This window comes from Elaeis guineensis, chromosome 9 (genome assembly GCF_000442705.2).
Source record: "Elaeis guineensis isolate ETL-2024a chromosome 9, EG11, whole genome shotgun sequence".
Lineage (NCBI taxonomy): Eukaryota > Viridiplantae > Streptophyta > Magnoliopsida > Arecales > Arecaceae > Elaeis > Elaeis guineensis.
The window spans coordinates 3880812-3933955 of record NC_026001.2 but is presented as its reverse complement, the minus strand read 5'-3'; the positions used below and the strand labels follow the sequence as shown (position 1 = coordinate 3933955).

The following is a 53144-nucleotide window of genomic DNA, read 5'->3' as shown; positions in this document are numbered from 1 at the left end:
TAGGATTGACCTGAGTATGAGAAGTGTTGACCCTGGAAGGAAGTGGGAGATATTGATATATTATGTTAGATATGCTCGATGATTATAAATGTTAAACTTATATGGGTGAAGATCATGATAACTTTCTTGATTTCGATATTAATTATCTGAGCATTATAAATTTTAGACTTATCAAAAAGAAGTTAATTAAGATATGGTCTAAGAAGAAATTGTATTATATGAAAGAAAAATATTTTTTAGTATTGAACCTATAAGAGATCATATATGAAACTCAATTTTAGATAAGAAATATACTTAGATTTTATTATGAGAATATGAGATACATATTTTGATAAAATCTTTGGTTATTCAAAATATCATATTTAGATCTGATTTTTTGATCTTTCAAATTGCATTGAATTTCGAATCAAAAATTTACTTTTCTAAGTGGATCTAAGGTATTTTGATATTGTTATTAAATTGAATAAGAAAATTGATTTTGTTAGAGTATGATATACATATTATGATGAAATCTTTAATAATTTGTATTTCCATCTTTAGATTAGATTCTTTATTTTTTTATGTGATTGTTGAAGATAGTGGACTGTAATTCAAATCAAAGTTCAGATTTTTGAGCTGATTTAAGGTATCTTGTTATTGTAAAATTTTGAATGACTTATATAAGGAAAAAAATTTTATATGGATTTATCTATTGATGCTAAGGGTTGTGATGAAGGAAGCTTTACAAGAAATAACCAAGTTGATTCTACTTATAAAAATATTGACTTGAGTTTTTCTAGTGTGTTTAAGTTGGAGTTAATCCTTTTGCAAAGAAAGATTGATTTGGAAGTTGTCTAAATGATTGTAAGGTAAATCAAAGGTTAACTCCAATTAATTCTAGATATGTTGGATTCTTGAGGAGTGATGAAGCTTATGCAATGATTTCAAAAATAAGAAGTGGATGAAGACTTAATTTTGATGTGCTATACCTAAGGGATAGTAAAGATAAAGAAACTTAAAGTTTTGCTCTAAGTTTTATATGAAATTTGAAGGTTGGATCTATCTTTGATTGATCTAACATACAAGGATATTCTTATCTTTTGATAAACCTATATAATTTGATAAATTAAGATCAGAGTGCGTAGTAAAAGCGTGGTGGTTTAAATTGATTAGAAATATTAATCTTTTGAATTAAAAGATATTATGAGGGAATACATTAGTTGCAAATAAAGAAAAATTTTATTGATAATGAAAGGATGCTACAGATTTTTGATCTAATCTGATCGTAGCCTTATAATTTTTGCTAGTAGGTTATTTCATTGCAGATAATATCAAGAAATCTTAGATATCTCAAGTTTATTGTTAATAGCTTGTGTCACACCCCGAACACAACATCCGGATCGGATACGTGATGGCCGCACACTCCTTAGAGCAAGTCCTAAAGAATATGCAAGGCCAAATTAAATCATTACAACCTTATCAACCATAATATTTAATTTTAATAATAATTCATAAAATTTGCATAATTATAATTAACATTCCTTCAATCTTCTGATCAGGTATCAATGGTACTCTATCTATGCATCTGCTCACTCACAAATCCATACCATAGCCAACTATGGACATCTTATAACTCTGAGAAGAAAAGAAAGATGAAGGGGTGTGAGCTTTACAGCCTAGTAAGAATTCTCATATCACACCAATATAATAATATAATCTAAAAATAAAGATAAGCAATAACATATAAAAGTCGATGTTCACTGTCCAGAATACTGCAAATATTTATAGATTATCTATTTTATCAAAAGAGATGCATTATCATATGTTAATAAGTAAAATAATTTTATTCAACGATTGTTTCATGCCTTATCTTTCTATTTTCTTCTATTATCACATCATCTTTAATCTTTTTCTTTTTGGCTTTGGCTTTGGACTACCAGGATCATACGACGATCTTTTATTCAGATCGATTTCTGTGATCTTTCTCGGATCGAAATATTCATGATCTTTCTCGGATCAAAGTGGCCATGATCTTTCTCGGATCAAATCATTCATGATCTTTCTCAGATCAGATTTTTCCACACAAAAGCCTGTGGGGGCTGTCCCAGGCATAAGCTCCTGGCAGGCTATTCCACATTACAAGGCCAGTCCAAACCATATTTCTCTTTCTTTTCATTTTCATGAAATTATAATATTTGACTTCATTAATCAATTCAAATTTTATAGTGTAACAAATATGTCATACCCATATAATCATGCAATCAATCACTGATACATATGTATTGATATAACATACTCATGCTCAAATCACATAAATAAATAACAGTGTCTCAGATATAATAAATTCATCGATCTCAAATCCAACGATGCAAAATCAATGAGATAAAACCAACGGTAAAATAACATATATAATGGTGATCATGTATAGAGATTCTTACCTTTATCGGAGACTGATCCAAGCATAAAAATCAATACTCTTCTTTGATTTATGAATTTCTCTAACAAGATATTCCACTCGATATCTTATGCAGGCAATCGTATCTCTTCATAACCCTGATCAAATATAAAAATCATATATGGAGAAAATTATTAATAATCGATCCTAATAACACAAATCGAGGACCTCTCTTAGGATTAATCAAAATTAGGATTTATCTAAGTATCTGGATCTTTCACTGATCCATAAGACTTCTAGAGAGAGAAAATCCATGAAGAAAGAGAAAATTCTAGAGAGAAAGTGAAGAGAGAAAATAGAGAGAGAAAATTTTTGTATCCTTCAGACAAGGCAATCATGATCGAGATCATCAAATATCGTATCAGGATGACTCAATATGGATTAACCATGATTGATGTTATCAATTTCGAATAAAGATCGGATTGGATCTAATCTACTGCACGAATTTCGAAGCAATCTTAGGTCATCATATTTTCATATCAATTTTATTCTAGGATCTGTGATGAAATCAGAGAGAGAAAGATACTAGAGAGATAAAATTCATAAAGAGAGAAAAAGATCTAGAGAGAGAAAATAGGGAGAGAATCTAGAGAGAGAAAATGAGGGAGAAGGTAGAGAGAGGAGAGAGGAAAGAGAGAGAAAGGAGAGAGAAAATCTTTTCTCTCATTTTTTTTCTTTTGTTTTTTTCTTTTCTTTTTCTTTTCTTTTTTTTTCTTTTTCATTTTCTTTTTTCTTTTTTTTTTTTTCTTTTCTTTTCCTTCTTCTTCTTTTCTTTTCTCTTTTTCTTTTCTTCTTCGGGCTCTTTCCTGGCCGAAATAGGGGACCGGCATGTCCCCTCCTTTTGACCGACCGTTCGGGCCACGGCCGACACGGTGAAGGCCGACGACAAAGGGGGTAACCCTCATGGGTTTAGAGAGGCCAAACCGATGGTCGGCGGTGACCACCGACATCGAAAAATCAAAGAAAAACATGCAAAAAATAGAGGTTCTTTTGCAACAAAATCTGACGACTCCGATCACCGACGAGCGTGCGCACCGGCACGGGAAGGAAAGGAGAGAAGAGAGGAAGGAGGAGGAGGCTCACCTTCGACGCCAGCGAGACTTTCCGACGAAAAATTGGGACGGGCACAATAAGGGTATCCGCAGCACTTTTTCCGACGATCACCGCTGATTGACCCGAGATTCTCCAATGAGAGGGAGAGAGGAGGGTTCTCCTCCTTAAATAGAGCCGGAGGGGGCACTTTCCGACTCCGATTGGGAGCCAGTGAATGGAGGAAGAAGACTCCCAAAGGGAGTCTTCTCCCCTATTTTTTTTTATATGGGCTTTGGGCTTTTGTGCTTGGTCCAGGGCCCAAATGGGTCGGGTGTTACATTCTCCCCCCTTCAAATAATTTCATCCTCGAAATTAAGTTATGTCCTTCGAGATACATATTTCAAAGTATACATTCTTTATGTCATTCTCAAGCTTACGATAATATCTTATATATTATTTATTTCTCATGATCTTGTTATAACAAAAATTATTTAAAATTTTAAATTTATCTCCTCTTATTGATTTCTCAACTTTTTGAAGAACTGTAACATTTTGGACTTGTATTAATATACCACCGTTATTTGTCTAATACATTCCACTCGAAATTCATAATTATCTCAGACTACCCTTGATAGAAAAATAAATAAATGTCAAACATCAGACACTCTTCACAATCATCGATTTCTTTCTTCTCTTGACCTTCCAACAAATTTTATATGTAGACTCTCATCTTAAGAAAACCTCAATCTTCTATATCAGTTCAAGCAACAATATTAAATTTTTAAAAAAATATGAGATCTAGGTCAGGATATTTTAAGTTTGAACTAATATCAGAACTATCAAGCTGTTAATAAACTTGAGATATTTAGAATTTCTTGGTATTATCTATAATGAAGCAACCACTGACAAAAATTATCCGGCTATGATCAGATTAGATCAAAATTTATAGCATCCTTTCATTATCAATAAAATCCTTCCTTATTTGTAACTAATGTATTCCATCATAATATCTTTTGATTTAAAAGATTAATATTTTTAATCAATTTAAACTACCATACTTTTGCTACACACTCTGATCTTAATTTATCAAATTATATAAGTCTATCAAAGATAAAAATATCCTTATATGTTAGATCAATCCAGGATAGATCCAACCTTCAAATTTCATATAAGACTTAGGGCAAAATTTTAAGTTTCTTTATCTTTACTACCTTTGGGTATAGCATATAAAAATTAAATTTTGATCAACTTTCTATGTTTGAAATCATTGTATAAGTTTCATCACACTTCAAGAATCCAACATGTCTAGGATCAATTGGAGTTAACCTTAGATTTATCTTATAATCATTTAGATAATTTCTAAATCAATCTTTCTTTTTAAAAGAATTAATTCTAACTTGACAAACTAGAAGAACTCAAGCCAACATCCTTATAAGTAGAATCAACTTGATTATTTCTTATAGAGCTCCCTTCATCACAACCCTTAATATTAATCAATAAATCCATACAAAATCTTGTCCCTTGTATAAGTCATTCAAAATTTAACACTAGCAAGATGTCTTAGTTCAATTTTAAAAAAATCTAAACTTTAACTTGAATAATTAATACACTTCACCATCTTCAACAATCACAAGAAAATTAAAAAAAAAAATCTAATCCAAAGATAGTAATATGAATTATTAAAGATTTCATCATAACCTGTATATCATACTCTGACAAAATAAACTTTCTTCTTTAATTTAACAACAATATCAAAATACTTTTGATCCACTTAGAAAAGTAAGCTTTTGACTTGAAATTCAATGCAACTTGAAAGATCAAGGAATCATATTCAAAATATGATATTTTGAGTAATCAAAAATTTTACCAAGATGTGTATCTCATATTCTCATAATAAAATTCAAGTATATTTTTCATTTAAGATTGAGTTTCATATATGATCCTCTTATAGGTTCAATGCTCAAAAATATTTCTCTCTCATATGATGAAATTTCTTCTTAGACCATATCCTAACTTCATTCTAATAAATTTAAAATTTATAATACTCAGATAATTAACATCAAAATCAAAAAAGTTATTATGATTTCCTTCCATATAAGTTTAGCATTCCAAAATTATCGAGTATACTCAATATAACATATCAATACCTCTCACTTCCTTCCAGAGTCAACTCTTCTTATATTCAGGCCATCCTACTAATTGAAATTCAAGATATAACTCGTCAATTCTATTATAGATATCATATGCCACTTATACATAAATTTTATCTTAATATCTATTGATTCAAAATCTAAATATTGAATCTTCTCTTTTATATCTATCATGTTCCTCATGATCATAACCTAAGTTCAGATATCACTAAAATTATAATTCTAAATAATTATAACCTTAAACTCAAATACCACTTAAATCATATTTTCTAGTGATCATAACCTAAAATCTAATATCATTCTATCATACATTTAATGATCATAATCTTAAACTCTGATATTATCAATCATACTCTATTGATTATAATCTCAGAGTTTTGATATCACTTATATGACAATCCCTAGTGATCTTAAACCTGAGCTCTAGTACTGTTCTATTATATTCTCTGATATCACTCTGTCACATCCTATTGATCATGCATAAAGTTTTGATATCACTTTATAATCCCTAGTGACTTAAACTTAAGCTCTAATATCATTTTATCAAATCCTAATCACTTATATCATAATCTCCAATGATCATAACCTAAACTCTGTTATTACTCTGTAATATTTAAATCACTTATATTATAATTCTTAATGATCATAATCTGAGCTCTGATACCACTTTGTCATGCTCCGAACCCAACGTCCGGATCAGATACGTGAGGGCCGCACACTCCTTAGAGTAAGTCCTAAAGAATATGCAAGACCAAATTAAATCATTACAACCTTATCAACCATAATATTTAATTTTAATAATAATTCATAAAACTTGCATAATTACAATTAACATTCTTTCAATCCTCTGATCAGGTATCAATGGTACTCTATTTATACATCTACTCACTCACAAATTTATACCATAGCCAACTATGGACATCTTGTAACTCTGAGAAGAAAAGAAAGATGAAGGGGTGTGAGCTTTACAGTCAAGTAAGAATTTCCATATCACACTAATATAATAATATAATCTAAAAATAAAGATAAGTAATAACACATAAAAGTCGATGTTCACTGTCCAAAATACTGCAAATATTTATAGATTATCTATTTTATTAAAAAAGATGCATTATCATATGTTAATAAGTGAAATAATTTTATTCGATGATTGTTTCATGTCTTATCTTTCTATTTTCTTCTATTATCACATCATCTTTAATCCTTTTCTTTTTGACTTTGGCTTTGGACTACCAGGATCATGCGATGATCTTTTATTCGGATCGATTTCTGTGATCTTTCTTAGATCGAAATATTCATGATCTTTTTCGAATCAAAGTGGCCATGATCTTTCTCAGATCAAATCATTCATGATCTTTCTCGGATCAGATTTTTTTACACACAAGTCTGTGGGGGCTGTCCCAGGCATAAGCTCCTGGCAGGCTATTCCATATGACAAAGTCAGTCCAAACCATATTTCTCTTTCTTTTTATTTTCATGAAATTATAATATTTGATTTCATTAATCAATTCAAATTTTATAGTATAACAAATATGTCATACCCATATAATCATGCCATCAATCACTGATACATATGTATTGATATAACATAATCATGCTCAAAATCACATAAATAAATAACAATGTCTCAGATATAACAAATTCATCGATCTCAAATCCAACGATGCAAAATCAATGAGATAAAACCAACGGTAAAATAACATATATAATGGTGATCATGTACAGGGATTCTTACCTTTACCGGTGACTGATCCAAGCATAAAAATCAATACTCTTCTTTGATTTATGAATTTCTCTAACAAGATATTTTACTCAATATCTTATGCAGGCAATCGTATCTCTTCATAACCCTGATCAAATATAAAAATTATATATGGAAAAAATTACCAATAATCGATCCTAATAACACAAATCGAGGACCTCTCTTAGGATTAATCAAAATTAGGATTTATCTAAGTATCTGGATCCTCCATTGATCCATAAGACTTTTAGAGAGAAAAAAATCTATGAAGAGAGAGAAAATTCTAGAGAGAGAAAGTAGAGAGAAAAAATAGAGAGAAAAAATTTTTATATCCTTCAAATGAGGCAATCATGATCGAGATCATCAAAGATCATATCAGGGTGACTCAATATGGATTAACCATGATTGATGTTATCAATTTCGAATAAAGATCAGATCAAGATCTAATCTACTGCATAAATTTTGGAGCAATCTCAGGTCATCATATTTTCATATCAATTTTATCCTAGGATCCGTGATGAAATCAGAAAGAGAAAGATACTAGAGAGATAAAATCCATAAAGAGAGAAAAAGATCTAGAGAGAGAAAATAGGGAGAGAATCTAGAGAGAAGGTAGAGAGAGGAGAGAGGAAAGAGAGAGAAAAGAAAGAGAGGAGAGAGAAAATCTTCTCTCTCATTTTTTTTCTTTTTTTCCTTTTGTTTTTTTTTCTTTTTTATCTTTTCTTTTTTTTTCTTTTTTTTTCTTTTTCTTTTTTTTTCTTTTCTCTTTTTCTTTTCTTCTTCAGGCTCTTTCCTGGCCGAAATAGGGGACTAGCAAGTCTCTTCCTTTTGACAGACCGTTCGGGCCATGGCCGACACGGCGAAGGCCGACGGCAAAGGGGGTAACCCTCATGGGTTTAGAGAGGTCAAACTGGTGGTCGATGGTGACCATCAACGTCGAAAAATCGAAGAAAAATGGACAAAAAATAGAGGTTCTTCCGCAACAAAATTTGACGACTCCGATCGCCGACGAGCGTGCGCACCAGCATGGGAAGGAAAGGAGAGAAGAGAGGATGGAGGCTCACCTTCGACGCCGGCGAGGCTTTCCAATGAGAAACTAGGACGGGCATAGTAAGGGTATCCGCAGCACTTTTTTCGACGATCGCCATCGATTGACCCGAGATTCTCTAGTGATAGGGAGAGAGGAAGGTTCTCCTCCTTAAATAGAGCCAGAGGGGGCTCTTTCCGACTCCGATTAGGAGCCGGTGAATGGAGGAAGAAGACTCCCTTTGGGAGTCTTCTCTCCTGTTTTTTTTTTTTTTATATATATGGGCTTTGGGCTTTTGTGCTTGGTCCAGGGCTCAAATGGGTCGGGTGTTACAGCTTGATAGTTCTTTTGTTAGTTCAAACCTGAAATATCTTGACATAGATCTCATTTTTTGAGATTTAATATTATTATTTGAACTGACGTAGAAGGTTGAGATTTTCTTGAGATGAAAATCTACATATAAAATTTGTTGGAAAGTTAAAAGAAGAAAAAAAATCGATGATTGTGAAGAGTACATGATGTTTGGCCTTTCTTAATTTCCTATCATAGGTAGTTTGAGACAATTATGAATTCTGAGTGAAATGTATTAGACAAATAACTGTGATATTTTAATACAAGATCAAAATATTACTATTCTTTGAAAAAATTAAGAAATCAATAAAAAAAGATGAATTTGAGATTTCAAATAATTTTATTATAATAAGAGAAATAAATAATATATAAGATATTATCTGAAGCGTAAGAATGACATGATGCACATATATTTTTAAGAATATATCTCAAACAATACAACTTAATTTCGAGGATAAAATCATTTTAAGGGAGGGAGAATGTAATAACTCAGCCCATTGGACTCTTAGACCCGGCCCAATTTTAAAATAGCCCAAAAACCCCATAAATCATGTGCATCGCATAGGGAAGAAGAGGAGGAAGAAGACTCCAATTAGGAGTCTCTTCTCTCTCGATTTCCACCCAAATCGGGGCTTCAAGTGTTCAGATTAACCTAGAAAAACTTATCTACAAAAACCCCTCTTTCCTCCTCCATGGTCGGCCATGACAAGCACCGATTTTTCCTTCTCCTTCTCCTCGAATTCTTTCATTGAAGCTGTGGACATCCTCACCATATCTTCCTAAATTTCTCATCTGAGAAGTTGTCGGAGTCTGAGGTAAGCCCCGCCTCTCCTTTCTCTCTTCCTTCCTCTCATTCTCATACCATTGCACAAGGTCGTCGGCCATCGGACTCATCAAAAATGCCACCAAAAAGCAAAGCTTTGTTTTTCTCTATTTAAACTGAGTCTTTTTCTCATCTTTTCGATCACTGGCGCCACCATCCACGGTGCCGCACCCCTGAACCATAACCCTTAGCCTCCTTATGATCCTCCATAGTGAGATCATGACCATTGGCGAACGGTCAACGATCAAAAATGAAGAAAAACCCCAGATGCCCTATTTTTCCATGCCCTTTCTTGATTTTTCGTCGGCTGAACCTCGCTGCCGGCCATCTCTAGCTCCACCATCATCGATCGCCGCTGTCGGACCTCCGACCGTGCCGTTGCACCTCGTCGGAGCACAAGCCACCAAGCCCTTCCCCCCTCGTGTCCCTCCTCTGTTCGGCCAGGAAAAGAGAGAAAGAAGAGAAAAGAAAGAAGAAAAGAAGAAGAGAAGAAAAAGAAGAAAAAGAAAAAGAAAAAAAAGAAAAAAAAAAAAGAAAAAGAAGGAGAGAGAAAAAAGATTTTTTCTCTCTCCTCTCTCTCCTTCTCTCTCTAGGGTCTTTCTACTCTCTCTCCTTCTCTCTCTAATTGCATCATGGACCTATGACAAATTTGAGATGAAAATAAGATGATCTGAAATTACTTCAAAATTCATGCAGTAGGTTGGATTCCAGTTTGATCCTTATTCAAAATTTATAGCATCTGATCATAATTAATCCATATTCAGTCACCTTGATATGATCTCTGATGATCTCGATCATGATTGCCTCATCTGAAGGATACGGAGATTCTCTCTCTATTTTTTTTCTCTAAAATTTTCTCTCTCTTAATGAATTTTCTCTCGATAAAAGTCTTATGGACCAATAGAGGATCCAGATACTTAGACAAATTCCAATCTTAGTTGATCCTAGAAGGGATACTGGATTTATGATATTAAGATCATTCACCATAATTTTATTTTTTTTACTGTCCTTACTTCTCTATGATTTTTATGTTTAATCCTGATCATGTAGAGATGTGACTATTTGTATAAGATGTTGAGTAGAATATTTTATTTTCAAAATTTATAAATCAAAGAGTTCGTTGATTGCTGTGCTTGGATCAATCACCAGTGGAGATAAGAATTTCTATACATGATCATCATTATATATACTATTTTTATTATTGGATTTGTATCTTTAGTTTTATATTGTTGGATTCGTGTTGATGGATTATCATGTTGAGATACTATAGTTTCTCGTATGATTTTTCAATGTACATATATTATGTGTTAATATGTATATATGCCAGTGATTGATGATATGATTATATGGATATGTCATAGCTAATTTGATCATACTGTAAATCAAAACAAATTTGATAAAATCAACTATAATAATTAAATGAAAAAGATATAGTTTGGACTAGCCTCGTCATGTGGAACAGCCCGTCAAGAGCTTATGCCTGGGACAGCCTACCAGGAACTTATGCCTGGGATAGTCCCCACGAGCTTATACGTGGATCAACCGGCCAGGAGCACATGTTTGGGACAGTCCGTCAGGAGCTTATGTCTGGGATAGCCCCTATACGGGCTTTCATGCGTGGGACGGCCGACCAGCAGCTCATGTTTGGGACAGTCTTGAAAGGCTTATGAGTAGAAATTTGATCGGATAGAGGCTGAGATATAGACTTGGTTAGTCCAAAGTCAGAAAAAAAAAGGTTAAAGATCATATGATTATGAAAGAGAAATAGAAGACAAAACATGAAACTAATGCTGAGTAAAAGCGTTTCACCCGTTAACATATGATGATGTATCTCTTTTGACAAGACAGATAATTTGTAAATATTTGCAGTATTCTGGATATTGAATATGAGATTTTATATTTTATTGCTTATCCTCATTTTTAGATTATATTATTATACTGGTGTGATATGTAGGATTCTTACTGGGTTGTAAAGCTCACACCCCTCCATTTCTCTTTTTCTTCTCAGAGTTACAGGATGCTCATGATTGGCTATGGTATGAATTTGCGAGTGAACAGATGCATAGATAGAGTGTCATTGATACCTGATCAGAGGATTGAAGGCATTTAATTTGTAATTATATAAGTTTTACTAATTATTATTAAAACATTATGGATGTTGAGGTTGTAATAAATTATTTTTGGCCTTCCATATTCTTTAGGGCTTGTCCTAAGGAGTGTGCAGCCATCACATGTCCGATTCGGATGTTGAATTTAGAGTGTGACAAAAACATATAAAATCAGAAATACACTTGCCTAAAAATGAAAAGAGTGCATCTTGTTTTATTCGAAATGGAAATCACCATATATACCTATCTTTTTTGAATGGAGAAAGCACCATAGCTATAAAATGGGACTTTAGAACGGCTTGAGGACAATTGCAGATCAAGAACTAAATCCAGGTGGAGGGGGAAGGGATATGTCCACGTTCGCTTCCAGCATCACCACCACATTCTTCATGGTAGGCCGAAAAACTGGTTCTGACTGAGTACACCAGAGCCCCACTTTCACAAGCCTAACCAACTCTGTTATATCTAATATAATGCCAAAGCTGTAGACATCTGCCTTCACCATTATCGGCGCATTCTTGTGCCATTCTGGTACAAGGTAACCCCTTGTCCCCCTAATGCCCGTAAACGTTCTCGTCTGACTTGGCATCAACAAGTTTGCTAACCCAAAATCTGATATCTTTGCCGTCCAATTATCATCCATCAGTATGTTTTGAGGTTTTATGTCACAATGTATGATACGAGTTTCGCACTCCTCATGCAGGCAATGGATCCCTCTAGCTATATCTAATGCAATCCTTACCCGCTCATCCCAACCTGGGTGTCCATCAGCCTTAACGATGAGTTCTGCAAGCGATCCATTGCTCATGTATTCATATACTAAGAGCCTGTTAGTACCTTCATCACAGAAGCCAAGCAGTCTTACCAAGTTCTTGTGGTGAGTTCTTCCAATTGTCCTCATCTCTGTTCGGAACTCTCTTTCTCCCTCGTCCACCACCTTCTCAAGTCTTTTTACAGCTATTACTCTTTGTCCACGAGGCAAGGTGTCATGTCTCGAACTCAACATCCAGATCGGATACGTGATAGCCGCACACTCCTTAGAGCAAGCCCTAAAGAATATGCAAGGTGAAATTAAATCATTACAACCTTATCAACTATAATATTTAATTTCAACAATAATTCATAAAATCTTGCATAATTACAAATTAAATTTCTTCAATTCTCTGATCAGATACTATGACACTCTATTTATCCTTCTGCTCACCCGTAAATCCAAGTCATAGCCAATAATAAGCATCCTGTAACTCTGAGAAGAAAAGAAAGATAAAGGGGTGTGAGCTTTACAGCCCAGTAAGAATTTTCATATCACACCAATATAATAATATAATCTGAAAATAAAGATAAGTAATAAGACATAAAAGTCGTTGTTCACTGTCCAGAATACTGCAAATATTTATACATTATCTGTTTTATCAAAAGAGATGCATCATCATATGTTAATAAGTGAAACAATTTTATTCAACGATTGTTTCATATCTTATCTTTTCATTTTCTTCTATTATCACATCATCTTTAATCCTTTTCTTTTTGGCTTTGGCTTTGGACTACCAGGATCATGCGACGATCTTTTATTTGGATCGATTTCTGTGATCTTTCTCAGATCGAAATATTCATGATCTTTCTCGGATCAAAGTGGCCATGATCTTTCTCGGATCAAATCATTCATGATCTTTCTCGGATCAGATTCTTCCACACATAAGCCTGTGGGGGCTGTCCCAGATATAAGCTCCTGGCAAGCTATTCCACATGACAAGGCCAGTCCAAACCATATTTTTCTTTCTTTTCATTTTCATGAAATTATAATATTTGACTTCATTAATCAATTCAAATTTTACAGTGTAATAAATATGTCATACCCATATAATCATGCCATCAATCGCTGATACATATGTATTGATATAGCATACTCATGCTCAAAAAAAAATACATAAATAAATAACAGTATCTCATATATAACAAATTCATCGATCCCAAATCCAACGATGCAAAGTCAATTAAATAAAACCAACGATAAAATAACATATATAATGATGATCATGTATAGGGATTCTTACCTTTACCGGTGACTGATCCAAGCACAGAAATCAATATTTTTCTTTGATTCATGAGTTTCTTTAACAAAATATTCCACTCGATATCATATACAGACAATCATCTCTTCATAACCCTAATCAAATATAAAAATCATATATGGAGAAAATTATCCGATAATCAATCCTAATAACACAAATCTAGGACCTCTCTCAGGATTAATCAAAATTAAGATTTGTCTAAGTATCTGGATCCTTCACTGATCCATAAGACTTCTAGAGAGATAAAATCCATGAAGAGAGAAAAAATTCTAGAGAGAGAAAATAGAGAGAGAAAGTGGAGAGAAAATCTTCGTATCCTTCAGATAAGGCAATCATGGTTGAGATCATCAGAGGTCCTATCAGAGTGACTCAATATAAATCAAATGTTATAAATTTTGAATAAGATCAGACTGGAATCAGATCTACTGTATGAATTTCAGAGCAATCTCAAATTATTTTATTTTAATCTCAAGTTTATCCTAGGGTCTGTGATGAAATCAAAGAGAGAGAAAGACTGTAGAGAGACAAAATCCATAAAAAGAGAAAAAAAAGTCTAGAAAGAGAATCTAGAGAGAGAATCTACAGAGAAAAAATGGAGAGAGAATGTAGAGAGAGGAAGTTCAATTCTAGAGAGAGAAAGATTTAAGAGAGAGATGAGAGAAACTTTCTCTCACATGTATTTTATTATTATTATTATTTCCTTTTTCTTTTCTTTTTCTTTTTCTTTTCTTTTTTTTTTCCTTTTTCTTTTCTTTTTCTTTTTCTTTTTTCTTTTCTTTTCACAGGAGCAGAGGACCTGTGTGGTTCTCTTCTTCACAGAACAGGGGAGGTCCTTCCTCCCCCTTATTCCCGAACTAAGGGCCTCCCCCCCAACTGACCACCACTCCGACCGGTGGAGCAGTCCTCGACGATGTCAAGAGATCGGGTCTGGTGACTGACAACGGCAAACAGTGATGGAAAGAAAAAAAAACAAGGTAACATGGAGAAAACAGGGGATCTTCTTTGGAATTTATTTCTAGCAAAATCAATGGCCAGCGGTGAGGTCTGGGGTTGTGAGAAGATGAGCAAGAGAGAGAAAAGGAAGGATTGGGACCTTACCTTGGTTTCAGTGGCATCTCCGGTCTTGATTTTCGATGGGCACGGTGAAGGCAATCAACGATTCCATCGAAAGAAAAGAGGGAGAAAGAAGAGAGAGGAAGCCTGAAGTTTTCATGGCTTGCTTAAGATAAAGAAGAGGGAATTTATAGATGGGATCTAGGGCTCCTAGAGTCCTAATCCCATTCTGAATCAAAGAGGGAAGACGGACTCTATCAGGAGTCCTCTTCCATTCTCTTCTTTCTTATTGTTTTTTTTTTAAATCTGGGTTATTACACAAGGTCCCTTTAAAGACAGTTCCAAAGGCTCCCTTACCAAGCTTTTCCTTGAAACCATCGATCGCTTCCCTCAACTCATGGTAGGAAAAAGGTGTTGGAGCTCGATCCCGACTCCTCCCACGGACCTTGGGTGCAGCGGAACCAGCAACGAATAAATCTAGAGACTTCTGGACTCGATCAAAGTCCCTTGACGAAATCAGCCTGGTTGCTGTCTTCTTCGTCAGCCTTTCGTTCCAGATGAAGAATATCTCTGAAATCACCTCTAAAAAATCCAAGATCTGGTATCCAACCAGATCAGGCCTGGATCAAGGTCTTTCAATTTGTAGATCTCAAATCAGAGCATTCTAGATAGGAAAGAAGGTAGATAGAGACAAACCTTGCAGATCTGTCCTGCTGCAGCCTTTCCTGTAGATCTGTTGATGGAGATCTCACCCGTGCCTCAAACGACCTCAGATCAACTCCAGATCTGAAAGAAACTTGTACCAACCTCTTCGTAAGAGATTTTAGATCCTGGACTTGATGTTTGGACAGCTGCAAGAGAGGGAGAGACAGATCTGGTTGGCGGCACAAAGGGGGAGGAGCTAGCGCCTCCCTTGCTTTCCTGCCTTTTTGGGACCTGGCGGCAAGAAACCCTAGGGTTTCTTGCTCCTGGGGTGTGAAGAGTAGCTGGAGAGAGGGGGAGAAGAGAGAGAAAGACTTGGGAGAAAGAGTTTTGTATTCCTTGACTTAATCAAACCTATACAGTGCATGTATATATAAACACAGGGTCAAGTGATCCAAACCCAAAACTCCCTTGACCAACTCTATGGGAGATTAGGTTAACCCAAGCCCATGTACACCCATGACTCGACCTAATCTCACCTATCCTGAGCTCAGACCTGGTCCATAAAGAGTTGGTCTCTTGAGACCCACATAACCTAGACCTCAAGAACCCGAAAGGCCCACAGCCTTTCAACCTAGGGCCCAACTAGCCCTAGAGCCTCCATGAAGCCCTCATGAATGATGGACCTTGGCCTTAGCCTTGGTCCCCTGGGCCTTGGGCACACCACCTGGATCACAACAATCTCCACCTTGGTGTCCCAAGGCCTGAACCAGCTCCACTCTGTCCATCAACCGAATCAGCTCAACACATCTCTGAAAGCTGTCCCGTGGAAGTACCTTCGTAAGTGCATCAACTGGGTTCTTCTTGGTGTGTACCTTTACCAGCTCCATCTCGCCATCCTCCACAAGCTCCCTGATCCGATGATATCGAATGTCGATGTGCTTTATCCTTACATGATAGACTGAGTTCTGTGCTAATAGAAGTGCACTCTGGCTGTCACAGTGCACTCTAATGGCCTCCTGAGTAAGGCCCATCTCCGTCAACAAACCCTTTAGCCAAATTGCCTCCTTAGCTACTTCTGTCAGCCCGATGTACTCCGTCTCTGTAGTGGATAGGGCCGTGATAGGCTGCAGACTCGATCTCCAAGAAATAGGACCTCCATACAGGCTAAAGATGAAGCCTGTCGTAGATCTCTGGGTATCCACATCTCCATCGAAGTTTGCATCTACATAACCGCCAATCAGCCCCTGAGCCTTCATAGACATCTCAGAGTGTCCCACTGCACCTCCTCGCTGTCCGTAGCAGATGCCAACTCCAACTGAACCCGTCAGGTATCTGAATATCCACTTCAGAGCTCTCCAGTGCTCCCTGTCAGGCTGCGCCATGAACCTGCTAACCCGACTTACTGCATGAGCGATGTCTGGCCTACAACAGACCATCGCATATATCAAGCTTCCAACTCCTGAAGCATAAGGAACCGTCTCCATCTCCTGAGCCTCCACCTCAATCTGTGGCGCCATGGTCTTCGAGAGTCTGAAGCAAGTGGCAGCTCCATCGACTTTGCTCCCTTCATCCCGAACCTCTCAAAGACCTTCTATATGTAGACCCCTGAGATAGATGCAGTACCCTCCGGGCTCGGTTTCTAAAAATCTCCATGCCTAGGATCTTCCTTGCAGGGTCCAAATCCTTCATCTCAAACTCCCGAGATAAGGATGCCTTCAGATCTTGCACAACCTTCCTACTCTTGCATGCTATAAGCATATCATCCACATACAAGAGCCGGAATACCCTAGAACCATCCTCAAGAGACTGAACATGAACACAGGGATCAAACTCGCACCTGAAAAGTCCAATGCTGTGCACATAGGAGTCGAACCGCTTGTACCATTGCCTCGACGACTGCTTCAGCCCGTACAGTGACTTCTGCAACAAACAAACCTTTCCCTCTGATCCTGGATCCTTGAAATCGGGTGGCTGCTCCATGTAAATCCTCTCCTCCAAATGCCCATGGAGGAACGTCGTCTTGACATCCATCTGCTCCAGCTCTAAATCTTGAGCTGCTACAATGCTCAGCAACACTCTGATGGAAGTATGTCTGACGATGGGAGAGAAGACCTCGCTGAAGTCGATGCCTTCCTTCTGGGAGTATCTCTTGGCCACTAACCTCGCCTTGAATCTGATACCTCCCTGCTCTGAAGGCCCTTCCTTGCGACTGTAGATCCATTTGCAGCCAATGGGCCTCTTCCTTTGTGGCAACTGCACCAATCGTCACGTCTGGTTCTGATGGAGAGACTGCATCTCCTCGAACATCGTCTGGACCCATCGCTCTCTATCATGGCTCTCAATATCCTCCTGATACGTGTATGGGTCTCCATTCGCTATCACCAGGGCATATGACAGCGACTCTTTGAAGTCATATCAGTCCGGTTGTCTGATGGTCCTCTTGGGCTTGTGTAGGGCAACACCGATATCAGTCCTCGATCCAGCTCGCTCCTGCTGGACCTCTTCACCTCGATCATCTATCCGAGTCCTCTCCACCTATGGAGACACCTTAGGTAGGTGCTCCACCTGAATGTCATGTCCTCCAGTAGTACCTGCAAGAGGCAAAATCAAAGAGGTAAGCTATCCAACAGCGCCCTGCTGGACCTCCTCCTGCTACTCCTCCATGCCTGCTCGCCTCCGTAGGACTGACTCCTCGTCAAAAGTCACATCCCGACTAATGACAACCTTCTTTTTCAAGGGATCCCACAGCCTGTATCCCTTAACTCCTCGCGGATAGCCTAGAAACACCATCTTGGGTGATCTGGCGTCTAGCTTGCTCCGCTCACCAGCTCCAATGTGCACATAGGCCGTGCACCCAAATACCCGTAGATGGCCCAGCCCAACTGTCCTCCCAGACCACACCTCCTCTGGAAGCCTGCCATCCAACCTGGTGTGAGGTGATCGATTGACCAAGTAACCCACTGCGTCAACTGTGTCAACCCAGAATACCTTTGGAAGCCCTGCCTGCAGCCTCATGCATCGTGCCTTTTCTAGAAGTGTTCTATTCATCCTCTCAGCCACCCCATTCTGCCGTGGAGTCTCCTTAACTGAGAAGTATCTCCTGATCCCACACTCGTCACAGTAATCCTGGAACTCTCTACTGGTGTACTCCCCGCCATTATCTGACCTCAGACACTTCACGCTCCTCCCCTGCTCCTTCTCTACCTCAGCTCTCCAGATCTTGAACTTGGTGAAGACCTCTGACTTCTCTCTCATGAAGTAAATCCAGAGTTTTCTTGAGAAATCATCAATCAGGGTCATGAAGTATCTGGCCCCATTCCTAGCTGAAACTGGGGCTGGTCCCCACACATCTGTGTGTACTAACTCCAGAGGGGCTGCACTGCGGGCTGTACTGATGTTGAACTGAACTCTCCTCTGCTTTCCCATCTGGCAAGGCTCACAAATCTCCCATGTAGCACCATCCTCCAAATCAGAGATGAGTCCTCTCCTGCTCAACTCCCTCAGCCCCTTGTCACCCATGTGGCCTAGGCGGTAGTGCCACATCTTGTAAGCCCCCTGCTGGTCCTGTGCTGCAGCTGCTGCATCAGACTCTCCGGTCACCACAGATCCCTCTATGCGATAGAGATTATTGTCCAATCTCCTGCCTCTCATCACCACCATAGCTCCATTGGAGATGTTTAATACTCCACTTCTAGCCCTACTGCTGAAGCTGTATCCACTGTGCTCCAAGTAGCCTAGTGACACCAGATTCTTTTCCAGCTCTGGGACGTGCTTTACATTTGTCAATGTCCTGACAATCCCATCAAACATCCTCACCCTGACTGTCCCTATCCCAGCCACCTTGCAAGGATGATTGTCTCCTAGAGTCACTGATCCCTCATCTATCTTGGTGTATGTCGCAAACCAAGACCTGTGTGGTGTGTAGTGATGTGAGCACGCAGAGTCTAGTGTCCACTCCTCTGTGTAATGCCTGTGACCATCTGATACCACAAATAGATCATCCTCCACCTGCTGCCCAGCAACTGCACTCACTGATTCTGAGCCACTTCTTTCTCCCTTCTTGCTCTTCCATAGTGGACATTCTCGCTTGAAGTGCCCAAACTCGTTGCACTTGAAGCATTTCATCTCTTTCTTTTCCTTCCTGGACTTGGATCGCCCCCTGGACTTGCTTTTGCCTCTGCCTCTACCTGTCCTCTCCCCTACTGCCCAACCCTCCTGGGGAGCTTGATCTTTGGTCAACTTTTTTCTCTGCTCATTAGACCTCAGCACCGAGACCATGTCCTCATATTCCAGAGTCTCCTTGCCGTAGAGAAGTGTAGTCACCAAAGAGTCATATGATCCTAGTAGTGAATACAAAAACAACAGAAACTTGTCCTCTTCATCCAGCTTCACCCCGATATTCATCAACTCTATGCACAACTGGTCAAACCTCTGAATGTGGCCAATCACATCAGATCCCTCCTGCATCCGAAGACTGTACAACCTCTTTTTCAGCATTAGCTTGTTGCACATATTCTTCCCCTTATATATGGTGTGCAACTTCGACCAAAGGCCCTTCGAGGTCTTTTCTTCCAGCACTGAATATAACACCGCATCCGCCAAACATCCTCTGATCACCGAGTATGCTTTCTTCTCCAACGATGCCCACTGTCTATCCGTCATTCCCTTAGGCTTCTCATCCAAAGCCTGATCTAGATCTACTTGCACCAGAAGATCCTCCACCCGGATTTTTCACATGAAAAAATTCTCCTTGCCATCAAACTTCTCGAAATCAACCTTCATATTGCTGTCCATGACTGGATCCAAACCAAACAAGTAATATAAAATCAAGAAGTGTAGAATATACCTTGATGGTACCTTGCTGAAAATTTTCAGCACTTGGGATCTTCAACTTCTCGCGCTTAGAACTGCTTCCTCACCACCGTGGCTCTGATACCAACTGTTGGAGCACGATCCCGGCTCCTCCCACGGACCTTGGGTGGTATGGAACCAGCAACGAACAAATCTGGAGACTTCTAGACTCGATCAAAGGCCCTTGACGAAATCAGCCTGGTTGCTGTCTTCTTCATTAGCCTTTCGTTCCAGATGAAGAACGCCTCTGAAATCACCTCTAAAAAATCCAAGATCTGGTACCCAACTAGATCAGGCCTGGACCGAGATCTTTCAATTTATAGATCTCAAATCGGGATATTCTAGATAGGTAAGAAGGTAGATGGAGACAGACCTTGCAGATCTGTCCTGCTGCAGCCTTTCCTATAGATTTGTTGATGGAGATCTCACCCGCATCTCAAACAACCTCAGATCAACTCCAGATCTGAGAGAAACTTGTACCAACCTCTTCGCAAGAGATTTTAGGTCCTGGACCTGATGTTTGGGTGGCTGCAAGAGACGGAGAGACAGATCTGGTTGGCGGCACAAAGGGGGAGGAGCTAGCGCCTCCCTTGCTTTCCTGCCTTTTTGGGACCTGGCGGCAAGAAACCCTAGGGTTTCTTGCTCCTGGGGCGTGGAGAGTAGCTGGAGAGAGAGGGAGAAGAGAGAGAGAGACTTGGGAGAAAGAGTTTTGTATTCCTTGGCTTAATCAAACCTATACAGTGCATGTATATATAAACACAGGGTCAAGTGATCCAAACCCAAAACTCCCTTGACCAACTCTATGGGAGATTAGGTTAACCCAAGCCCATGTACACCCATGAGTCGACCTAATCTCACCTATCCTGGGCCCAGACCTGGTCCATAAAGAGTTGGTCCCTTGAGGTCCACATAACCTAGACCTCAAGAACCCGAAAGGCCCACAGTCTTTCAACCTATGGCCCAACTAGCCCTAGAGCCTCCATGAAGCTCTTATGAATGATGGACCATGGCCTTAGCCTTGGTCCCCTGGGCCTTGGGCACACCACCTGGATCACAACAAAAGGTCTGGGTGCTATTTCGTCCACCAGAGCTGGCTCTTTATTTCTCCACAACCTTCTGTACCTTCCAGCTCGATACCTATAAAAGAAGAAAATCAGAGCAGCCCAGGAAGAAATTATACAAGCAATAATAGCCGCTGACACAATCGAAATCTTAACGCTAAACTTTCGCCTGATAGTAATAATGGGAGCTGCAAAAGGGCTTTCTGGATGGCTATTAATTTCAGGCCTTCCTCCAGCGCTTCTGTTAGCCAGCTTGATGAATGTCGTGGTGGAGTCATCTCTGATCCCATATCTCAATGGTAACACCTGTTTGCTGCACGTATTGTACTTAAACAGAGCGGCATCACAATTGCAATCTTTCAAACTTGCATCCTTGCAATCTTCATCGCTTGTCACAGACAGTGGTGCAGCATAGGAAACATCCGTCCATGCTACGCTGTCCAGAGTGGACATGTATGTCGTGTTATTATCGTTCGAGTGGCAACCAGAGGGCGTGAAGTTCCTTCTGCATCCGTTCGATGCCCTGTTAGCATCAAGATAATCGAAACCAGGCAAACAAGAGCATACCACTTGTCCATTTGCGGAAGTGCAGTAGCTGTTCACACCACAGGTTCCCTTGACCGCACACGGATATGTTACGTCTGGGAATTTCTTCAATACCTGTTCTGTATTTAACTCGAGATCGTGAGAATATAACCGGAAGATCCCATCGACACCAAGCGTTGCACGATGCACCAGCACTGTCCCGCTATTGTAGCCGCTTGTTAGATTGTATGTGACATTGTCGTTGAGCAGGTACAGCGAACCTTTATCATCCAGATTTAAGCTCTGGTAGCCATGTCCATCTGTTCCGGAGGCATAGTAAGAATCCTCTGGACTATCTGGTGATGCCACAGGATACAGAACGAGGTTCCCATCACTCTGCATGCTGAGCTGAAACTTCCCACTCGAGTGGTTGGTTTCTGATACGCTGGAAACGAGCTCAGATCCATCGGCCAGCACCTGACCCGCCATGATTGTGTCAGTCGGATAGTCAAAGGTTTCCCATATGACATTAAAGCTAGAGTCATAGATGACGAAGTTCCCAGAATCCAGCATGGAAGCAGAGGAAGCATCGGTGCCTGTGGAAATGTTGGAGATGAGTCTCCCTTCAGACTGTTGTAGGAAGAGCTCGAGCCCTTCATTAGTTAGCTTCAACACAGCATCTTTGGTCACCGGTGGATCATCTCGGTCTGCTGTCCATACAACAGTGGAGTTTTCAGGAGATGCCACAAGCCATATTCCAATGAAGAAGCCAGAGCCTTCTGGGTAGAATCCGAAGGCGAAACGTCCATTTGGTGAGAGCCATGATGCAGTGTTGGTGGTGGGTTGGAGAGAGGAATCCAAGCTTATGTTGGAGTGCCTTGGTTGATGATGATCTGCTCCCAGGGAAAACGCTGATGAGAAGATCGAGAGGAACAGGATGTAAGATATTGCTGAAGCCATTAGAGAAAATAACCAAGAAAGGATTGCGAGGAGTTGCTAATATCCTGTGCTCTATAAATTCTTTTGTGGACCGATTGCAAGTAACTGAGATGAAGAACAGGAACAGGTAATGACCCAGTAACAAGAATGAGAGATTCATTGGGATGACACCAAGTAAACAAAACGGAATTGTTAATGACTGATCAGTGGCGATAATGACAAATTCTTTCCCGGGTTGACCCAAAGTAAACACCCATTTCGTCTTGCCTCCAATTTCAAGCTTCCCTCAAAAAAGCTTCTATAAAAAATTATGTTGTTGACAAATGACAAGCCATACTCATGAGCTGACAAGCCAAACTCTGCACCTTCGGTTTGCTTCAGCCCTGCAGGACCTTCATTGTGACAATGTTTTGCAAAGCATACTTGAACTTACTAAACTTTCTTGCCAAAGTATTTCCTCTTTCCTTATTGTTAATTTCAGATCCATTTATACTTTGAACCATGGAAAGCCAAAGGCCAGTGCTCAAGCCCCAACCTTGTCTGAAATGGCCCAATCCCCTCTCGATTTAGTTTATTATGTTAAACCATCCTTACTTTAATAAGACAAGGTTTTCCGCCGTTCAATTGTTATAATATTTTCTAACTATTTAAAATTATATAGTTATTGATGATTTTCATACTTGGCTGATGATTCTCCAAATTTGTATTGGGGTAGACAAACTAATCAACAGCTATTCAAGCATTCATGATTTCTTCTCAGACTCTACTGTTTGTTTATTAATTGCTCATGACTAATTCAAGACATTTTTAAGAACTAGAAATTATGTACTTGAGATGCACATGGCTATTAAATATTTTAGACTAGAGATGATTTAACTAAGATTTAAATTATAAAAGATATGAAAATAATTAACTCGATCAACTATTTTCCTTACCAAATCATATTCTTTCACCAGTTGGTTCGGAAGCTAGCATGGGTAAGCCTCTAGCATTGATGGAATTCCTTCTTTTATGGACATCTAGCATGTTTTAACTCTTTTAAATAAGGAAATCAAATTAGAATTATTATAAATATATTTTAATTCTTGTTGACTATGTCTACTGACACATGAGCAGAGATAATGCAAAAGTTTTATTATAAAAAAATAAAAATGATAAAGCATAATATTTTCTTGCAAACTCGATCTCTAGAACTCGACATCCAGGACTTGTAAATTCAAAACATATTCAATATACCAGTAATAATAGCCACTGACACAGTCAAAATTTTAGCACCAAAGTTTTGCTTGGCAGTGATAATGGGAGCTGCAGAAGGGAAATGTATGTCATGCTATCATTGACCAAGTAGCAACCCGCAGTGGTCGTGGTGTTTCTTCTGCATCAGTTCGATGCCCTGCTAGCATCAAGCTAATCGAAACCAGGCAGAAACATGCATATCACTAGTCCATCTGCGAAAGTGTGGTAGCTGTTCACGCCACAGGTTCCCTTGACCTCGCACTGATCTGTGAATTTTGGGAATTCAGCTAAAACCAGTTGTGTGTTTATCTCGAGATCGTGAGAATATAACCGGAAGATCCCATCCACACCAAGCGTTGCACGGTACACTAGTGCTGTCCCGTGCCGGTAGCCGCTCGTTAGATTGGATGTGACATTGCCCTGGTGCAGGTAGAGCCAACCTTTATCATCGAGATATAAGCTCAGGTAGCCATCTCCGTTTGTTCCGGAGGCCCAGTAAGCATCCCCTGGAGTGTCTGGTGATGCCACAGGATACAGAACGAGATTCCCATCATTTTGCATGATGAGATGAAAGTTCCCACTTGAGTGGTTGGTTCCTGATAGGCTGGAAACGAGCTCAGATCCAGCGAGCAGCACTTGACCTGCCATGATTGTGTCAGTTGGATGGTTGAAGGTTTGCCATGTGACATCAAAGTTACAGTCGTAGATGACGAAGTTCCCAGAATCGAGCATGGAAGCAGCGGAAGCACCGGTGCTTGTGGAAATGTTGGAGATGAGTCTCCCTTCGGAGTGTTGTAGGAGGAGCTTGAGCCCTTCATCAGTTAGCTTCAATATAGCATCTTTGGTCACCGGGGGATCATCTCGGTCTGCTGTCCAGGGGAGTTTTCAGGAGATGCGATGAGCCATATTCCAATGGAGAAGCCAGCGTGTTTTGGGTAGAATCCGAAGGCATATTATAATTTTCTATACGCAGGATGTCACTGATATGATCTAAAAAATTATGACATTATATGGCATATTATAACATCTTGCGTCAAATTATGACTTCCTGCATGCATGATGTCGTAATATGTCTCAGGATATCATAATATGATCCAGAATGTCATAATATAGAAGGGGCATTTTTGTCCAACAACTTTCAAATATGTATTTAATGCTTGCAGTTTCACTTTTTTGTTTAAAAATTTTGAATGACGAAAATGCCCATGCTCTTTGAAAAAAATACGATATTTTGCGGCATATTATGACTTCCTGTACGTTTGATGTTATGATATGGACATAAGATGTCATAATTTTTTTCTAAAGAGCAAGAATATTTTTGTCATTAAAAATTTTCAAATGAAAAATTAGAACCATAGGTATTAAATACGCATTGGAAAGCAGTAACTACATAGACCTATCATATAAAATGGTATGCTCCATATAGGATTTTCTACACCGCCCGAATTTCCCTCGTCTCCCACGTGGACAATGCAGTTACTTCATATGAAGGAGTATTGTGTCAATGTCACATCAAAAATTGGATAAGAATCTATGGAAGTTAATGGATAAAAAGTGAAGGAATATCCCTTTTTGAGTTTACGTAACAAATCCTCCTCCTTGCAACAAGATTCCCATTTTCATCTTCAACAGAATGATGCAGCATTGCTTTCGTACATCATGCTGCGTGGTTTATTTTCTTGCACCTTTATGAATAGCTTGTAAGCCATGTGTAGAGGAGAAAAAAAATGTAAGGAATACATCTAAATTTCAAATGCATGATGTTGGCATGCTATGTCTTTTATTGTCAAATAAGGGATTTCAACCTTTCCATCGTGAAAACTATAAGCATTTTGGTCTTATGACCCCTATCCAGGAAATCCACTTTCTTCCTTAATTTGGATTTTTTCTTTTTTTTTTTCAAACAGTTGTTTCCCTGAGACTTATGCATCGATGGCAGTACTTATTACATATGTGCTACATGTTACAAAACAAAACTTGCAAAGCATCTTCAAGTCTTTTAATATCCTAGGAGTAAGAATTTTGCATCGTGCTGGGCGCTTTGCTTTCTCACTGTATATATATTGCTTTTCTTGTTGATGCGCTAATGCCTATCTCAATTGAAAATGGCTTCAGTTGATGAGGAAGGGTAGTGGTTATCTGTGATCTAATGTTGGGGTCTCATAGGACACGCTCCTGATCAGGAGACTAGTGAAAATTTCAGGTAACCACAAAAAGACTTAAAATGAACAGAGGGCTCACAAAATCACCCTAAATACAGTCTCAGAAAGTCTTGCATGAAAAGAATAAAATTCTAAAATGTTTGCAAGATGATTTACGTGGAAACGACTACTCATCTTTGACATAAAGTAAGGCGGTTATTAGAAATACAAAGATTACATACTGCATCATTAGGTTCCCAAATTCAGAGACATACAAAATAAGAAATATACTTGCTTAAAAATGCAAAGAGTGCATCTTGTTTTCTTCAAAATAGAAATCACTATACCTATATTTTTTAAATGGACAAAGCACCATAGCTATTCGGTGGGAGTGTAGACAGGCTTGACGACACTTGCAGATCAGGAACTAAATCCAGCTGTCAGGGGAAGGGATATGTCGACGTTTCCTTCCAGCATCATCACCACATTCTTCATGCTGGGCCGAGAACCTGGTTCTGACTGAGTACACCAGAGCCCTACTTTCACAAGCCTATTCAACTCTATCATATCTACTTCATCAGGCACAAGCTCCTCCAACTCTCCAGCCATCAAGCAGTTATGAACCCAGTCCAGAAGAGTAACTACATCTTCTTCCGCTTCCAATTCCATATTTCTCCTGCAGCATACGATTTCAAGCAATACAATACCAAAGCTATAAACATCTGCCTTCACGGATATCGGTGCATTCTTGTGCCATTCCGGTGCAAGGTACCCCCTTGTCCCTCTAACGACCGTAAATGTTCTTGTCTGACTTGGCATCAACAACTTTGCTAACCCAAAATCTGATATCTTTGCTGTCCAATTGTCATCCATCAGTATGTTTTGAGGCTTTATGTCACAATGTATGATACGAGTCTCACACTCCTCATGCAGATAATGGATCCCTCTAGCTATGTCTAACACAATCCTTACCCGCTCATCCCAATCTGGGTGTCCGTCAGCCTTAAAGATAAGGTCTGCTAGCGATCCATTGCTCATGTATTCATAGACTAGGAGCCTGTTGGTACCTTCGTCACAGAAGCCAAGCAGTCTTACCAAGTTCTTGTGGTGAGTTCTTCCAATTGTCCTCATCTCTGTTCGGAACTCTCTTTCTCCCTCATCCACCACCTTCTCGAGTCTTTTTACAGCAATGACTCTTTGACCACGAGGCAAGGTCCCCTTAAAGACAGTTCCAAAGGCTCCCTTACCTAGCTCTTCCATGAAACCATCGGTCGCTTCCCTCAGCTCATGGTAGGAAAAAGATCTCGGTGCTATTTCATCCACCAGAGCTGGCTCTTTATTTCTCCACATCCTTCTGTACCTTCTAGCTTGATACCTGTAAAAAAAGAACATTAAAGCAGCCAAGGTAGAAATTATTCCGATGATAACTGCCACCGACACAAGCAATATCTTAGCGCTAAACTTTCGCTTGGTGGTTATAATGGGAGCTGCAGCAGGGCTTTCTGCATGGCTGGTACCAGGCCTTCCTCCAGCGCTTATGTTAACCTGCTTGATGAATGTCGTGGTGTAGTCATCGGTGTCTCTCATTCCATATCTCAATGGAAACTCCTGTTTCCGGCACGTACTCTCTTGAAACAGAGCAGCATCACAATTGCAATCTTTCAAACAAGCATCTCTGCAATCTTCCTTGCTCGTCACAAGCCATGGCGCGCTATAGGCATCGACCATCCAGTTTACGTTCTCCAGAGTAGACATGTATGTCGTATTATCATTGTTCGAGTGGCAACCAGAGGTCGTGAAGTTCCTTGTGCATCCGCTCGATGTCCTGCTTGTATCAAGATAATCGAAACCAGGCAAACACTTGCATACCACCTGTTGGTCTGTGGAAGTGCAGTAGCTGTTCACGCCACAGGTTCCCTTTATCTCGCACCGATCTGTGAATTCTGGGATTTCAGCCAAAACTTGTTCTTTGTTTAACTTGAGATAGTGACAATATAACCGGAAGATCCCATCCACGCCAAGCGTTGCACGATACACTAGTGTCGTCCCGTTCCGAAAGCCGCTTCTTAGACTGTATGTGACATTGCCGTTGAGCAGGTAAAGCCGACCATCATCATCGAGATTTAAGCTTTGGTAGCCATCTCGATCTGTTTGGGATGCCCAGTAAGCATCCTCTGGACTGTCTGATGATGCCACAGGATACAGAACGAGGTTCCCATCATTCTGCATCTTGAGATGAAACTTCCCACTCGAATGGTTGGTTTCTGATACGCTCGAAACAAGCTCAGATCTAGCGGGCAGCACCTGACCTGCCATGATTGTGTCAGTTGGATGGTCAAAGGTTTTCCATATGACATCAAAGTTAGGGTCATAGATGACGAAGTTCCCAGAATCGAGCATGGAAGCTGAGAAAGCATCGGTGCTTGTGTAAATCTTGGAGATGAGTCTCCATTCAGAGTTTTGTAGGAGCTTGACCCCTTCTTGAGTTAGCTTTAACACAGCATTTTCGGTGACCGGTGGATCATCTCGGTCTGCTGTCCATATAACAGTAGTGTTTTCAGAAGATGCCACGAGCCATATTCCTATGGAGAAGCCGGCACCTTCTGGATAGAATCCAAAGGCGAAACGTCCATTTGGTGAGAGCCATGATGTAGGGTTGGTGGAGGGATGGAGAGAGCTGTCCAATGTTATATTGGACTGCCTTGGTCGAGCTGCTTCCAGTGCAAACGCTAATGAGAAGATTAAGAGGAACAGGATGCAGGATGTTGCCGAAGCCATTAGGGAAAATAACCAAGGATTGTAAGTAGTTGCTAATACCTTGCGCTCTATAAATTCTTTCGTGCACCGATTGCAAGAAATTGAGAGGAAAAACAGGAACTGGTAACGCTTTAGTAACAAGAATGGGAGATTCATTGGGTTGACCCCAAGTAAACGCCAATGGTTTGACCGCAAGTAAACACAACGGTACTGCGAATGACTCAGTAACGATGATGACAGATTCCTTGGGTTGACCCAAAGTAAACACAATAACTCAATGATTGAAGGTGGTGGGCTCACGTTCTTTATTTTGAGAGAGAATGGTGTGACGGTCTGGCCCCACTCAGCACTATTACTTCAGTATCAGCTGGTCTCATCTCTGTCGAATTATTGATCACTTGTTACAGATAAAAGCTTCTAAGCCAGCTTCTTGCACGCTAGCACAGGAATCTGCCCCTTCTTGACCGTGTCTCATGCAGGCAACTTGCTTGTGATTGTTATGTTTATATGCAAATTGAAGCAGCATTAATTTGATTGCATGGAATTCCAGCATCTAGAAGCCAACTGCATTTCCCGTCTCTCACGCTTCAGCTGGACTCTCATTTGAATTAATGGAGCTGAAGTCTGATAATGAGTTATTCCTAATTGATATTTCGCTAATTAGCTTTTAATAAAAGAAAATGCTATTCCAGAGTGGTGCTGATGTGGTGCACAGTTATTCAAGCAGGCATCAATTCCTCTCCTCTCTTGCCACATAGTTATTCAAGCGAATCGAATGGTGCTGCATGCCGTAGCATAAAACAACCGTTCTTTCTTTTGCCATGATAATACGACAATCATTCAACCTCTCTAGATGATCATTTAGGCTTCGGGATGGATGCCCTTTAGGAACGTAGGATCCTGGATGCCGTAGAGTTTGATATTAGATGGATATAATACAGAAGTAGAACGAAGATCTAGCCAAATATTATAATGTGCTGATAGGTCCAGCCATTATAGGGCCTATTAACGAAGCCCAGCCTACACCAATACTCACTACACCGCATAACTTAGACAACAAGGCACAAATTAACAATACAATCACTAATTAGTTTTGGGCTCCTTAAATATTCATTCAGACAACGACTCAGTTCGTATAGCATGATAAAACAATAAAACCAATCTACAATCTATGAAAATCCATCTTTATGAGAAATTCAAACATTCTTCCATTTGGGCGGCATTGCTTAAGGCTTCAACTTTAAAGAAAATATATTTATCACAAACATATATGTAATTTTACCAAAGAAAAGGCTAAGTTTATCTCATGTAACTATATATACAAATATTTTGAATGAATAACATCTTCAATCAAAATCCAATCTAACAAAATTACTAACATCAAAGATAACAATCTTCATGTCATATATTGACATAAGACCATTCTGTAGTTGCAAATATTAATAATTTCATCAACATGAATCTTAATGATGTAGTGCATGTAAAGTGAATATTGTACGCTTATATGATCAAAAACTTATAAAGTTTATCATTAGTCTACTTTATGATTTTAAATGAAATTTTTTATGCTTTCAAATGAAAGCTACTACACTTATGCTTAAGACTTTCATTTAAATAATATTTACAAATAATCATATGTGCACAAATACAAATGCGCTTCCAATATGAAAATAATGAAAAAGATACTTAACAAATACATGTTTTCAACCAAGCACATCAAAAAACCCTAATAGACCCATGTTTTTAACATGCTTAACAAATACATTGGATCTAAGTACTTTGGTCAATGGATCCGCCAATATTGTATTAGTCACTATGTGCTCAATTATAATATCACCTTTTTAACTAAATCACTGACTGCCAGATATTTTATCACTATATATTTAGAGGCGCTGGAATCCTTATATATTCTTTGGGAAGAATATAGCTGCACTATTATCACCAGAAATTTTAAGTTGTTTTAAGATGGAATCATCCAACATAAGTTCAGAGCTAAAGTTTCTCAACTAAATAGTATGGGTTGCAGCTCCTTAACATACCATAAATTTTGCCTGCATACAGTAGAAGAGGCAACAAGAATCTATTTTATACTTTCCAAAAAATAACCCCAGGAACCATCATAAAAAATATACCTAGAAGTGGATTTCATATCATCCATATATCCAACACAATCAGAATTATGTACAATATCCAGTTATCTCAAGATGATCATACTTTCTATAAACTAACATAAAATATCTGGTTTTCTGTAAATGCATCAAAACCTTTAATTTGAGCTGCCTTCCGATACTCCATACTTGGATTTGCCGGAAATCTATTAAGAGCACTGACAGTATACACTATATCCAGTCTAGTAGTGCGTGTAGCTTTGTGCATACATTAAACTACCCATAGTACTAAAATAAGGTACATTCTATATGAATTCTATTTAGACATCACTTTAGGATACTAGCTTCTATTGAATTTATGTTTCTTGACCATAGGTATATCTCGAGGTTTTTAGTGCATACCAAATCTATTTAGTAGATGATCATTGTAAGCTCTCTGAGATAACCCCAGTACAGCATAGACTCTATCTCTGTGAATCTCAATACCAAGTACAAATGAGGTTTTCAAAAATCCTTCATATCAAAAACTTTAGATAGCATATGTTTAGTCTCATACAATAATCCAAAGTTATTACTAGCAAGCAAATTATTATCTACATATAAAGCAAGTAAGATAAATTTACTCCCACCGCTTTTAAACTATATACATTAATTCACTTTATTTTCCACAAATCTAAGAGAACCAACAATTTCATCAAACATAAGATACTACGGCCTCGATACCTTCTTAAGACCATAAATGAACTTTTTAAATTTGCATACCATATATTTCTTTCCATTCTCAAGAAAACTTTAACTTATGTATATTTCTATAGAACAGCATGATACATGGAGTAAATCAATCATACTAGCCCAAGATCCAAAACAAATATCAAACAAAAAAATATTTATAAAAAATTACAAGAAAAAAACAACTGTGGAAGAAAAAATTAGGAGAGAAAAATAAATTTATTCAAAAAAGAGTAAAGACTAAAACCTCACAAAGATGCCTTAGGAAAGAGTCTCCACATGCATAAATAATCTTTTATTTCTCTTTCTTTCCATGCCTCTCATACTCTTCCATATAATTTTTCTACCATCTTCCACCACACTTTTGTCACCATCTTCTACATACTAAGGAGATACCAAAAATTTCTTTAAGTAGAGCATCACGTGGGTGGAAGTCTGACTCCTATTTTAACTCAAAAAAATCAAAAATCTATTGGAATACAAACTCTAACAAACTTTAGAAGGAAATAATTAAATAGAATAACATTAGCTAGGTAGAATCCTAAAATCATTAAAATTAATAATCAACCAAAAACTGAATCCTAATTGGATTGAAATTTGATAATGAAATTCAATACTCCCTCTCATTACAAAGTCTATGCTAATAATACTAAATTTGTCAATGTCCTGAAGTGCCATTGTAGCCATCGTCATCATTGCTATAGTAATAGTGACATATAACAACTTATCAATAAATAATTGAATAGTAAAACTCTTTTATTAGTTTGAATAATAATTTCTTCGTTGGCTCATCCTTTTCGATGCTTATGTTGAAATCGATAATGTCCACCAACACTCTCTCTTAGATCTAACTCTACAATCATGTTGTCGAGATTCCTTCAAGCATCCAAATTATCTCAATGAGCATCAAGTTTCGATTATAATAACTATGAGCATCGGTTATTACCTACAAACAAGTAAAATCAATAACCAAAATTTGATCATATGTGCCTACCTCCATGTGAGAAGCTTTAAGTGTTTGCGCATAGTTGGCTTCTATATATGGAATCCAAGCTTCATGCATGGAGTCTTCTAATTGCTCAAATTTTAAAGTAGCTTCAAAATTAATTAATTGGCTTCAAAATTTTAAATTGACCACCAAAGTGTAATAAGAATCATCTCCACTAAGTATATTTCTCTATTGCTTGATTTTCAAAGCTACTTCAAAATTAATTAACTTTTTATCCTCATAGCTGACTAATTCTCTATATGACATATTCAATTCTTGGATAACTTTGATATAACTCTCTTCCACATGATTCGATTCCCCAATACGGATCTCTATAACTAAATTAACTACAGCATCCTTTGACTCTTCTTGAGCAATTTCAAAATTAATGGATTTTTCAATCACGATCTCTTTTGATGTAGTATCTACTTGATCAAGCTTCTCTTGCTCAAGATTTTCCTCAGGACTTGATTAATCCTTAAACTTATCAACCTTGCCATACTCTAAATCTTCAGAAATTGATCCAATCTCTAATTGATCAAACTCTTTCTGTTTCAAATCTTTGTCTTTAAACCAATTTTGTTCTTTACTTAGATCTTTAAAAATGCCTGAAACCAAAATTCATTGTTCTGGTAATTTTGGTTTGGGATGTCTCAGCTCGCATGAATTTGAGTGGATAGTTGCAAGAATGTTTCACACTTTCTTTGATTGTATTCTTTACTTGCATCTCCAAATACAGATTGTATTATTCACTTGATTGCATGACAAATCACTCCTATTGTGCAATCTTCATGACAAAAGCATTTAAAAAATTCTTGAAACAAGTTCATGCAAATTGATCGACCTTGGAGTATTAGACTAACTCACACAAAAATTCCTCCTTTCCGTGCGACAATATTCCTATTTCCATCTTCAGCAGAATGATGACATGCATCATTGGTTTCTGCCATCATGCTTCATGCAATTTGGGAAATGGTTGATTTTCTTGTACCGTTATGAATAGCTAGTAAGCCAGGTGTGGAGAAGAATCATAATGCAAGGAATGCATCTAAAAAACTATAAGCATTTTGGTGTTATGACACCTATCCAGGAAATCCACTTTCTTCCTTAATCTGGGCATTTTCTCTATAAACAGTAGTTTCCATGGGATTTAGGCATTTATGGTAGTGTTTATTATATATGTGTTGCATGTTACAAAACCAAGATTGAAAAGCATCTCCAAGTCATTAATTTCCCAGGATTGTAAGAAGAATTTTGCATCATGCTTACTGTATGCATTGCTTTCTTGTTGACATACTAATGCCTATCTGGCTATCTCTCTTGAAGATAGCTTAAATTGATGAGGAAGGATAGTGGTTATCAATAATCTACTGTTGGGGCCTCATAGGACACGATCCTGATCCGAAGACAACAATGAAAATTTCAGGCAACTACAGAAAGTCTTAGAATTAAGAAAGGGCTCATGTAATCACAGTTAATAAATCCTATGTCTCAGAAAGTCTTGCGAGAAAAGAATAAAATTGTAAAATGCTTGAACGATGATTTACATGGAAACGACTACTTATCTTTTACAAGTAATTCTGGGGGAAGCACAACGCTTTCTCCATTTCCATTCTCCAAAAAAAAAGAAAAAAGACTGCATCATCTTATACATAAAGTAAGATGGATATTGGAAATATAAAGATTGTGCATCCCGCATCATTAGGTTCCCAAATTCAAAAAACATACAAAATGAGAAATATGATCCCTTAAACATGGAAAGAGTGCATCTTGTTTTATTAGGAATAGCAATCACCATGCCGATCATTCTTGAATGGACAAACCACCATACAAGTCCGGTGGGACTTTAGACAGGCTTGACGACACTTGCAGATCAGGAGCTAAATCCAGGTGGAGGAAGTGATATGTCAACATTCCCTTCCAGCATCATCACCACATTCTTCATACAAGGGCGAGTACCCGGCTCTGACTGAGCACACCAAAGCCCCACTTTCACAAACCTATTCAACTCTATCACATCTACTTCATCAGGCACAAGCTTCTCCAACTCTCCAGCCATAAAGCAGTGATGGACCCAGTCCAGAAGAATAATTGCATCTGCTTCAGCTTCCAATTCCATATTTCTCCTGCAGCATACGATTTCGAGCAATACAATGCCAAAGCTATAAACATCTGCCTTCACGGATATCGGTGCACTCTTGTGCCATTCCGGTGCAAGGTACCCCCTTGTCCCTCTAATGCCCGTAAACGTTCTTGTCTGACTTGGCATCAACAACTTTGCTAACCCAAAATCTGATATCTTTGCTGTCCGATTATCATCCATCAATATGTTTTGAGGCTTTATGTCGCAATGAATGATACGAGTTTCACACTCCTCATGCAGATAATGGATCCCTCTAGCTATGTCTAACGCAATCCCTACCCGCTCATCCCAGCCTGGACGTCTGTCAGCCTTAAAGATAAGGTCTGCAAGCGATCCATTGCTCATGTATTCATAGACTAGGAGCCTGTTGGTACTTTCATCACAGAAGCCAAGCAGTCTTACCAAGTTCTTGTGGTGAGTTCTTCCAATTGTCCTCATCTCTGTTCGGAACTCTCTTTCTCCCTCAGCCACCACCTTCTCAAGTCTTTTTACAGCTATTACTCTTTGACCACGAGGCAAGGTCCCCTTAAAGACAGTTCCAAAAGCTCCCTTACCTAGCTCTTCCTTGAAACCATCGGTCGCTTCCCTCAGCTCACGATAGGAAAATGATCTGGGTGCTATTTCGTCCACCAGAGCTGGCTCTCTATTTCTCCGCATCCTTCTGTACCTTCCATCTTGATACCTGTAAAAAATGAACATTAAAGCAGCCAAGGTAGAAATTATACCAGTAATAAGTGCCACTGACACAATCAAAATCTTAGTGCTAAACTTTCGATTGGTAGTTGTAACAGGAGCTGCAGCAGGGTTTTCTGCAACGCTACTAACGTGTCCTTCTCCGGCACTCATGTTAACCCGCTTGATGAATGTTGCACAATATTCAGTGCTGTCTCTTATCACATATCTCAACGGAAGCCCCTGTTTCCAGCATCTATTGACTTGAAACAGAGCGGCATCACAAAAGCAATCTTTCAAACATGCATCTCTGCAATCTTCCTTGCTTGTCGAATACGTTTGTTCAGTATAGGCATCGACCGACCATGTCACGTTCTCCAGAGTAGACATGTATGTCGTGTTATCATTGTTCAAGTAGCAACCAGAGGTGGTGAAGTTCCTCGTGCATCCGCTAGATGTCCTGTTACCATCAAGATAATCGAAACCAGGCAAACACTCGCATGCCACTACTCCTTGTGCGGAAGTGCAGTAGCTGTTCAAGCCACAGGTTCCCTTGACCCCGCACAGATCCGTTAATTTTGGGATTTCAGCCAAAACCTCCTGTCCTGTGTTTAACTCGAGATTGTGAGAATATAACCGGAAGATCCCATCCACATCAAGCGTTGCACGATACACTCGTGTCGTCCTGTTCCAGAAACCTTTCGTTAGATTGAATGTGGCACTGCCATTGAACAGGTACAGCCGACCATTATCATCGAGATTTAATCCCTGGTAGCCTTCTAAATATGGCCCGATGGAGTGGTAAGCATCCTCTGAAATATCTGGTGATGCCGCAGGACACCAAACTATTTGCCCATCAATCTGCACGCTGAGCTGAAACTTCCCACTCGAGTGGTTGGTTTCTGATACGCTCGAAACGAGCTCAGATCCAGTGTGCAGCACTTGACCTGCCATGATTGTGTCAGTCGGATTGTCAAAGGTTTCACTTATGACATTAAAGTTAGAGTCATAGATGACGAAGTTCCCGGAATCGAGCATGGAAGCAGAGAAAGCACCGGTGCTTGTGTAAATGTACCGAGAGATGAGTCTCCATTCAGAGTTTTGTAGGAGCTTGAGCCCTTCGCGAGTTAGCTTTAACACAGCATCTTTGGTCACCAGTAGATCATCTCGGCCTGCTGTCCATATAACAGTGGTGTTTTCAGGAGATGGTACGAGCCATATTCCGATGGAGAAGCCAGTACCTTCTGGGTAGAATCCAAAGGCAAAACGTCCATTTGGTGAGAGCCACGATGTAGGGTTGGTAGAGGGATGGAGAGAGGTGCCCAAGGTTATGTTGGACTGCCTTGGTCGAGCTGCTTCCAGTGCAAACGCTAATGAGAAGATTAAGGGGAACAGGATGTAGGATGTTGCTGATGCCATTAGAGAAAATGACCAAAAAAGGATTGCAAGGACTGGCCAAAATCTTGTGCTCTGTAAATTCTTTCGTGGACCGCTTGCAGACAATTGAGAGGAAAAACAGGATCTGGTAATGCCTCAGCAACAGAGGATGAGTGATTCATTGGGTTGACCCCCAGTAGACACAGCGGAACCGGTGACTCAGTAACGATAATGACATACTGCTTTGGGTTGACCCAAAGTAAACGCAACGACTCCGTGATCGAAACTGGTGCGATTCACGTGTTGGGTGATATCTAAGGAGTTGACGATTGAATTGGAGAATACACAGATATTTTTAACGAGTTGCTACTGCAGAGCTCTCAATAAGAAATATATGGGGTCTGAAGTTTGGAGGAAAAAATCTGTAATTTTGTTACTATAAGCTGACACTCCTCATTTATACCGCCAGCTAGACAACTCTAGGAATAGAAATATTCCATGGAGAACTAAATAAACTCACATCATCAAAGAACTTTTGACTAACGGAAATCTGGAAACTTGACAGTTACATAGATATTTTAGGGACTTCAAAATAGAAAATGTTACTCCAGAATATTCCTTATGCCAAGGAAGTACATTACTCTTCAACACTTCCCTTAATATAATCAACTTTCTAAGAGTAGGGTGCAAGAGAAACAAGTTGCTTGTGAGCGACTTGAGCTCAACTCGACTTGATTATTATCGAGCTCGAGTAGTCAAATCGAACTCGATACTTGACTTAAAAGTTTGTGAGCCTACTTGAGTTTGTATATATATTTAATAATATTATTTATATTTATAATATATATTAATATATATTATATTAGTAGGCTCGATTTCAAGCTCGAGCACTACAAGAAAAATATTTTTTAGTGATGGTAATTTTGCCATCGCTAATAACCCCTTTACCGACCACTAATAGTGACCCAAAGATAAGCCGTCGGAAAAAAAAGGTATTAGTGACGAGATTTTTAGTTTTTAGCAACGGCTAATTGCGTCGCTAATAAATAGTAATTTTATTTTTTTAATTGGATCATAAGATTATTAGCGATGGAAATATCGTATTAACTATGGTAAATTTTCATTGCTAATAATTATTACCGACTGCATTAGTAGTGACGGCGTTAGCCATTGCTAATAACCTTAATTTTTTCTCCATCGATCCCCCCCTGCCCTCATTTTCCCCCACTCGGTGATCAAGACCCCCGACCCTCCTCCCTGGCCCTCTCGAGTTTTGGGTTGGCTCCTCTGCCGGTGACCTCCCCCATCATCATTTTTCCCCCACCTGACAATTGAAATCCCTGACCCCCCTCCCCGGCCCTCTCGATTTATGGATTGGCTCCACCACTACAGACGCCCTCATTTTCCCCCACCCCCTCCCTTACCCTCGTTTTCCCCCACCTAATGCTAAGAACCCCATTTTCCCCGACCCCCCTCCCCAGCCCTCTCGATTTCTAGGTTGGCTTCCCCACCGATGATCACCCTCAGTTTCCCCCGCCCCCTTCCCCGCCTCACTTTCCCCCACCCAACGATCGAGACCCCTGATCCCCCTCTTCGACCCTCATTTTTTTCTCTCGATTTTGGGTTGGCTCCCTTGCCGACGATTGACCCACCCCCCCACCCTCTCGTTCTCTCTCCCTGCCCTCGATTTTCATCTCTCCCATCGATGATCAAGACCCCCCTCTCCCCCTCTCTCAGTTCCCTAGCACCGCCTCCCCCTTTGTTGTCCCCGCACCACCGTTCCCTTATCGGATCGATCATTCCCTTGCCGAATTTGCTGCCTCTCTTGTCGAATACTCCACCCCCATACCAGATCCATCACCCCTTTGCTGGATCCATCATCCCCATGCAGGATCGCAGTCCCCATCCCCGCACCACCATTCCTGCACCACCAATGTCTCTGTGCCTGCATTTTGATGAGTATTAGCGACGACGGTAATGACGACAGCCAAGCCATCGCTAAAAGTCTTTTTATTTTAATATATCAATTAATTTTAATTAATTATTTATTTAATTAGGTGTTAATTTAATTAATTAATTATATATTTTATTTAACTATGATTAGGGCTGGAGCTGGGTCCGAACTAGCCCGATGGGCTTTAGGCTGTTCCGAATTCAGATCGGGCTTTGGGCTAGGCTTGAAATAGTTTTGATCGGACTTGGATCTAATTATAGGATCCATTTGAATTTCGAATCAAGCTCGGATATATCTTTGACCCAGCCCAAGTCCGGCCCGAGAGTGGGTCCGATACTATCAGACCGCATCCAATCTAAAATTAATAGTGCTTTATTCATAAAGAGGCTATGATGACCGTCTGTGTGAGATGCACCTAAAGAGTCTAAAGAGAGATGGAGGTGATGCATTTTTATTCTTATTGTTGTAGTTGTAGAGCGAGCTTGGACATTCTGTTATATCGCAGGCAACCGCTTATAGCCATCTCATGGTTAAAGGTGTAGAGAAACTTGCAATGCCTTATTTTTTAATAACAGATCCGAGCTTTCTTCTTTTCCTCTTTTCCTTGTTTACTTTGTTGGTCTTTGATTTAAGTACTATTTTTAAGTTTTTATTTTATTTTTTAAAAAAAATTTTACTCCTAGTTTGTAGCCTTCTTACTTTGCAGCCACCAAATGGTTCGGGCCTGCCCAAATGGGTTTGGGCCGAGCTCGGGCCTGGACTAGGGCCGAGCCCGAGCCTGATTTTTTATAAAATCATCGGGCCTAAGTTCGATCCAAAGCTCGAATTTGCAGCCACCTCATGGTTCAGACCTGCTCAAATGGGTTCAGGCCGGGCTCGAACTTGGGCCAAGGTCGGACCCAAGCTTGATTTTTTCTAAAATTATCAGGCCTAAGCTCGACCCACAGCCTGAAAAGAATTTTTGGATCGAGCTAGCTTGGGTAAGGGTAGGGTCCAGCCCTATCCGACCTAGTTCCAACCCTAACTGTGATGAAGATTTTGGATGGTTGATTTTTAATTAATGATCCTTATTAGAATATATATTATATTTTTTGAGTCTCATTTTGCTCTTACTTTGCTTTGCTTTTTGCTCTTTTTTCCTTACTCAATCGTCTGCTTTTAAAAATTTTGCATTGCATAGAATCATAGATCCATCTTTTGACTAACGTATATATTCCACGATATCTGTATATTCATATATTTTTATACGAATGAAAGAGTTATGTATATTGATCAATTGACTATCTAGTTTAGATAATTTAAAAATTATAATTAATTTTATAGATAATTACAGTAATCAAATGATATATTGATGCTTCAAGAAAAATTTTGGTTAGTATTTTTCTTTAGTTCTCCTCACACATCTTCAGTCGTGTGAGGAGAACTAAAAAGAAATACTGTCAAAATTTTTTTCGATCCCTATTATATATTGTTTGATTACTGTAATTGACCTATAGAATTAATATAATTTTTGAATGAGATAAGACCTTCTATACCTACTAGTTGATGATAGGATGCATTTATTATGTAAGCCATTTTAAATGATAAAATAATTGATAAGATTTTTTTTTGTATTTATATATGTAGAATTCTTAGATAGTGTACCATGGATCATAGTTGGATAGACCGTCGAGTAGTCAACGGAATGATTTCTGCTGAATATAAGGAGGATGTCAAGTACTTCTGTAATTATGTTTTTGAAAATATGACACTCTTAGTTTAAGGACAGGCTCGTTATCCTTATAAGAGATGTGTCAATAGAAAAATACTTGATAGGGATACAATAATTGTTTATTTATATTGGAGTGGATTTATGTCAAACTACAAGCATTGGTATCTGCATGGAGAGACATAAGAGATAAGTGCAAGGGTTAGAAGTTAGCAAGACTGTGACACAGATAGAATGGTAGACATAATTATGGATGCGGCTGGTCCTGAGTTTGATTGGGATATAAAGGATGATCCAGAAGCTGACAGTGGCAATTTTTATCTTCTCTTAGAAAAGTTATTTTCATCCATGTCTTGTTAAAAAAAAAATTATCTCATTTTAGATGAGAAAGTTAGGATTGATGGAACCTAATCTAAGAGTATAGTAAAGATAGCATGAAGATTAAGATTCCTATTGGTAAAAGAGTGAAGATATATTAAATTTTGAGAACGAAATATTTTTTAAGGAGGATAGAATGTAATATCTGGTCTAAATAGACCAATCCCTTGAAAATTGGCCCACCAAGCCCATAGAAAAAAAAATTTTGAATGGGAGTCTTCTTCTTCCTCCCTATGATCGATTAGGATAAAGTCTCCTAGGGCCAACGAGGATCCTAGAAAAAGTTCTATAAAAACCCCTCTTCCCTCCTTTATGGTCAGCCATAGCGAGCATTGATTTTTCCTTTTCCTTCTCCTCAGATTCTTCCATTGAGCCGTAGACGCTCTCATCATGTTTACCTCAAATCCTCACCGGAGACCTCACTAGAGTCGGAGATAAGAGAGTCAGAGGTAAGCCCCAACCCTCCTTTCTCTCTTTCTTCCCCTCCTTCTCATAGCATCATGCACCCTCACCGACTGTCGGGTTCGTCGAAAATCTCATAAAAATAAAAACTCTATTTTTATCCCTATTTGACCAAACTTTGTTCTCTCTTTTTCGGCTATCGGTGATGTTGTTTGGTCACCCCTAGTTTTGGACCTCCCACCTCTCTATCTAACTTTTTCGAAGGTCATGGCCATCGGTGATCAATCAATGATTGGAGAAAATCAAAGAGAAAGGGGGCGGTGCCCTATTTTTTTTGATTTTTTTGCTATTTTTTGCTGTTTACCGCCAGCCCTTCCGTACTCTATCACCATCGATCAGACACCACCACCTACTGTTGGACCTCCAACCATGTCACTGCACCTCGTCGGAGCACGAGCCACCAAGCCCCCCCGCGTGTCCCTCTCTGTTTGGCCAGAAAAAGAAAGAAGAAAAGAAGCGAAGAAAAAGAAGAAAAAGAAAAAAGAGAAAAAAAGAGAGAATTTTCTCTCTCCTCTCTCTCTTTCTCTCTCTCCTTCTTTCTCTCTCTCTAAAATTTTTCTCTCTCTTTCTCTCTCTAAAATTTTTCTTTCCTTCTTTCTTTCTCTAAGAAAGGCCTATAGATCTTGTATCAGGCCATTTTTTCTTCTTTTATGGATCCATGTTGATCTCAATATGATGATCCCGAATCGATTTAGTATCCGAATGGTCTGTCGGACCAGTTATCCAATCAATTATTTTTTTTATTATTTAATTTTATTGAATATATAAAATAAAAATTGATCATGATTTAATATTTTAAATAGGATTATCTGATTCATTTAAGAAAGACTAAAGATCTAGGATGATCGAGATAAGTGAATCTTACGCTCCTTATTTATTTTTAAATAATCATATTTTTCATGCAGAGAATTATTATTAATGAAATCATATTTTTCATAAAATAAAGATCAACATATGTGATATAAAAAAGTATGTTTTATTATGAGCATTGATTTTATGAATGTGTTTTATGAAAATAGCATGATTATGAGGTATGAATTTTATTATTTTTCCATCTTTGTATACGTATGTTTTAACAAAAAGATATAAAGATTTCAAAGGCTCTCAGATAGCTATGAATGAATTTCTATGAAAAGATCGACATCCGGAGCTAACATCCATAAAAATATAGGCCCTGTCAGTGGGTATAAAGATGGTATATGAAATATAAACTTGTCAATTAAGAACACTAACCCTGTCATGGATATAAAGTAACCATAGCATGAATATCTATGAGCAAGATTTAGAAATATGACATGGACACATGACAACAATGATGTTCATGATTTATGCATGCATGATTTATTTACAACTTATTTTATTATATATTCTATAAAATTTTTTATTTTATATTATCTGTTATTTTTTAAATATTACATTATCATGAAAAATTTATGCTGGATCCGATAAGGAAGTGTAGGTTCTATTTACTGGACTAATGTAACTCATATTCTTTATTTTTTTTTTTTACAGAAGAATAAACGTAAGACCGATGAAGGATTTAAACTTGAGGATCTGTGTAGCAAGCTTGAAAGTTTTGTAGCTGAAGTTTAGTTATTTGATGATCACGAACTTGTAGTAAATAATTATAAATTTTTAATATAAATTTGATATTTGATTTTGGATTTAGATGCTTTGAACCAGTTTTGGTTTAATTAAGAATTTGAATTGAATCTTTTTATTTTTTTTATTTATGATATATTTGTTATTATAATTAAGAAAATAAATGTAACTTCTTCTGATGGAAGGGCAGCTAGGGTTCGTGCCTCCGTCCTTCATAGTTCCTCGATATGTGTTATCGAGGGCTGCATCCCTTGATAACATAGCCGTGTTATGTCTCGGATTTGGACCGTAACATTAGACTTGAGATAATTTGACTAAAATTTAAATTCTAAAAAGAGATGAAAATAATTAACTCAATCCACTTTTTTCTTACCAAACCGTATTATTTCACTTGTTGCTTCGAAAGCTAGCATGAGTAGGCCTCTAGCATTGATAGAATTCCTTCTTTTATAGATGTCTAACGTGTTTGAACTCTTCTAAAGAGGGAAATCAAATTAGAATTGATATAGATTTATTTTATCATCCCTTATATACTTTAAGGGTTGAGGATTGTGAATTGATATTATCCCACATCCGTAGCCTTAGAAGCAGGCACGCTTGATTCAGGAGTCTCACTGATAAATCTGTAGCCAGAATAAAACATGCTGGTGACCAATGTTCCCCTTATCTCAACCCTTGCTTACAAGAAATCCATCTACTAGACTCATCATTGACAAGAAATACTATTTATGTCAAAGAAAGCTCGCGGATGGAAAAGTAAGATTCTGTCAATTGGAGGGCGATTGACTCTCATTAATTCAGTGATCAGGGCTCTTCCAATATATTAGATGTTTGTTCTACGAGTTCCTTCTAATATTATTCAGAAGATAGACAAACTATGTAGATCTTTTTTATGGGGCTATACTGGACCGAGGAGAAGCATCAAATGTCTTATGAATCGGAATCAGATTTGCCGGCCAAAAAAATTTGGTGGTCTCGGCATCATAAATCTAAATCTGTTCAACAGAAGTCATTCTACTCAAATGGTGGTTCAAATATTTTTCTGATCCGGGACGTCCTTGGCGTGAGCTGATCTTTAATCTCTACTATACAAGAATTTTGCCTGGTGACTCTCATTTGTATTCTTTGACCAGATTCTCTCCTCTCTGGCGACAGGTGCAAATTCTTTATGGTTTATTTAAACATCTCTCCCTTTCGATCGTCAACGATGGTGGCCAGACATCCTTTTAGCATGATCTTTGGTATGAAGGCCAACCACTTGCTAAACAATTTCTCAATCTTTATTTCTTGTCTCACACTCACTCTACCTCTATAGCTGGCATTCATTCAGGCTCTAACTTTCATTTGAGAATTTCAAACTTTGACTCTCATTATCGATGACCTTCAATTATCCAGAGTGGATGATACTAGATTGTGGAAGTGGAGTCATGCTGGGATATTCTCAGTCAAACTCGGCTCTTCCTTTCTATCCCATGGAGGCATTGTTTCATTCTTCAGTTATATTATTTGGAGGCTGGCCGTATCAGAAAAAATTAAGATCTTTTGTTGGTTAGCCTATCATAACAAAATTCTTACTATGGATAATTTGCTGAAGAAAGGAGTAAGCATTCCAGCAACATGCACCCTTTATTCTAAATCCAATGAAACCCTTAATCATCTAATGCTCTCCAGCAGCTATTCTAAAAATTTCTGGCTCAACCCATTTTGTGTTCCAGCACTTCAACATACCCCTGACATCATGTTTGGGCTTTGGCGTGGTCGGAGAAAGATGAATTGTACTAATATCTCACGGAAGGCATTAGATACCATTCTTGCTTGTGGTCTTTGGTGTATCTGGAAAGAGCAAAACTCCCGTATATTCAGGTTTGAAGCAGTGATCAGTTCCGAACTAGCCAAGCAAAGCATCTTCCTCATCCAAGACTGGGCTACTCACCAGGGGAACTCAGATGTGGAGAAACTACTAAACATCTGAAAGGGGGTCTATAAGTTTCAATCATTTACCTGAAGCCATTATTAGTGTTCCCATATACAAACTCTGAAAATCTGACATTCACAACCTATTATTACAGTTTTTCAGAATCTGTATTCTAAAAATTTGTAATTTGAAATCTGTATTTTGATTACCTGTCTCCGCAACTACCTTTGTTCGACTTTGAATTAAGCTTCCTCAGCTTGATTCGTTACTCTGTAAATATACATCATGCTCAAATAGATTCTGGGTGGTATCACCTCCCATTTCATTAAAAAAAAAAGAAAAGAATCTAATCAATCCATATACCAGGAAAGCCTCTAACCTTGATCATATATATGGAACAGGAAGTTCCAGCTAACTTGCAAAAAATATCTGTCTCCCCAATCTTTTGCGGTAAGGAAGCATTTCATAAGCATTTAGAAAACTCTCTAGGAGGCTCTCCCCAACCCGTGCTTGGATCATGCGCCCGTAAAGCTTAATTTTGGTGGCATTCAATACTCCAGGGGCTATTTCAAATTTGTAGAAGCTAGATGTCCTTCGAAGGGCTGTCGGATGCTGTGATCAGGGCATGGTATAGCACTGGCTCAACCGAGAATGCTGCCACAAATTTGGTATTGAAAATCAGATATTACGCCCTGAACCCAATACCCGGGTCGGATACGTGATGGCCGCACACTCCTTAGAGCAAGTCCTAAAGAATATGCAAGGCCAAATTAAATCGTTACAACCTTAGCATCCATAACAATTTATTTCAACAATAATTCGTAAAACCTTCATAATTACAATTTAAATTTCTTCAATTCTCTGATCAGATACTATGATACTCTATTTATCCTTCTGCTCACCCGTAAATCCAAGCCATAGCCAATCATAAGCGTCCTGTAACTCTGAGAAGAAAAAGAAAGATGAAAGGGTGTGAGCTTTATAGTCCAGTAAGAATTCTCTTATTACACTGATATAGTAATATAGTCTGAAAATAAGAATAAGCAATAAAATATAAAATCTCATGTTCAATGTCCAGAATAATGCAAACATCCATAAATTTTCTGTCTTGTTAAAATAGATGTATCATCATATGTTAACAGGTGAAATACTTTTGTTCAACAATTGTTTCATGTCTTATCTTTCATTTCTCTTTTCATAATCACATGATTTTTAACATTTTCTTTCTGGCTCTGGACTATCCAAGTCTATACCTCAGTCATCATCCGAGGAAGATCACAGAAATTGATCCGAATAAAAGATCGTCGCATGATCCTGGTTAGTCCAAAGCCAAAGCCAAAAAGAAAGGATTAAAGATGATGTAATAATAGAAGAAAATAGAAAGATAAGATATGAAACAATCGTTGAATAAAATTATTTCACTTATTAACATATGATAATGCATCTCTTTTGATAAAACAGATAATCTATAAATATTTGCAGTATTCTGGATAGTGAACATCGATTTTTATGTGTTATTGCTTATCTTTATTTTCAGATTATATTATTATATTGGTGTGATATGGAAATTTTTACTGGGCTGTAAAGCTCACACCCCTTCATCTTTCTTTTCTTCTCAGAATTACAAGATGTCCATGGTTGGCTATGGTATGGATTTGTGAGTGAGCGGATGCATAGATAGAGTACCGTTGATACCTGATCAGAGGATTGAAGAAATATTAATTATAATTATGCAAGTTTTATGAATTATTATTGAAATTAAATATTATGGTTGATAAGGTTGTAATGATTTAATTTGGCCTTGCATATTCTCTAGGGCTTGCTCTAAGGAGTGTGCGGCCATCACGTATCCGACCCGGGTATTGGGTTCGGGGCGTGATAAAATGGTATCAGAGCCTAGGTTATGATCATTTGGGAACTATAATACAAGTGATTAGGATATGACAAAATGGTATCAGAGCTTAGGTTAAGATCACCAGAGATTATGAAGAGATATTAAAAACTTTATGTAAGATCAATAGGATGTGACAAAGTAATAACAGAGCTCAAGTTATGATCATTAAGGATTATAATATAAGTGATTTAAATATTACAGAGTAATAACAGAGCTTAGGTTATGATCATTGGGGAGTATGATATAAGTGATTAGGATTTGATAAAATAATATTAGAGCTTAAGTTTAAGTCACTAAAGATTATATCAAAACTTTATGCATGATCAATAGGATGTGACAAAATGAAATCAGAGAATATGATAAACAGTACTAGAGCTCAGATTTAAGGTCACTAGGGATTGTTATATAAGTGATATCAAAACTTGAGATTATAATCAATAGAGTATGATTGATAATATCAGAGTTTAAGATTATGATTATTAAAGGTATGATAGAATGATATTAGAGTTTAGGTTATGATCACTAGAAAATATGATTTAAGTGGTATTTGAGTTTAAGGTTATAATTATTCAGAATTATAATTTTAGTGATATTTGAACTTATGTTATGATTATGAGGAATATGATAGATATAAAAGAGAAGACTCAATATTTAGATTTCAAATCAATAGATATTAAAATAAAATTTATGCATAAATGGCGTATGATGTCCATAATAAAATTGACAAGTTATATCTTGGATTTCAATTAGTAGGGTGGCCTGAATATAAGAAGACTTGACCCTGAAAGGAAGTGGGAGATATTGATATGTTATGTTGAGTATACTCGATGATTTTGGAATGCTAAACTTATATGGATGGAAATCATGATAACTTTTCTGATTTTGATGTTAATTATCTGAGCATTATAAATTTTAAATTTATCAGAAGAAAGTTAGGATATGGTCTAAAAAAAAATTTCATCATATGAGAGAGAAATATTTTTGAGTATTGAACCTATAAGAGGATCATATATGAAACTCAATCTTAGATGAAAAATATACTTGAATTTTATTATGAGAATATGAGATACACATCTTGGTGAAATCTTTGGTTACTCAAAATATCATATTCTGAATATGATTCCTTGATCTTTCAAGTTGCATTGAATTTCAAGTCAAAAGTTTACTTTTCTAAGTGGATCAAAAGTATTTTGATATTGTTGTTAAATTAAAGAAGAAAATTTATTTTGTCAGAGTATAATATACAGGTTATGATGAAATCTTTAATAATTCGTATTACTATCTTTGGATTAGATTTTTTTTAATTTTTCTTATGATTGTTGAAGATGGTGAAGTGTATTAATTATTCAAGTCAAAGTTTGGATTTTTTTTTTTTTAATTGAACTAAGACATCTTGCTAGTGATAAATTTTGAATGACTTATACAAGGGACAAGATTTTGTATGGATTTATTGATTAATATTAAGGGTTGTGATGAAGGGAGCTCTATAAGAAATAATCAAGTTGATTCTACTTAAGGATGTTGGCTTGAGTTCTTCTAGTTTGTCAAGTTTTTATTAAATTTTTTAAAAATAAAGATTGATTTTGAAATTATCTAAATGATTGTAAGGTAAATCTAAGGTTAACTCCAATTGATTCTAGACATGTTGGATTCTTGAAGAGTGATGAAACTTATGCAATGATTTCAAACATAGAAAGTGGGTCAAAATTTAATTTTTATATGCTATACCTGAAGGTAGTAAAGATAAAGAAACTTAAAATTTTATCCTAAGTCTTATATGAAATTTGAAGGTTAGATCTATCCTGGATTGATCTAACATATGAGAATATTTTATCTTTGATAGACTTATATAATTTGATAAATTAAGATCAGAATGCGCAGCAAAAGCATGGTGGATTAAATTGATTTAAAATATTAATTTTTTAAATCAAAAGATATTATGATGAAATACATTAGTTGTAAATAAGGAAGGATTTTATTGATAATGAAAGGATGCTATAAATTTTGATCTAATCTGATCATAGCCGGATAATTTTTGTCAGTAGGTTGTTTCATTGTAGATAATAACAAGAAATTTTAGATATCTCAAGTTTATTAACAGCTTGATAGTTCAGATATTAGTTCAAACTTAGAATGTCCTGACATAGATCTTATTTTTTTTCAAATTTAATGTTGTTACTCAAACTGATATAGAAGATTGAGGTTTTTTTAAGATGAGAGTCTACATATAAAATTGTTGGAAGGTCAAGAGAAGAAAGAAATCGCTGATTGTGAAGAGCGCCCGATGTTTGGCCTTTATTTATTTTTCTATTATAAGTAGTTTGAGACAATTATGAACTTTGAGTGGAATGTATTAGATAAATAACTAGGGTATTTTCTAATACAAGATCAAAATATTACTGTTCTTTAAAAAAAAAAAAAGAAATGAGTTGAGATTTCAAATAATTTTTGTTATAACAAGATCATGAGAAATAAAAGACATGATGCATGTATATATATATACATATATTTAGAATATATCTCAAACAACATAACTTAATTTCGAGGATGAAATTATTTGAAAGGGGGGAGAATGTAACATCCTGACCCATTTGAGCCCCATTTGAGCCCTGGACCAAGCCCATATAAAAGCCCAAATCCAATAAAAAAAAAGAAGAAGAAAGAAACAAAGAAGACTCCTGCTGGGAGTCTTCTTCCACCTGAGTCACCGGAGGAGAAGTTGGAATCCGAGGGGGATTCGACCTCTCCTCCACTCTATAAGACCCCTCTCTCCCTCCTTTAGCAACCCAAGATGATCACCGGTCTCTCACTCTTTCCTTTCTCCTTGTTTTCTCCAATTGAAGTCGAGGCCTCCTGTACCCATGCTTGTCGAAAACTGGAGTCAATGATGCTACTGAAGCATGAGGTAAATCCTTCTCCTCCTTCTTCTTTTCCTTCTTCTCCTTTCCATGGTGCTGTGCATCCCCGCCGGCCGTCAAATTTGCCAAAAAATCCACAAAAGATAGATGCCCTATTTTCTCTGTTTTGAACGAGGTCTTTTCCTATCTTTTCGGCCACCGGCACCGTCGGTTATGGTGTCTCTCCCCAAGATCGGACCCCCATCTCTCTCTCTTCCTTCCCTATGGGTCTTGGCTGTCGGCAACCGACCAATGACCGAAAAATAAGAGGTAAAGAATGGATCCCCTATTTTTTTTCTGATTTTCTCTAAGATTCTCGTCGGTCGAACCTCGTCGCCGCCTCCCCTTGCTCTGTCGCCATCGATTAGACACCACCGCCCCTTGTCGGAGCTCGTGCCATCGAGTCTCTTTCCCTCTGGTTCCCCACTGTTCGGCCAAGGAAGAGGAAAGGAAGAAGAAAACGAGAAAAGAAGAAGAAGAAAAGAAAAGAAAAGAAAAAGAAAAAGAAAAAGAGAAAAAGAAAAAGAAAAAAAAAGGAAAAAGAGAAAAAGAAAAAAAGAAAAACAAAACAAAACAAAACAAAACAAAAATAGAAAAAAAAAGAAGGAAAGAGAGAATTTTCTCTCTCTCCTCTCCCTCCTTTCTCTCTCTTTCCTCTCTCCACTCTCTACCTTCTCTCTACATTTTCTCTCTTTAGATTATCTCTCTAGACCTTTTTCTCTCTCTTTATAGATTTTATCTCTCTAGGATCTTTCTCTTTCTCTCTCTAACTGTATCACAGATCCTAAAATAAATTTGAAATAAAACTATGATGATTTGAGATTGCCCCAAAATTCGTGCAGTAGATTTGATCCCAGCTCGATATTATTCAAAATTTATAATATTTGATAAATATTATGTCACCTTGATAGGACCTCTGATGATCTCAATCATGATTATCTTATCTGAAGGATACAAAGATTCTCTCTCCACTTTCTCTCTATTTTCTCTCTCTAAAATTTTCTCTCTCTTCATGAATTTTCTCTCTCTAGAAGTCTTATGGATCAGTGGAGGATCTAAATACTTAGATAAATTCTAATTTTGATTAATCCTGAGAGAGGCCCTAGATTTGTGTTATTAGGATTGATTATCGGATAATTTTCTCTATATATGATTTTTATATTTGATTAGGGTTATGAAGAGATGATTGTCTGGATATGATATCGAGTGAAATATTTTGTTAAAGACATTCATAAATCAAAGAAGAACATTGATTTTTGGTGCTTGGATCAGTCACCGGTAAAGGTAAGAATCCCTATACATGATCATCATTATATATGTTATTTTACCGTTGGTTTTATCTCATTGATTTTGCATCGTTGGATTTGAGATCGATGAATTTGTTATATCTGAGATACTGTTATTTATTTATGTGATTTTGAGCATGAGTATGTTATATCAATACATATGTATCAGCGATTGATGGCATGATTATATGGGTATGACATATTTATTACACTGCAAAATTTGAATTGATTAATGAAGTCAAATATTATAATTTTATAAAAATAAAAAGAAAGAGAAATATGGTTTGGACTGACCTTGTCATGTGAAATAGCTTGCCAGAAGCTTATGCCTGGGACAGCCCTCACAGGCTTATGTGTGGAAGAATCTGATCCGAGAAAGATCATGAATGATTTGATCCGAGAAAGATCATGGCCACTTTGATCCGAGAAAGATCATGAATATTTCGATCCGAGGAAGATCACAGAAATTGATCCGAATAAAAGATCATCACATGATCCTGGTTAGTCCAAAGCAAAAAAGAAAGGATTAAAGACGATGTGATAATAGAAGAAAATAGAAAGATAAGACATGAAACAATCGTTGAATAAAATTATTTCACTTATTAACGTATGATAATGCATCTCTTTTGATAAAACAGATAATCTATAAATGTTTGCAGTATTCTAGACAGTGAACATCGATTTTTATGTGTTATTGCTTATCTTTATTTTCAGATTATATTATTATATTGGTGTGATATGGGAATTCTTACTGGGCTGTAAAGCTCACATCCCTTCATCTTTCTTTTCTTCTCAGAGTTACAAGATATCTATGGTTGGCTATGGTATGGATTTGTGAGTGAGCGGATGCATAGATAGAGTACCGTTGATACCTGATCAGAGGATTGAAGAAATATTAATTATAATTATGCAAGTTTTATGAATTATTATTGAAATTAAATATTATGGTTGATGAGGTTGTAATGATTTAATTTGGCCTTGCATATTCTTTAGGGCTTGCTCTAAGGAGTGTGAGGCCATCACGTATCCGACCCGGGTGTTGGATTCGGGGCGTGACAGGTTCAATGCTCAAAAATATTTTTCTCTCATATGATGTAATTTTTTCTTAGACCATACCCTAATTAACTTTCTTTTGATAAGTCCAAAATTCATAATGCTCAGACAATTAACATCAAAATCAGAAAAGTTATCAAGATTTCCTTCCATATAAGTTTAGCATTCCAAAATCATCGAGTATACCTAACATAACATATCAATACCTCCCACTTTCTTCCAGGGTCAACTCTGCTCATACTTAGGTCAACTTTACTAATTGAAATCCAATATGTACTCATCAATTTTATTATAGACATCATATACCACTTATACATAAATTTTCATCATAGTATTTATTGATTCAAAATTCAAATATTGATTCCTTTCTTTTATGTCAATCATGTTCCTTATGATCATAACCTAAGTTTAAATATCACTAAAGTCATAATTTCAAATAATTATAATCTTAAGCTCAAATATCACTTAAATCCTATTCTCTAATGATCATAACCTAAACTATAATATCATTCTATTACATCCTTGATGATCATAACCTTAAACTCTGATATTATCTATCATACTCTATTGATTATAATCCTAGAAATATCACAGTCCCTAGTGACCTTAAAGTTTTAATACCACTTCAGTCATATTATCTAATATCAGTCTATCACATCCTATTGATCATATATAAAGTTTTGATATCACTTCATAATCTCTAATGATCTTAAACCTAAGCTCTGATATTATTCTATCATATCCTAATCACTTATATCATAGATCTCACATGATCATAACCTAAGCTCTGATATTATTCTGTCATATCCTATCACGTATATCATAATCTCCAATGATCATAACCTAAGCTCTGATACCACTTTGTCACATTCTATTGATCTTACATAAAGTTTTAATATCTCTTCATAATCTCTGGTGATCTTAAACCTAAACTCTGATACCATTCTGTCACGCCCCAAACCCAACACCCGGGTCGGATACGTGATGGCCGCACACTCCTTAGAGCAAGCCCTAAAGAATATGCAAGGCCAA

General features: G+C 37.7%; 4 protein-coding genes across 4 annotated transcripts; all 4 read right to left on the bottom strand.

Moving 5' to 3' along the window:
* Positions 1-11982: 11982 nt before the first annotated feature.
* LOC140851792 (G-type lectin S-receptor-like serine/threonine-protein kinase LECRK3) lies at positions 11983-22926 on the bottom strand. Its single transcript, XM_073243961.1, has 3 exons — positions 21353-22926; positions 15112-15204; positions 11983-12658 (listed from the first exon to the last, which is right to left on the bottom strand). Exons 1-3 carry the CDS (start codon positions 22831-22833, stop codon positions 11983-11985), a joined length of 2250 nt encoding a protein of 749 aa, XP_073100062.1. The 5' UTR covers positions 22834-22926.
* A 1293-nt stretch (positions 22927-24219) lies between these two features.
* LOC140851640 (G-type lectin S-receptor-like serine/threonine-protein kinase LECRK2) lies at positions 24220-25693 on the bottom strand. The gene is made up of 2 exons (XM_073243605.1): positions 25636-25693; positions 24220-24917 (listed from the first exon to the last, which is right to left on the bottom strand). Exons 1-2 carry the CDS (start codon positions 25691-25693, stop codon positions 24220-24222), a joined length of 756 nt encoding a protein of 251 aa, XP_073099706.1.
* Positions 25694-26367: 674 nt separating this feature from the next.
* LOC140851791 (G-type lectin S-receptor-like serine/threonine-protein kinase LECRK3) lies at positions 26368-29128 on the bottom strand. Its single transcript, XM_073243960.1, has one exon. The coding sequence runs from the start codon at positions 29100-29102 to the stop codon at positions 26610-26612; it is 2493 nt and encodes an 830-aa protein (XP_073100061.1). The 5' UTR covers positions 29103-29128; the 3' UTR covers positions 26368-26609.
* A 5180-nt stretch (positions 29129-34308) lies between these two features.
* Positions 34309-37095, bottom strand: LOC140851801 (G-type lectin S-receptor-like serine/threonine-protein kinase LECRK3). Its single transcript, XM_073243977.1, has one exon. It carries the CDS (start codon positions 37003-37005, stop codon positions 34645-34647), a length of 2361 nt encoding a protein of 786 aa, XP_073100078.1. The 5' UTR covers positions 37006-37095; the 3' UTR covers positions 34309-34644.
* Between the last annotated feature and the right edge of the window lie 16049 nt (positions 37096-53144).

Coding starts and splice junctions, on each gene's coding strand:
- LOC140851792 (XM_073243961.1), bottom strand. CDS start 22,833: ATGGCTTCAGCAATATCTTACATCCTGTTCCTCTCGATCTTCTCATCA. Junction 15,205..21,352: donor GTGGACGAAATAGCACCCAG/ACCTTTTGTTGT, acceptor TCGAGCTCCAAC/ACCTTTTTCCTACCATGAGT. Junction 12,659..15,111: donor ACTGTCTTTAAAGGGACCTT/GTGTAATAACCC, acceptor GTTGAGTTCGAG/ACATGACACCTTGCCTCGTG.
- LOC140851640 (XM_073243605.1), bottom strand. CDS start 25,693: ATGCTGCATCATTCTGTTGAAGATGAAAATGGGAATCTTGTTGCAAGG. Junction 24,918..25,635: donor TGTTGCAAGGAGGAGGATTT/GTTACGTAAACT, acceptor TCCCCTGGACAG/CAGACCGAGATGATCCCCCG.
- LOC140851791 (XM_073243960.1), bottom strand. CDS start 29,102: ATGAATCTCCCATTCTTGTTACTAAAGCGTTACCAGTTCCTGTTTTTC.
- LOC140851801 (XM_073243977.1), bottom strand. CDS start 37,005: ATGGCATCAGCAACATCCTACATCCTGTTCCCCTTAATCTTCTCATTA.